This window comes from Desmodus rotundus, chromosome 2 (assembly GCF_022682495.2).
Source record: "Desmodus rotundus isolate HL8 chromosome 2, HLdesRot8A.1, whole genome shotgun sequence".
NCBI lineage: Eukaryota > Metazoa > Chordata > Mammalia > Chiroptera > Phyllostomidae > Desmodus > Desmodus rotundus.
Window position 1 is genome coordinate 140,469,909 of NC_071388.1, and position 72,089 is coordinate 140,541,997.

At 39.1% G+C, this 72,089-nt stretch overlaps 1 protein-coding gene across 1 annotated transcript; it reads right to left on the reverse strand.

Moving 5' to 3' along the window:
* Window positions 1-25,818: 25,818 nt before the first annotated feature.
* On the reverse strand, window positions 25,819-44,788 carry RND3 (Rho family GTPase 3). Its single transcript, XM_024569669.4, has 5 exons — window positions 44,363-44,788; window positions 43,813-43,900; window positions 32,582-32,691; window positions 29,545-29,679; window positions 25,819-27,862 (listed from the first exon to the last, which is right to left on the reverse strand). Exons 1-5 carry the CDS (start codon window positions 44,510-44,512, stop codon window positions 27,611-27,613), a joined length of 735 nt encoding a protein of 244 aa, XP_024425437.1. The 5' UTR covers window positions 44,513-44,788; the 3' UTR covers window positions 25,819-27,610.
* Between the last annotated feature and the right edge of the window lie 27,301 nt (window positions 44,789-72,089).

Consider the following 72,089-nt stretch of genomic DNA (forward strand, 5'->3'; position numbering starts at 1 on the left):
CATTAATCAAAATCAATTTTTTTTTTGTTTTTGAGTTAAGGGAGGAGAAACCATCTGGAAAGAAATTTGACTCCTCAAAAAAGAAAACACCCTCTGCCCAGCATCCAAACTAAATTATTTCTCTACCAGGAAAGCAAGGTCTTTTTCTCCCCTTCCCTTTTAAACAATTATCTAACCCTTTAGCCTCTGGTATAGTCTTACTATTTGGAATTATTTTTTTTAAGTATAAGCAATTACTTTAGATTCCAGGCTCTGTGTTCTAACTTTAATTATAGTATTATTTTAAAATCACACAGTTGAGAATGGCTGGTCTGACCCATTTCTTCTTGGTACATCTTTTATAAATAAAAAAAAATGCTGATGACCATGCCTATCTTATTACTCTATAATAAAACTTTGCCCCAATTTTGAGTGAATGTGCATATGACATTTCTTGGTTTACTTTTAGATTTTAGTATTTATTTAGTATACGATAGAGACCATCTGTAATTACAGAAAATTAACTTAAAGTAAGGTTGACGATAGGTTTGAAGTATTTAAAGATCATTTAGATTAAAAGAAAATAAGATTAACTTGATATGAGAGGGAAAATGCTCTATATTTTTATTTTTTAGCATATAATAGGAAATATAAGACCTAATTATAAATCAGTATTCTCTCATTTTATTATTTATAGAGCCAAGATTATTACGGTTAATGCAACGTTAGCATTCTTCTGTGCCAGCGTCTATTAGGTTTTTCTGGTTTTTTGCAGTCACTTGGAGAGGACTCAGTGAAACTTGGGGCAAAGCAGCCTGGTTCCAGGCCCAGAATCACAGACATCGGCCTCACCAAAGCAGAGAGTGCTCGAGCTGCAGTTCTGCCTGTGATCCCTGCTGATGGCAGGGGAATTTGAGCTCTACCTGGTTTAAAGGAAAGACTTGCGAAAATTGTTCAATAACTTCAGTCATTGCTCATTCTCTCATGACTGGGCATAGCAGCATTTCTTAAATGCAGAGTTCAAGCTCCCATGGCCTAGGAAGAAGACAGGGTAGGGCCATCCTGAACCGGCTTGGGGATCAAGCAGGTTGGAGCTGAAATGCCAAATTCACAACGTAGGAGCAGTGTACTCTGAACAAGGTATTTCTCTTCTTTGAGCCTCGGTTTTCCCATCAAAAACCTAACTTAAAGGGTTGAAATAATGTATTTAAAGCACTAGGCACATAACAGATCTTCAATGATTATTATTTTTAATACATACAATTTTTATAATATTGAAAAGTACCATGAAAAAATAAACTTAATTACTAATTTTTAATAATAAAGATATAATAAACTTAATTCCTTTTCTTGTGCGTGTACTAGGTCAGATGACTGTGTTGGCCAACCTAGACCCTAAATGGACACGTCAGTACCTTTTTTCTAAAGCAATTGTGGTTGACTGGTTTAAATAATTTTTTCTAATAAAATAATCTTGTGATTCTCTATAGATTCCAAATCAAGCTTATACAAACAAAGAGAAAAAGAGAATAAAGACACTGAGCTAAGTTTCTTACCTGATACGTGGGGATATATTCCTCACTCTGATGTTAAATAGCATTAGTGGTAGTAGTGGAGTCAGGCTGAGTGCTGACTATGTGCCAGGAACTGCTTTGAACAATTTACATGAATTCATTCCTTTCAACCTTAAAGTAAGTATTAGGTAGCTTCCATTATTATCCTCATTTTACAGATGAAAAAACTCAAATTAAGTAACTTGCGCAAAGTAAATCATCTTCATTTTTGAGCCTGTCTTTTTAATCATTATTTTATATTAGACAAAAGGATGACAGATACCTTTGAAGAAGGTTCCTATGAGGAAGAACCTGTAATTCCAGAAAGTCAGTGAAAGCTGAACTGGAAATATTGGGAAGAAATAAATCACCACGGGTAGATGGGATACCAAAAGAATTATTTCAGGCCACAGAGACTGAATCTGTCAAAATTCTAAAGTGATAATATCAACAACTACGGAAAACAAAACAGTGGCCTACAGACCGGAAACGTTCAATACAGATTTCAATCCTCAAGAAAGGAGTTGCCAAGAAGTGCAGTCACTCTGCTACCGTTGCTCTAATTTCCCACACACATAAAGTGATGCTTAAGGTGATCCGACAACAGCTTCTGCCTTATACGGAGCAAGAGATGCTGAATGTTCAGGTTGCATTCAGGAAAAGAGGAGACGTCCGAGATCTAATTGTGAGCAACCACTGGATACTGGCGTGCTCTGAAGAGTTTCAGAGGAAGGTCATGTTCTACAGACTCCAGTGAAACTTTTGACTGTGTGGATCATAAAAAGCTAGGAGTTTCTCTGGGAAAAAAAAAAAAAAAAAAAAGAATCTGCCTCAGCACTTGAATGTCCTGATGCTTCACCTGCATTGTGAGTGGGAAGCTGCTGTCTGGACGGAACTCAGAGGGACAGAATGGTTTCTTATAGGCCAAAGAGTCAGACAGTGGTGCATTTTATCTTTCTACTTGTTTAATCTGCACACAGAAAATATCACGTGAAAAACTGGAAAGAGAGGTGAAAATTGGGGGAAGAAACATCAGTAGTGTAAAATCTGAGGATGCCAACCTCTTACTGGCAGAAAGTGGCAAGGGTTTGAAATGACTTCTGATGAATGCGAAAGAAGAAAGTGTTAAAGTAGGATTGTATTTGAATAACAAGAAGACAAAAATCATGATTGTAGAAAAGACATTTTAACATAGAAAATGAAGACAGAAATTGTTAAACATTTTTGCTTATCTTAGATCAGTCATCATTTCAAAGGGAGACTGCAGCCAAGAAATTGAGAGAAGGCTGAGTCTTAAAAGGGTAGCAATGGAAGAGTCAGGAAAGATCAAGAGCAATGACATGTCATTAGAAACCAAGGTTAAGATCATCTATGCCCTTGTATTCCCAGTTACTATATATGGATGTGAAAATTGGACAATGGAGAAGTCTGATAAGAAAAAAACTTGATCCATTTAAAATAAGGTGCTGGAGTCCACTCTATGGATACCGTGGACTATCAGAAAGACAAACAAGCGCATCCTAGAGCAAATTAAGCCCGAAACATCCCTGGAGGTAAAAATGATAAAAATAAAGCTGTCCTGCTACAGACACCATGAGGAGGCAGGGCACTTTAGAAAAGATAATAATGCTGGGAAATACAGAAGGCTGCAGGCAAAGAGGAAGGCCAAAACTGAGATGAATTGACTCTATAAAGGGAGCCATAGGCATAAGTCTTCAGGAGCTGAGCAGGGCCGTTGAGAAGAAGACACTGTAGACATCGCTCATTCATAGGAGTGGGAGCCAACTCAATAGCAAGTAAGACACACACACATAATAGAAAAAAAAATTGGTTAAATAAAATGTGAAATGTCTAAAAATGGAATATCCTCCCTGATAATGTTATGAAAACAAATTTGGTGATATGTAAAATATTTATTTATTTATGTATTTTTTATTTTTGCATGCTATTTTATTTTTATTTTTTGAATATTTTGTCTTTTTATTTTTTAAAATTTTTAGTGTTATTCAGTTACACTTGTCTGCATTTTCTCCCCATCCCTCCACCCCACCCCAGCCAAACCCACCTCCCTCCCCCACCTCTACCCTCCCCCTTGATTTTGTCCATGTGTCCTTTATAGTAGTTCTTATAAACCCCTCTCCCCACTATACCCTCCCCACTCCCTTCTGGCTATTGTTAGATTGTTCTTAACTTGAATGTCTCTGGTTATATTTTGTTTGCTTTTTTCTTTTGTTGATTATGTTCCAGTTAAAGGTGAGATCACATGGTATTTGTCCCTCACCGCCTGGCTTATTTCACTTAGCATAATGCTCTCCAGTTCTATCCATGCCATTGCAAAGGGTATAAGCTCCTTCTTTCTCTCTGCTGCGTAGAATTCCATTGTGTAAATGTACCATAGTTTTTTGATCCACTCATTTGCTAATGGGCACTTAGGTTGCTTCCAGTACTTGGCTATTGTAAATTGTGCTGCTATGAACATTGGGGTACATAGGTTCTTTTGGATGGGTGTTTCAGGGTTCTTAGAGTATAATCCCAACAGCAGATTTGCTGGGTCAAAGGGCAGTTCCATTTTTAGTTTTCTGAGGAAATTCCATACTGTTTTCCACAGTGGCCACACCATTTTTAATCCCATGTAAAAATATTTGCTTGTGTTTCATAATAAACATTCATTTTTGCCTTCACAGGATATATTCCCAGAGTTGTCTGAAGTGTTAAATTATACACTGTATCAAGCCATGTCTCCTGTATAAACCTTTCATTTATAAGAGCCAATGAATTCCTTCTTTAAGCCATATGGCATTGCGTGTCCTGTCATTCATGACTAAAAAGACTCTAACAACATAATTTTTAAGGAAATGAAAATTTTCAAACTCTATGCTATCATTTAAAACACCAATACATGTGTACACATACTTGTATACATGATACCTAAATTCAATAGATACAATTAAACATTGTCTGTAACAGTTATATCTAAATAAAAGACTTGCATGATTTAAAAAAATCTGTATTTTTTTATGGCAGAATTTTTAAGGTTTTATTAACACACATACAATGTGCACACAATAAAGAAAATATATATGTTAATTTTAGAAACAAGAATAAGAAAATTACCCTTAGATATCTCTTCTCTCAAACAAGTTTCTTACATAACTTGTAGATCAGGCAATTTGAGGATCTTCTCTCCGGTCAAAGTATGAATATTTACTGAATAAATGCATGCAAGCATTTATGAGTAAATAAGTGAGAGCCTGAAGGGGCCTGGGTGGATGGCCATCCACCTTCTCACAGAGAAGCATGCAGAAGGAGCACCTGTGGGTCAGACTAGGTTTTTCTTAAGGTGCATATCCTGCCAGTTTCAGCACATGAGTAAATGATCATTTGTGGCACACTAAAAAATATGTGATACAAGTATTTTTTGCCAACCTGACAAAAAATAGGTATAATTTTTATTCATTCACACCAGGTGGCTGTTGTCATTTTTTTATCTGACAATCTAAAGGAAAACGGGTCAGTGCCCCTGACTATATAGTCAGGTTTTGCATGTTTTAAACATTCTTGCAGCGCACCAGTTGCCATACTTTCTGGTGTGCTGTATAATTTTGGTAATTAGTTTATGTGTGTCCTGAGATGAAAAAGCTTGAAAATGACTGATATCTTGTTACTAGATTTGAATTCTATATTAGTGTTATTATGATACTAATCTTTATCTTAAAATTCTTTCACATATTTTTAAAATACTTTGACATTTGCATTTTGTTTTGTAGCTAAATTTATAGCTGCATATGTGTTTAAATTGCTTTACTGTTGACAACGAGCACCACTTTATAACATGATTGTTCTATTCATCTGTTCTTTTTAGTTTCTCTCTCACAGTGCATATTTAAGAAGTAATTTTCAAGAAAAATATATAGATGCTATATTTATTATGCCTACTCATATCTGGGTATGCATTTTTTTCAGATTACCACTATTTTATAGTCAGGAAAACCAAGGTCCCATTTCTTGCTGTTTAGGGCCATAGACACAGAAATAGAACAGCAGGCTCCAGCACCTGCACCCACCCCTCCAGATCATAGGCTCTAGCTGTAGGGTAACTGGAGGCAGGGTTCCTGGAAGCAGTTTCTACATATTAGTACTTTGGGACCTTGATTAAAGGAAGGTCACTTTGGTTGTTACCCCTACTTTTAAAAACGTGATCATCAGGAGAGGGGGTGTCTTAGGTCAGACGAGGTGGAGTTCAGAGGTTAGCGAAGGTGGTATTGAATGACCTGAGTCATACCCGGGATTCTTTGTCCACAGTTCAGCATGCAGAATCATTCAAACCTTAATGACTATGGTCCCTAGGATGCTGACCATTAATGTGATTAATCTGTGTCAATATCTATAATCCTGTTTGAAACAGGGCCCAGTGAAGTGATAGACTGTTATCATTATCACTAGTACTATTTGCAATTAATAGTAATTGCATGCTCATCTTTGGAGAATTTTGGAGGTAATTGAATCACACCACGTAAGAATTCAGACCCTTTGCTGACCTTCCACTTTCTTTTTGTTCCCTCCATCCTCACTTCATGCCTAGGGTACGACAGTGTAGGTGTGGAGGAACCAGATCTCAAATCCTGAACTGTGGGCCCCCCTGCCAATGTTCCTCTTGGAACACATTGCTGCTTTTATTTTCAAAGTCCTTTACAGCACATCAGCACAGACCTTCAACTTGTCTTTCTGTCACCAACATCTCGGACATATACATATACCATATTTTTCGGACTATAAGATGCACTCCCCCCCCCAAATTTGGGAGGAAAATGGGGGTGCATCTTATAGTCCAAAAATATGGTATATGTGTGTACGTATATACATATATATACATACATGTTCATCTATTACCCCATTAACAAGTACTTATTGGACATGAACATATATATTCATCCATTAATAAGTATTTATTAAACATGAGTATGCATTTTTGGTTTCTTTACACATATAGAACAAGTTGACTGAATATGAAATTGTCAACTTAAAATTGTTTTCTTTCAAAATCATGTAGATATAACTGTATTACAACTGTTGTTGTTGCTTTGGCATTCCATTATGCAGACTGAGACCAGTTTAATGTGTGTTTGATTTGTAAGTAAACTATCTTCCTTAAACCCTATGTCGTTTTACTTTATACCTTGGTTACGATGTATTTAGATGTAATTCTGTTTCACCGACATTGTCCAGAGCATGGTGATCGTATTCAAAGTGCAGGTTCCTAAGGGAACTTTTCTTTTATAACATCTTTATTTGTTTTTCTTATTCCATTTGTCTTTTTGACATGCAATTACACATATGCTAATTTTCTTCCCTTCCTTTTCCACACAATTTATTGGGTTGGATATTCTCTGTTTATCCTGCAAATTTATTCTCCATCCTTCTCCACTTTGTTCTATGCTCTGGGAGTCTGACTACATAACTGGTTTTCCTGTCCCTCAACCTTTCAGTTGTCTCTGGCCCAGGGGACACATTGTTAGAAAATTGGAGGGCAGAAAAAGTTGACATTTATTTTCTCAGCTCCCTCACTGCTGGGTCAAGGCTGGGAGGTGCCTGAATCTTTCTACTTCAGCCACAGCTTCTGCAGGCCTTCTTTTACTGCCTTCTCCAAGTTTCATTACTTGCTGTTCCCTCACACCTTCTGACCTGGGGGTGGTATCTCATCCATATTACTGCTAGTTCGTCTAGATGCCCTTCCAATCTTTGTTGGTTTACCTTAACCCTCCTCATACCATTGTAAATAGTGCTTTCATAATCCTCAATTACTCTACTTGATCATCTATTACATTGGTCAAAAAATCTGTATGGTTTTTTTCCTTAAAATAAAAGACACGTTTTTTATTTTCATCAATAACTTTATTGACTTGGATATTTTAAGCACGTAAACTATCTATCTCTCACATGGTAGAACATTGATTGTTCTCAGTTAATGTCTTAATTTGATCACGCTCAACTTCAACTGGTCTACCTGACCATAGAGCATCATCTGGCAAGAAATCTCCAGCATGAAACTTCATACACCACTTTTGACACTTTCGCTCGATCAAGGCACCTTCTCCATACACTGAACAAATCTTTATTTACATTCTAGTTGTGTTTTTATCTTTCTTGTAATAATAAAGCATAATATGCCAAAAATGTTGCTTATTTTCTTCCACCTTCAATATTAAAATCACTACACAAAAATTCACCAGTTTCAATAATTTTTTTTTCAATTGCACACTGATATGACAGCTGTCACAATACAGTTTAACAAAATGGTTACAAATGAAGTTAAAGACAAGTAATCACTACTAGAGCCATCGTATGGGAAAAAACCAAATGAGGTTTTTGGCCAACCCAATAATTATTTCCTGCAAGAATGTTTTTTCCTTTACTGATATAACCATTATTTTTCTTATATTTTTGTTCTTCATTCTGTGGGAAGCAATTGGAAGCAATATTAAAACACAAAAGAGCTCCATAAATAATCATTTGCCTACCAAGGAATCTACACCAATGTTTGTCTTTGACTTTTTAAATCCAACTTTTCAATTTCATGTCCTTTCTACATGTATGGATTTGCAATGTAAATTGTAAGTTAAATCATTTGGAATTATTAACAAAAAACTAGAAACTACTCAATTAATCTTTACTGCATAAAACTAATGACTTGCTGTATTAGTATATTTGTGTTTTACACAGGGTTGGCAATTTAAATTAGCCAGAGGATTGATAGAACATGAATAATACAGGTCAAAAAGTAACAGGTAAACAAATTGGTTTACAGTTAGCTGTATGTGATAATTACCTCAACTCTAAGCAGGGCATACTTACTGTACTACCCAAACAAACGGGTGCTAAAAGAAATTTAGAAACCAGCAGTGTGTTTGTGCTAAATCTGTCAGATGTACCTAACATAATGAAGTAAAGATTCGGCCATTGTCTAATTACTGTAATCTAATATGGAGAGCCAAACTGAGAAATGTGTAAATCAACCAGAAAATTAACAAATCTCTGCTTGATTTTGTCTGTGTAGGCGAAAGCTCAGGGATATCTCTGAGCAGTGCTTTATTTTGATTGGTATGCTTCAGTCCTTGCACAGAGGCAACCTCAGTGGTATGCAGTGAGTGTGGGTATAGGTGTGGATGCTTTCCCTCCAGTGAAAAATATAAATACTGTACTAAAATTATGGGGGGGAAAGGACCACACATGTGAATGAAAGAAATTTCAGGGACTAAAATAAAACTAATTGTGTACTTAGAGCTCTTCCTGGCAACATGTGCTTTGATGAGAAGGATGGGAGAGTTGGGAACTTTCATGTGGGAGAAGCTACAAGGATAATCATGTCTCCAGCAAAAGGCATGCACAAGCCGCGCTACAAGCTTCACCTCCAAATGAGTGGAAGGGCAGGTTTTATGTTCCGGAGTTTACCCATACAGGAAGCAATTGAGTTTCTGAAGATGAAAGCCTGTTAAAGGTCCTGGGAACCAGCCAAAAACGGCTAACATCACTGACAGGATATGATGGATGATTAAAAAAAAAAAGTAAAGAGATATAATCTTTGAGTTACTTGAATGATCTTTTATAAAGAAAAGTTTTAAATATACTTAAATACATAAAACCTTGTGTATTATAATATCTCAGAATAAAAAACTTTTCAGTGGTTTTAATTATTTAATCAGAGATGATATGAATCACTCAAAATGTAATTATTTTTATACTGATATTTTAAAATAAAAGTGACAAATTTTAAGTATCAATCTAGGATGACTAGAGCATTTTGTGTAAAAGATGGGGTCCCTTTTTTGTCATTTATACCACTTTTATGTCTATTTTAGTAACAGTGGTACATAACTTTTGTAAAAACAGGAAGTCCAACTTTCTATGTGTCATAATTTTATAGTCTTATTTCCTGGTAAATTTAGTAAACATACAATTTACAACTTTGTCTTTGTCATAGTTTCTACAAAATCCTCTTTCTAAAATTCAGTCACAATTTAAAACACAAAGTAAGTAAAGCTCACAATCTATTTTCTTTTGTCTCACGTTGCATATGAACACTTAACCCCCAAGTTTGCTCTAATGAAGTATTGCTTTCTGCCTTCTTCCTGTTTTAAAATTTATCACTCATCCTTCCCTGAGAAAACAACCCCAACTTTGACTAATTTCTTAATTACTAGACTCTGCTAGGAAGCTGAGAAACAGGTTAGGCCTAAATAGAATACATGATAATAGTTTTTTACATCACTTTCTCGGTGAGAAAGAGAAAGCACCCCTGACATCCAGAAGCTGGCCCTGCACTCCCAGATAGAACCTGGAGTTCGGTTAAACATCAGCAATTTCATAAAACATCAGAATGAGACAAGGACACTCTGGGACCATAACAGATCAAGGCATGAACAAAAAAGCGCTGAACATGACAAAACATGAACATTGTCCATGTCACAAAACACCAAATACCCTCCTTGTCCAGCTAATGTGAATGACTGTTGCATATTTGCCAATGACAGCTTTAGTGCCTCTCTTTTCTTCCTTTTTTTTCCAATACATTAATGCACCTAATTATAGGATTACCTCCATTTTCTGATGGCACTTAATCAGACTGAATTCCTTCTTCCTTGAATTCATCCCCAAATCACCAAGTACAAGCTCAGATCCTACAGTAACTCATTCCTAACAGCCAGTTGCTGGGATCCTAGTGGTACATTCCAATGAGAATTAAACCTAACCTCGTTTGTCATAGCTGTGTTCTTGCTGATCTTTCAAGCAGAGGGTATTCACACTAAGTAACACCAAAGTTTAATAGCTTACAAAATTCAAAAGTGTGAACAAAGGTGAGGATTTTCAAAAAATATTGGAAGGGGAATTCTGGTATCCTATTGGTCAAGCAAGCTTTCTTCCTTAGAATAAAGCATTGTTTGAGTTCTTACCTCCATTTTCTTATATCCACTTATTCAATCATTCAATTACTTAATCATAATCCTATTATTAAACAATAATTTATTACATACATACACTGAGCCAGGCAATGTGTTGGGATCAAAGAATAAGAAAAGTGAAGTGTGGTGAGTGCAGGTGGGAGAAGATATGGGGGGAGTAAATGGTCATAGAAAAATATACAATAAAAAAAAGAAAGGAAGAAAAACAAAACTTTCTGCATTCATCAAAAGTACAAATTAAACCAGGTAGTAATTAGGCAATTCTATACCATTCCCAAGAATGAAAAGCATTTTTGCCTCCTACACTCACACACGTCCTCATGGTACAAGTCACTGTGAAATTAAAACTGCTCCAATGAGATAAGTATTCCAATTTTGTGCTATTTATTCAACACATGGGGAATAAGTAGATTAGTTTATATACTACTGTATTAAAGGATCTAAAGAAAAATTCTCTCCTTGCTACTGTAACTGAGATCTGGGGATAAACACTAAACATTAAAATGATTCAAGGCACAATTTTTTAGAGTGTTTTTCTGATTTGATTATGTAACCCTAAAACCAAGACTTTAATTGCTTTCCTCAATAGAGTAAAAGCAAGGTGGACCTTTTATCCATATCAATGCTACCTGATATGGAGTAGAATAAAATTGATGTAGATTACAGCCATAACCCTTCAGAGTTTTTACCTAGTGAACTTCTAAACACACTGCTGAAGAGCTATTAATAATGATATTTTTCTATGGGAACAATGGGAGCACTTTTGTGGCCAAGGCTATGGCGTCACTCAAGAGGTCAGGAACGAAGCTCAGTATATGCCCTATTATGGCTCAATCTTTATTCATGCATATACTCATTCATGTTGTTTATTCATTCATCAACCTAAATTTGTTGAGCATCTACTAAGTTCCAGGAACTGGGCTAGGTACCGGGGACTCATGTTAATCAAAGAATCACAGATGTAATTACAAACCTGCAGCTGTGATAAGTACAATGAAGGAGGGACACATGGTGCGAGGAGATTGACTAATGCGGGAAGTGACACTGTTGTGCGGGCTAAGGGAAGCTTTCCTGGGAGGGTGCTGATTATACTAAGAAAAAGTAAAGTGTTCATTGCAAACCTATATCATAGTTGCCATTACACCCGTCTCTTAGAAAAGAGAATTGAATCTCAGATAAATCTAGTGATGGAGAAGTAGGTAGTAGCATTTGGACCTGTGCCTTCATAATTTTTACAATTCAGTGTGTATCCAACACACTGAGTTACTGTATATTCCTCCCCTGGCATGTTGCTGCTCTTCTGGAATTGCATATACACATCTGTTTTTCCAATTAGACAAAGACAACCTAGGGGGAAGAAACTGTAGCTTATATGACACACACGATTCCAGAAACCAAGTGTCACTCTCTGAAGGTTGACTAAATGGTAGAGAATCAACAGGATGATAAAAAACCAACACGTGTAGTGCAATTTTGTTCATTTTCAAAGACCTGTTTTGGGAAGAGCAGATTTTGGAGAATTTATGTATCTTAAAACAAAATGTCCATGGAAGTTTAAACTGATGCTGTTTCTCTTTCTGTTTTCTCTCAATCGTAGAGATATTTATTAAAAATTATTCTATTGAAACTAGGGCTGCACTTAAAACTCCCTAACTGTTTAAAAATGGCCTTTGTGATATACTTGAAGGGTTCTACCTTTGTTTAATTTGCTAGGACAGCCAAAGCCAAGGTTGTGGTTTACTGTAAAGTAATTATAGATCTGTGTGATATAGGTCTTGATTCAATTTCTTTTCCTTTCCCCAGTTTTTTATGTATTTATTTTATTTTATTTTCCTTCTTGGAATATGACATGATATAAATGAATGAATAAATATGATTTTTAAAGGCTTTACAAAGGAATTCAGGTTTAGAGAATGAATGTCCATACATCTAGTTCCATTATTCTTCTTAATTTTAATCTTTAAATTTAGAAAAAATTGAGGAATCTTCTCAGAAAAAATAAAGCAGAGAAGGACAGCTGAGGAGGATGCAAGGAGACGGAGTTACAGAAACAGTTAAATCACTGTATCTTGAGCATAAGGGTGGTGTGTGTGTGGGGGGTGGTGATAAAGGAGGCTCAGGGGACAATTGTGAGGACATAATCTATAGAACCTTTGAATTAACAGTAAGCAGGCCTCTCATTTGGTTCCTGATTATCTGTCAAAAGCCAAAATGAAATGGGCAAATAATGGTAATAAAATGAGAAGAGTATGCATATTAAGATTGGTGAATTAGCAAAGTCAGTTGGGGTACAGCTGAAATCCTGGGTGACAGTGGGTGGAAGAGAGAATGGGCATTTCATGGAGTTGGTGTTGCAGATGACATTGCTTTTTGTGTCTTTTTTCCCTAAAATAAGAATATATGCATAGATTCCCTTTGTAATTAATGTATTTCCAACGCAGATGACTACAGAGGCAACTTTATGACTAGAATTTCCACATTTTAAAAGTTCACCTACATCACAAACATTACATAAGTAGCAGTCTAGTAAAAGTGCAAAACTTACATGCCCCAAAGTCCTCTGGCACTTTAAATCTTAAACTGATCGTCATCAATTTTCAAAACAGTCTTAACTCACTCTCTCTTAGTACAGACACATAACTAGGTATTCTGAAACTGAATGACAACTAGAAAATAAACCTGATCTAAGAAGGTTACTTTTGAAGGCAGATGCTAGGTTTTGGTGAAACTCTTTTGTAACAGGAAGATTTAAAAAGACTTTGTAGTTAACAAACAGAAATTCTTTCAGAAATATCAAATGTAAGAGTAGTCCTATAAGCTAAGTACAGATACAAGAACCTGAGTTTTATGCAAATATTATATCTGGGCTAATTTCACCGTTTAGCTTAATAGAGATCTGGACATCTACAAAGAAGTAAAGGTGGGACTTCCTTCCATAGTATTTCTATATTAATGTGTGAGCAAATCATATAGCTCATAAAAGCATAAGGGACAAGGAGGTAGGAGAGAAAACAGTGGGTAAATTAACTCAGAAAAATTCTTCTGCATTATTGGTTCAATCAATCAATAAACCAATACTTAGTAAACATGTGTGAAAGATGCTGTGATGGGTTACAGAGAAGAATATGGCACAGTCCTTACTCATCAGGCAACGTTAATCAATACTAGTCTTTAATTTTAGTAATGGTTTTAATCATTTTTATAACAATTTAAATTCCTTGGAAGTTGCTACATAATTGCATATATTGTTTGGAGAGATATGTTTATTGTCTCAATGTACTTGCTCTTTACTTTGTTCAACATGAGGAGATAGGGCTGGAAATCTTCAGCATTCCCTTCCATCTCAAAAAAACCCCCTATATTATACCACACTATATATACTACACTCTACTCTACTATACCACAATGTAATTTGATGATTCTAATTTACACAGAGCATGAGTGAGTCCATTTTTAATTCTATCCAAATACACGTCATTGTTAAAATATATCTTGTATAAAAAAGGTACATGTTTTGAGTGTATAAAAACTTTTCATTGTTTAAGGTATACAGCATAATAATTTGACTCATATATAGTGAAATGACTATCCCAATAAGTTTAATTAACATTCATTATCACATATAGATACAAAAGAAAAAAATACGTGTTTTTCCCCTTGTGATGAGATCTCAGTATTTACTGTCTTAACAAATTTAGCGGTAGCAATATACATGTCAACATTTGGAAGGCCTCACAAAAGTATTCAGGTTTAAGGAAATACATTCTCAAGAATCTATTCCAATATTCTTAAAAAAACAATATAATGTCTTTAATTTTTGTAAGAAGGAACCTATGGTCCTTATTTTACTTCAGCATTACACTAATGCATTATGAGAATGTTATCAGAAGTATAACTGTGGAGGGTGATACTAGTAACATAAGCAGTTCTACTGGGTTAGAAGAACAAGAACTATGAGACAGTGAGAAAAAATAGCAGGGAAGATGAAAAATTATAGTTAAGCCAGTCAGAAAAAAGCCACTACTGTGTAATTATCTGGTATTTAAGGATGTGATCCCTGTGGTTTTGGACAGACTTGTTCGAGGCAACTTTGACTGCAAGTGTGGCAGGTTTATAGGCGGGGATGAGAGGACAAAGAAAGATTTTGTTGGGGAGCAAACATAGAAGAGACTGTACTATGAAGTCTTCTAATTCCTGAGCATTCCACAATGTCTCCTGGCTTAGTCTGCTGGCAGATGTAGAAGTTATATGTGTATGGGAGCTTTGCCCACAGAGCCCCTGTCCGCCATGGATGAAAATAAGTCTACCAAGACATGATCTGCTTGAGAAGGAAAGATGGCCGATCTCTCAAAGGAGAAAGGCGTGGAACCTACTCCTCAATGGGCCTTTATTGGGTTTAATTTGCATAGGAATACAGGGCACATACCTAAAGCTCATTACTCATTGTCAGGCAGAAATGATCAAACAATAGATAACATTCAAAGAACTCTGAGGGCTTATTTGGAGCAGGATCAGTTAGTTAAAGGGCCATAAAACTTTGGGGAATAAACTCATTCCATGCATAGACCCTTATCAGAAATTTGAGGGCATTCTTAGCAAAGCAGGTTTCACAGGATTTTATGCATTCTTTCTTAGGCCTGATTGCCCTAGGGAACCCACCCTTTCCAGCACAGGGCCGCGCCCATCTCCAGCATTGTTTCAGGCTTAAGGCATTGTTTCAGACTTAAAGCGTTGTTTCAGGCTTAAGTCAGGGAGAGGAAGTAAGGCAGCCAAGAGATAAGGAGGCTTCTTGCAGACAGAATGAGGACTCAGGCTATGTCAAAGCCGAGGGGTGAGGGTCCATCATCCACTTTTTCTATAGCCCCCCAAGTCCTTCCCTGAGGGCCCCCTCATGATCGTGCCTGTCTTAGGTCATCCCTCCCTTGAGGAATCTTACCCATCATTGGCTAACCAGTCATGCACTGGGGGCCAGGCAGGGTGAAATAAAGTGGGCAGAGGCAGTGCTCCTGCCAGGGAAGATAAGCTTTGTCTCCCAAGTGGCTTATGGTCTGGAGGGCGTTTTACTCAGCCTTAGCCATGGGGGGTTACAGCTTCTGAAACTAGGCAGGGTGGTTCCCAACATATATGCATTTCTGAAGAAACAAGGCAATGCAGAAACAAACCAAAAGTCCTGACGGTACTTTCGCATGACAACAATGAGAGCATTTTCCTAGCCAAGTGCATGCATCACCCTGGAGGCTAGGCACAGAGCTAAGCCTGTGTCATGCTGTGTTTATTAATCTTTATTAATGCATTTATGCATTCATTCAATTATTCATACAGCAACATAAATTTATTGAACATCTACTGGGTTCCAAGCACTGGGCTATGTTCCAGAGACAACACATTAATGAAATAATCACAGATATAAATATATGGTTAAAACTGCAATAAGTGCTAAGAAGGAGGGGCAAACAGAACTACGACAGTGTCTGATTTGCAAAGTGACACTGTTGGCTGGGTAAGAAGAGTTTTCATGTGATGGCACTGATCATGCTAAGACCTGAAAGAAGCAGATAAATAAGCTCTAGAGACCTGCTGTGCAATATTGCACCTACAGTCTACAATCTATATTGCACACTTAAACATTTGTTAAGAGGATAGATCTATGTTAAGTATTCTTTCCACAATAAAATATAAGAATGAATGAATGAATTATCAAAGTTAAGATGTTCCTCGCAAGCCTGTGTTGTAGATATATGATATTCATCTTTTAGAAGAGAGAATGGAGTCTTGGCTATATCTAGTAAAGAAGAAGTGGGTGAGTCAGGATTTGAACCCACATCTCTGTGTTTATCTACCACATTGAGGTACATATGATGAGCTCATGATTCCATGAATCAGGGAGCTAAGTGCTAGAAGGGATCTTGCTTTGGGAAGGCTTCATTCACCTTGCCTCTGGACAGGTGAAAGTTTGTTCTTGGACTTCAACACTTCCTTCAATGCCCTTTCTGATGCTTAATGTTTCCCATTGGTGAGTTCTTTAGAGAAATGTATATTCTAATTAGATTTCTGTTAGCCTCTATTATTTATTTCATAAGCAAAATTGAAAAGTGTTGATTATACTCCCTAATTGTTGAGTAATGACAACAGAGCAATACAGCTGAATTCCCTGAGTCACTTTCAACATGAAGTCTTGTTACTTCACTTTCTTATCATGAAGTAACATGGATTACATGAAAACAGCACTGAGGTTACTATTCAAATTTAGAATATTCTTGTTTTTCTTAAGTTTTACAATGAAGTCTGTTCTGGACCCTTTCAATCCCTCTTGTGCTTTGGAGGTCTGATTTTAGTGCCATACTTTCCATTGACTTTGCCTCTGGAAAGTTAGTGGAAGTTGAAGTCCAAGTTTCCTGAAGACATTTTTCCTTATTGTTATTGCTACCTACTCAAGGACTGAGTATATTTTCTTAAACATAATTGCATATTTTTTCATATATTTACTTGGGATCATATTAAAAATGTCCTAGATTATTTTCTTAATTTTTAAATATAGTTCTATATTCTTTTTTTTGTGGTTTCCCATTCCTTTTTTTTTCCTAACTATATGTTTAACTCAGCAGATGTTCTTAATGAATATTAATCTGTTGGCAGGAAGAATGAAAAATGAGGATTAGCTTGTTGTTTATTTAGTAAACATATATTTACTGAAAGCCTAGTGTATGCCAGAAACCAGGCCAGATGTTTGGTTATAATGGTGAATAAGGCAAAATGGCCCTCTTAAACTGTGACACATGCTATGATACAGAACATTCTGTAGATCCAGGTAACAGGAACATCTAACCCAATTTGTAAGGTCAGTGGGAATTAGATCAGTGACATCTGAGTTAAGATTTGAAAGATCAGAATGAGTTTGCCAGGTAACCATAGTGAACCATGGGAAAAGAGAAGAATATTTCTGGCAGAGGAAATATATGTGCAGGTCAGAAAGCACAGTGACAGGGTCTCTCCTTTTTCTAACTTTTATGTAAACTAAAGACTACAGAAGAACATACATTAATAATTTATAATTTTATTTGGGAGAAAAAAGTTTATATCTTATCTATACATTATTACATAAATAACCTCCATATAAAATTATTGCCTATAAACTTTGAGATTACATTAGAACCCATTTGGAGGCTCCATTTGAAGGGACTCGTATCCATGGACTACGGGAGTCAGATGCAGGAGAATTTAAAGAAGCTCTTTATGGTTGGAGCAGGCACACAAGACGGAGAGACCAATGAGTGGAAGGGGGGTGGGATGTAGTAAGAAATGAGGCTCAACTGTTGAACAAGGAGCAGAAGTGGCTGAACTTTCTAAATCATGAAAAGAGGGTGGAACTTAAAGATAAAAGTATAGGGAAGCTGCAAGTTAAAGCCAATGTGTATTGTTTCAAGAGAGAAGGTAGCAGGCATTGTATTCCATCCATCCCTTCTTTCTCTTATCACTTCGTTTGCTGTCCATCAAACTAGAAATAACAGCAATAAAAATGAATTTAAATGATATTTTTCTCCTATCTTAGTTTTATGAAAAATGACCCTATTGATAATTCTCAGGTGATTTTTGATGAAAACAAAAACCATATTTAAATACTATCAAAATGATTTTTTTTATCATCTAATTGTGGGCAGGACTTAAGGGTGTAACACATACCAATAAGTGCAGAGGTCTGGGGTCAGCTGTCTTCAAGTCTGTATTTTCTATCTGCCTCTGGTCTCTCACAAATGGCCACCATGCCTCCTCCTTTCCTCCACCTGTTTGTGTCGTTAGGGAAGTGGAAATCCAACCCAACTTTTCTCTTGAGTGGTGTCAAGAGATGTCAAGGAAATTGGCAACATCCTACCCAGAAAGCAATTTTATTTCCACCTCAGCAGGACATCAGGGAGAGACTAAAGTAGCCGTTATCTGAAAAGGCCACCTGACAAGTTTTGGTTTCTCTTAGCTGACAGCTTCATTTCAGAGCTTTTGCCAACCACATCCAGACATATACAGCTCAAATTTAGTTCAAGAAACCTAAGTGACTTTCTACGAATAGAAGCAATCTATTCCTTTTTCTCCAGACCCCCAGTTCTTTATAATTAAGTCAAGATCAAAGGGATTTCCCACCATTTTCCATGTAAAGCTTCAGGGAGGATGACTAACCCCTACCTAAGGTGGGTTTAACTGACCCTGGAGTGAGCATTAGGAGAATCTCACAGAAAAGTGGCTTTGTGTGAGAAGGCATGGCATCAGTCATACTGCCTTTACTATGGAGTACGGGTTAGGATTTGAATTGCTGAATTCTGTCCTTTAGGAAAGCTCAGCTGTTGCTGCTATTTTGCTCTTGAAGTTCATTGGTCCTGCTGTATATATTGGTGTCTTCTTTTCTTCAGCAAAACACTCACGCTACAGTGCTAATGTCTTTAATAGGAAAACATATCGCTTCTTTTATTGTTGATTGTGAAAAGTAGTACCATCCTGCTTCAGGACATGGGAGAAGCTGCACACCTGAGCCTCCTCTCTTTTAATCCCAGGAAAAGTATGAGTTTGCTTTTGGAGGACAAAGAAATACATTTTTTTCATCGACAGAATTGAACCCGTCATTGTTCTCCATAGAGTTACAGAAAAAAAAATTGACCATTTGCAATTTGATCTTAGTTTATTTTGTCTCTAATTCCTCCAAGAATCTCACTTTGAGATTTAAGACATGAGCAGAGTACATCAAGCACAATAATAAGAGAGAGAGGAGTTTACGTTCCCCCAATGTCACTTACCGCTCTGAATTGTGATTTTATTTGTGCTTGTCTTTCTCACCCCTTAGACTAGCATCCATAAGGACAAGGTCAAGGTCAAGATCTAACTCATCTCTCTCTATGCCTCGCACAGAACACAGTGTCTGACACATAGAAAGTACTTAAAAAGTATTTGTTTACAATGTAAATGACTGGGTTCACAAAAGCAAAAGGCATCATCCAAATGACGATTTTGTTGTATTATTTTTCACCCTCAGCAAAATTCTATTGCATTTGCCAGGAATGTCACATCCAGATTTAGAAGAGGCCATGTATTCTAGTCCCATCAAATGGCAAATACAGAGTCACTGACCTTCCTCATGGTCAAGGTCTGGGAGAACAGTGACTCCCGAATCAGAACTCCCAGATTTAGTCTCTGCCATTAGCCTGCTTCTAGTGACCTTGGACAAGTCCCGTGTTTGTATAATAGAGGAAGGGGCCCACGAATTTCTAACTTGGAAAGCATAGATTCATGGCTGAATACATACTAAGGCAAGCCCATTAACTTCCTGAGATTGTGTGTAAAATGTTATGTGTATATGGGTATATGCATTTATGCATTTTTTTCAGATTAAAGATGTGTAGTTTTCATTAAGTTTTTAAAGAAAAATAACTTTGAAATAAAAGGTTAAGAAACTCCTGAATAGCTAGCTTTTGATATAAAATTTTCCTTATAAAATTTCTACATTGCTAATAAAACTTCTAAAACTGCTTCAGTCACAGTATTTTTTCTCTCTAATTGTCCATTTGCCCCTAGTCATTCACTGCCTCATGATACTTTAAATATCTATATATACTCATATTAAACTTCACTTAGATTATTTAAATCCAGAGTGAGGTCTTTTATTTCTCCAAACACCCACAAAATTTTTTGTATTTTATCCCAGAACACTAATTATTTTTCCTCAAATACTCTATGTCTTCCAGGCTCAGTTACAAATATCACCTACCCAAAAGGATCTCAGAACATAGTAGAGGCGACTGTTTACTAAGACTCGACATAAGACACCAATAGGACGAGATGATAGTCCAGGAACTTTGGAGGGCAGAGTGAGGAGAGCGTGAAGCTTTCTGAAACTCCGCAGGAATGGCAGATAGGCCACTCTTAAAAGGAGTGGTTTGGGTCTATGGTAGGGACTCCATGAGCGAAGGCCATAGCCGCACAATCTGAAGGAGCCAAATGTAAGGGGTGAGGAAAAGGAGAGTTTTGTTTAGCTTACTTGTATTGGTTTCCTATTGCTCTCTTATCTGTTTGGGGCCACTAGTAAGAAAGATACGGGTCACTTGAACGAAAGCACTGCAATACTGTAACAGTCCATGGGTAACTGAGACAGCTATGAGTGTGCAGTGGGCAGGGGCGTGGACACCCTGGACAAAGGGAAGATTCATGTCCTAGGCAGGACATGATTTCATCACACTGCTTAGAACAGCATGAACTTTAAAACTTATGAATCATTTATTTCTGGGATTTTCCATTTAAAAATTTTGGAACTCAATTGATGGCGGTAAGTGGAACTGTGGAAAGCGAAACCACGGACCAGGGGGGACTAATGTACCATGTATTTGCTTGCATCTATTTATTTATTATGCCACAGTGTTGTAGGAAAAGTTATGTTCGTGGATATTATGTCCTGAGAAGAAAAAGGCAGTAGGGGAAATTATACAGCTAAGTATATGAATAAATGGTAAGAAAAAAGGGAAGAATTTGTTTGTGACTAGAGCCGAAGGGAACCTGAAGTTTGTAACAGGTACCAGTTGCCTCTGGGGGATATAAAATTGAAGGAGTTTTCTCTCACCAACAGTTTGTCACATCTCCTACTTCTACCATTTTTATGTGGAAGACTGGAACATGGGGAAATTTTTTAAATAATAAAAATAATATATATTATAATAATATTGTAATATACTATTAGCTGTGCATTACAGCACAATGAAATCAACATGTTCGGTAACATTCCCATATGCTGACGTTTTCCTGGGGGCAGAGGTGTGTGCAGTGGGGCAGGGGACAAAGTGTGGGGGAGGTAGAGGTGAGCTGAGTACATACCAGATGGTCACATGAACACAAGATTTCCTGTGTAGTCTTTCCTCCCTTTAGGGTAATTCCAGGCCCAGTGAGCATCCTGGGGGCTACTGAGACAGTCATAAGATCTCTTCTTAATCCAGAGTGTTAGAGATGGTTCAAGCCAGGCCTTAGCCATCCAAAGAGCATCCTTTCTTTTGGTAGTTCAAGTTGATCGTTAATCAATTACTCTACTACCTACTGTAGCAAGTTATGGCTATACATTGGTGAGAAAAGCGTAGTCCCTTCCTTGTGGAACTGAGATTCAAGGGCATTTCAAGACACCCTGAAGGTTTTGTCATCTAGGAAGAAGGAGACCTAGAGGTCCACACTCACAAACTGGGGAAAAGCTGGGCACAAAGTGACCGAGAAAATCCAGGTCTTTTGAGGCCTTTTGATGATGTTAAAAAGACCATAGAAGTTATATTGGTTGATTGCTTCTGGCCTTCTTTCCACAGGATATGTTTGAAAAAAGATGAATAAATGATTAGAAAAGACTGCTTGGCCCAGTTGAATGGAACGGATAGAGGGCAGGGGCTGAGCATGATGGGACCTAGACAAGCAAGAGGAGCAGAACGAATTTCTCGTCCAGCAGTGTGCAATGGCCCTTAAGGAGGAAACCCTTGCCACACAGCCCTGCTGACAGCTGCAGGTAGCACTTCTCTCAGCTCTGTTGACAGTTAGTTAAATCACCCTGATGATGACCAGTTGAATGGAAACCACTGCATTATTTGAATTGAGTCAGGTTTTCTCCACACAGCCTTGTGGCCTGGGACTGTGCCAGCCCCTTGTGAAATAAAGAAACTTTTGGCTAATCTTCAACACCTTTAGTCAGCAATTTTGTAGGGGTGCACCCTTGGGATACTAAAAAGAAATAAAGTACCTTCCTCCTCTGACTTCCTCAAAATAAGGAATCTGCAGCCAGGTGAATGTGGTTACTCGAGCTGATTACCTTTCATTATCATATATACTATTATTTGTATCTGTCTTACTCAGAAAAGAATATGATGCAACCGAGTAAGCTGCCCAGTGGTCAGAGTGCCAAAGCTTTTTCTATCCTGCAGTTCCCTGATTTTAATGCTGGTTCCTCCAGGGTCCATCTTAGGTTGAAAGATTTTAGAATAGAACTATGGCTGTGAAGCATTTTGGTTCTCATCCAGTTCCAGAAGCCTTGGATTGTGGAAGTCAATGCATGTCAGGCCCCCACGGGTCCTGCTATAGTCTGAACTGTGTCCCCCAAATTCTGATATTGGAGCCTTAATATCCAATGTGACCATACTTGGAGATAAGGCTTTAGAAGCTAATTAAGATTAACTGAGGTCTTAAGTGCAGGCTCAGGATTGGTGGCCTTTTAAGGAGAGGAAAAGATTTGTTTCTCTCTCCCTGCACACACGCAGTGGGAAAGGCCATGTGAGTGCAGCGAGAAGCTGGCTGTCTGTTATCCAGGAAGGGAGCTCTCACCAGGAGCCTGATGGGCCGGCTCCTTGAATTCAGAGCACCAGTCTTCTGAACTGTGAGAAAAAAAATGTGTTACTTAAGTACCCTGTCTGTGGTATGTTCTTTTGACAGCCTGAGCAGACTGAGACAGGGCCTTCCATTGTCCCCTTAGAAGGCTCTCACCACCCAGGAAGCAGGGCAAACAAGGAAGTGAAGGAGGAGGGGAAAAGAGGGACAGGGCCGGGTGGGGTCAGGAAGTGGTTGGAGCCATGGGGAAGACCAGCAAGGGAGTTGGCTTGGGGAGGTCAGGGTGGATGTAGCCACACTCTGGCTCAGAAAGCAGATGCATGGCCATCAGCTGCAAGCACCTGGACACTGTACTGCACATGTGAAGTATTTGTCTCTGAGTCGAGAAAAGAACATGGGATTGCAGAGCTAGGCTGCATTGTCTGAGTTTTCATCCTGACTCTTCCACGTGACTGTGAAAACGCCTAGCTCCTTGTTTGTAAAATAGTAGAAGTTGATGGTACGTAGTGAGTATATTTGTGATGGGGTACGGGTTGTATAAACCATTTAGGAACATGTCCGGCACATAATTTGTGCAATTTCAGTGTTAGCTATTAGTTTGGCACGGAATTGGGGGGGCGGGGGTTGCTCATATACCGACCCAGTTTTCATTTCTCATTGTGGAATGCCTTTTCAAAGTTTGTTTTAAAATAGAAGCCCACCATTAGTACCTCCGTGTTCATGACTCCCTTCAAAAGAAGAAAATCTGGAAAAAAAAAATCCCAGAGAGTGAATTGGCTTTGCCAAGTTTTCAGATTTAGGGTCCATTGGAATTCAGTTATTGAGTACTTTTTAAAAGATTTTTTAGACTCCCTTTAAATTTATATTTTCAATGTTAGAGAAATAATGAGTTTTCCATATTTACCCCAAGTACTATAATACCAGTTTTTTGTAAACTCCTGAGTTAATTTCACTTTATAATTAAGTTTTATTTATTTCAAACTATATTTCATTTTCACTTTTCCAATATGTTCAACAATTGAAGACATCACAGAAAGTCCGAAACTATAGCAATGCAGCAACATTTTATAACAAGGAGATTGGGGGTCATTCACGTTCCCATCCGGAGTATTTTCCCTACTGGACTTCTAATCAGCCACAAAAACCTAAGGTTATTGTACAAATACGATGATGATCGGCCACCATCATTGGTATTGCTCTTCCACAATCACCACAAATGAACCGTTACGATGCACTTGAAAATTCCTTTTGTGTCATTTCATTACGGCTACATGTGGTGTAACGTATGCGACTTTTGCATCGATGTCCCTGACGGCATATGGGAGTGTTTGCCACCACCCCAGAATCTGACTCGTTGATGTCCATGGAGATCCAGCCCAGGCACGGTGCATTGTGTTGTTTGCGACCATCTCTCTCTACTGGATTATAAACTCCCTGGGGCAGAGATTTTGTTTTATGGGCCAAGCCTAGAAAACAGCCAGCACATAGTACATCCTTAAAAAAAAATACCTAGGAAGTGGAAGAATGACAAAGTAAAAACTGGGAGATTTAGAAAAGGATGCCAATGTCAAAATAATCCATCAAAAAAGAGGATGTGCAACCCTAAGAGTCTCGGGAGTCTTAGAGGATAAGGTGGGGTTTTTTTATTATTCCTGCTAATAAAAAATAATTCCCTGGGTTATTTCTGAATTTGTGCTTAAGGCACACTCCCTGTAATACTAAAATCATCTAAGCAACTATTCCTGGAAAAGATTAATAGAAGTGAGAGAGACACAATTAAAAACTCAGAGTTTGAAAATCACCTTTTAGTATTTAAAGAGGCATTAATCATGATCATTAATCAATAGCAAGGAATGTTCACAGGATGCTTAGAATAAGTGTTTACTGAAGCAGGAAGAGGAGAAAAGGCAGGCATACATGCCCAGGGCTGAAGGCAAGTTTTTTTCTTTCTGGTTTAACAAATTAAAGCTCCTAGAAAGGAACAATTCATCAGAGGGACACATTACTGTACAACCTCCAAAATACTGCCAAGGTCAGCAGAACCTCAGCCGGTTTTATTTTTTACTACTTGCTGACGAGAATGTTACCAACATTTCTGGTAATTCTCTGTGCTTTGAAAAAATTTTTATGAGGCTACCCATAATGTCAATGATCTTTAATTCATTCACTCATGCTCAATCCTCAGGTTTTTCCTTTGGTTTGTGCTTCTGAGAACTCTTCCAAGTAAACTGTACCTCAACCATTTCTAGGCATTAAAAAAAAAAAGCCACATGATGCCATTTTTATGGGAAGTGACTTAGCAGATTAGAAAGAATGGGTGAGTTCTTTGGACATTTATGTAAGATTTATGTGTAAGAGTTTTAGCTAAAGACACAACCAACTGGGTTTATGGGGACCCAGGCTTCCTTTGGTCCTAAGCTTCCTTTACATCATTCAGGTCACTACAGGAGCCTACATTATGTTGTCCCATGTTATTGAGTTGCTGCTACAACAAACAAGGCTATTTTTGTTTCGCTCTTTTCCCCTTCCTCGAATTGCTGCAATATCTGGGTCCCGGGTCATCTACACAATCAGCTTCTGTGAACAGGAATTGCAAGGTGGATGACTGGATTAGAGACTGAGGCTCGGGGTTCCTGAGGGCTGCAAACTAGCCTCGCATCGGAATTACATCTACGACCTGAGACAGCACTCCACCGTGTCATCACTAGTGTGCAAGGAACTTCCACATTTTCTGCAAGTTAATCCCAGGCGGTACCATGGCTCTTTACACATATGATTAAATCACTTAGTCTGTGCTCCATTTTCTCCTTGTGATTTGAAATATTGTGAAAACCCTTTATATATGCAGATTTATCTTTCCCCAAGACACTGCTACTACTGCCAAGAATTAAAAAATTCCAAAGCCTACTTAGGTTTGGAAATGTGAGGGCAGATTCTGTAATTATCTGTCGGAGAACAAAACTAAACAGCCAAATCAGGGAGTACATAATAAAAGGGAGATCACATTTAGACAAAGACATGGTTACTTTTTTATTTGAAGGGAAAAAAAAGTATGTTTTAATAAATACTGCAGAAACATTGACCAAACATACAAATTGACTTCAACATTAAAAAAAAATGCAACGGAAGTTCTGCTTTATAACAGTTATAACTTATTTTCTTTTTACAATATTTAAATACAGAAAGCACTTGCCAGCTATTTTGTAATACTGCCCAAAGCATAATGCTGCATCAGTCAAAGCATATTATGTTGGTAAAACGTCTGTATTTCGTGGGAAATGGCTGGAATGGTATTTTCTTGCAGAAACAAAACAAAGTGCTTGTAAGACATTGAACTAAATGTTGTAATCACCTTAATCTCCTCTCCTGCCACACTTTAATGGGAGCAACAGCTTCAACACTTCAAAAATGAAGCTTTATCATTGGGAAAAAAAAGCTCGTTTTCAACAAGCGCCAACAGGTCAGATCTGGTTTCTTCTCTGAAAGAAGCTTTGAAAGGAACTGATTGAAAATATCTGTAATCTATTTTAAATGTTGATTATTTTACGTAACAACAGCGATCAAGTATTGAACAGGGGCCTTGGCAGAAACTGGTTAAGTGAGGTTTAGCAATCACTCTCTAGACACGGCTAGTATAGTATCAGGACGGCTAGGCTATTACATAATTTTTCACTAACGATTCTCTAGAGCTTGGACAAGAGGGTCCTTCTCTTATCATGTTCATTTAAAGCAAGTGAACTAAACCAACAGATCATCAGATGCTGCCAACTTTGGAACTTCATCCCCCCACATAATAGGCCTTTTGCTTTGTACTTTTGGTAACAATTCCAGACAGCTTTACTCACAAACTGTGCTTTCTGCTACTATTCCTTCATTATTTCTTCAGGTGAAAATAGTACCTACAGTTTTCCTCCTTGGATCATTCATTCTATGACGTCAAACCAAGACACCTTTCATTTGACTTTGCATTTTCATTAACGATGACAAAAAAAAAAAATCACATACCCTTTTCTAAACAGCGCACAAAAATATTACCGTACCTTGAGCAATTTACCACTTTTTAACAACAATCACAATGATGAACAAAACCATCAGACTGAATAAAAATCGACACTTTTTTCCTATTTGATCTATTCAATCTTTGTAGCAGTGCTCGTCTGCATATCTTGCAAGACTGCAAAAGCCTTTCTTAGAGCCTCTCGCTCTGCTATCTTCAGGAAGGCAAGACTTCAAAGCCTCACAAACTTTTCCTCTGGATATCCCATGGGTCCTGATACATTTTCCATTTTAATGATGAGCTAGAAGGAAATTAGATCACATCCTCTAGAAAACTAAACGCTAAGGTCACAGTGCCAGTTCCCCAATGAGGACGGTATATGAATATATACTTTTTGTAAAGGAGATTAAAACATTTAAAAATTAAATCAAAGTAGAGATTCATGAATAGGTTATAGCAAAGAAAACAATAACGCAAGCACCATTCAGAGCGGAATTTTTCTTCTTGGAGGTACTCACATTCCTCCTCATCTACCTCTAGCCCATCTGAATCTCTCTTTTTTGGCATATTTCTCAAGTCACACTCAGAACTCTTCAATGTGTTCACTTCTCACCACTTGTTCTCTACATGCCGAACCTAAGGACAGGATTCCAAAAAGATGAGTATCCTTTCAAATGCCTCCCAAGCCTCCAGAATATGTGACTTTGGCTATGCACTTCATTCAGACTTCATCTTTTTGTTTTGTTGGTGGTGATTTTTTACACTAACTTTCTGTGTCCTCATTGAAGACAACGGGAGATTCACATCACAGTGCAACTCTTCGCCTTGTCCTTTCGTAAGTCCGTAGCAACTGCCGAGAGTTCAGGTCTGCTGGGCATGTGTGAAATGCGCTTTGTGGCCCTCTGCGACTTGTTCCGCTTAACGTTTTTATTTGTTTTGTTTACGCATGCCAAGGTGGCAACGTGAAAAATGTCTCTGACGCTGTTTTCTGACTGTAAAGCTGAGCATTCAATGTAAGTGGCTGCTCCAATCTGTTTGGCCATATTCGCCCCCTGAGAAGTAAAAGAAGGGACTGTGATCAGTAATAAGTCTTTGGGGAAAGTTATAAAGTATCTTCTAAATATCACAAAATAATAATGCATCACATAACATTTCTGATGTTAACTGAATGTCCCAAGGGTTTCTGCAAAAAAAAAAAAAAAAAAAAAAAAAATACCAGTTTTTAAATTTGAACTGCCTTCTTTATTATTGCATAAGTATTTGCAGTCAAGACCTAGCCCTAAGATGCTCAATTTTGTCACTCAGTAGATAATGCTTCAAGTCCCAGAGGTGCTAACAGCTGATCTAACATTATTGGGTCATCAATAAATGAAGGCCCCGATCATCAGTCAATAAGAGGTGATTCAAAGAAGGACAGAAGCTAAGGAGGTGATTCATCTTCACGTCAATTGTAACCAAGAGTAACTAGATACTTTGATCTTCCAGGTCACAGTAAAGTACAGAATTACCCAGAGAATGCTGCTATCAGAAAAAGTCAGCTGAAGATTGTGAATGTAAATGATGCATTTTCCACATGGCTCTCACAGGGGTAATTCAGCCCCTAGCCTGTTCCAACACCAATTTCTCTTCTCTTGAGTGTAATAGGCTGTACCAAAAAACAGGGATAAGGGATGGGATACAGAATCGATTTTGAGATGTATGTAATTAAGTCTTAGGGCCAAAATAAACAGAGGAAAGAAATGTTACTGTTTTGACATCTATAACTTCAGTAAACACAAAATATAGGCATGTAATTTCTAAACATGGACCATACAACCCAATGTACAGAACAATAAAGATGTGTGCATCAAAACGGTTTATTAACAAAATTTTTGCTAATTAGAAATGCAAGACAAAGACTGCAGTATTTGAAGCAATGAATGCTAAATCAAAATTCTAGCTCTTTCAACATGAACTCTCTTTAAAATCTGTTTATAGGTTTTAAGAATAAATTCCTAAAACCAATTCTCCTCCTTTCTAAATTTAGGGGGAAACACCTGAACAAAGGATGAATCTCTAAAAGACAGTTTTATGGAGTGTTCTGCTTTACTGGAAAAAGACTTTTCTTTTTTTAGTATTTTATTGTGCTGCTAAGTGTAAAATAAGATTAACTCTCTTAAAGAGTATTACTGATTTTGACCATATTCTCCCTTAAATCCAGTGGAAGTTACAGAAATGTACAAGGTAGCATGTTTGATCTACTGTTTATATCAACCATCAAACATCACCTCATTGCCCTACGAAATGACAGAGCCTTCCTATTTAAAAGTGTGTGTTTATGAATACACACATATGAATCCTTATCCAGTAAACCGCCCACTGCCACAAAAAAGGAAAACTTTTTGAGAGCGTCCATCATCAAAAGCATCACAATTTCAGCCAAACCTCGCCCCAGACCACTTTGGTGCTCACTTTGCGGTCTTGACATTAACCCAGCAGGGAGCCCTGAAGGGGCTCAGCTGACTGCACGAGGGCACAGGCCCCAAAGCACCAGCCCCTTTTATCTGTGTTTACAGCTGGTCCCAATCTGGACACGTGGTGCTCATTCTGCATCTTAGAAAAGGGTCCTGCACTTGGACTTGACCACTGGTTGAGCCTTAAGAAAAGTACCTACTTCTTATTTTATTTATGAGTGATGTTCCATGTCTGCCCTTCTTTTTAAAATCCACACTGGCACACTGACCACAGTACATACCTGGTCATAGGACACTGGTGTCTGTCTGTGGTTTGAGAGCTCCACTAGCGTACTGACATCTGTGCGCAGATCAGATTTGCAGCCCACCATGAGCATTTTGGTGTTGGGACAAAACTCCTGGATTTCACCTTTCCACTATGGGGGGAAGAATATGAATCATTAAGAAAGTGCTGATATCCGTACAACGGCAAACGATTTCCCCACTGGCAGACACTAGAAATGGGGCTCATGAAAGGCATTCAAGAGAAAGTGTCCAAAGGAAAAAGAAAAGTGTCACTTCAGATGAAGAAGCAAACTTGCATTTACCTTCTTCCTTCTAAGTAGATACTAAGTTTTACTACATTTTCAAGTGGATCCATAAGGAAGGCTTATGCATATTATTATCTATTCTCTCTTTCTGTGACTCAGTATCTGTCCCTACTGCAAGAGACTTGTTGGGTGTTGTCAGAAGGTAGCTTCAGTAATTTCTTAATTATTGGGATATCTTTGAAAGATAAAAGTGCCTTAAGTATAATTATATATTGTAAGAGTGATTACATCTCATATGTGTTGAGCTAACACTTCCCAGTATGGGAGGCTGGGAGTAAGATGGAGCTGACATAAGCATAGGTACGCATTCACCAGTCCCACCAAGAAAGATGGAATCTGGAGATTTCAAGGACTGGAGATAGAGTTAGTAATAAACAGAACTTTTTGCCTTTAACAAGCTTCTATTCGAGTGACTGAATCGGCAAAGACCACAACACTACATGCAAAGTCCCATCTCCTTGGGACTCCTTTGCCCTTGAGTTAGTTCTAAGTTACATACGTTGTTAAATATTTTAGTCTCGTCCAATTTGGTTAGTTGTTTTGTGATTTCACAAGAATTATTAGAACCTCCAGAAATGTCTGGCAGGATATTGCTTTTTAATTGTTCCTTTAAAGAGCAAATGGATGTCTTTTTGTGGTTTCACTTCCTCAAGTTTGAGATAACCATCAGGATGGGAGCTGGGAGTTCAGTGCGTTCACAGGAGAGCTCTGGCTCTTGGGGAGCAAGGACTGGAGTGGCTGAGATCAGGAATCCACGCCTCCTGATTCTCCCCTCCCACACGCACAGATATGTATTGAGCGCTTCACTAAATATTGTGGTGGTTACAAAGATGATTAAGACATAACTATGCCTTCCAAACAGGAATTCACAGAAGACTGGGGGTGATGAAGTAATGTATATAGTACTAGCTAAGAAGGACATCCTGCGGGAGTAATTTGGAAAATCACCAGAGATGTGCTGTGGGTAATGAACTCTAGTCTCAAGCACACCCGTGGATTAAAAGAAGCAATGTACTTCCTGTAAGAGCCTAATTTATCCACCAACTCCTCCCTCCCTACCTCCTTCTCTCCCTCCCTTCCAGAATTATTTAGGAACATCTACCATATGCTGAATGGTACTGGAGTTAAGAACTACAAGGTGAATTGAAAAAAGGAATATGATGTATACTGCTTTAAGCCACTCTAACTTCTTTGATATTCAAGGACCTAAAGGATTTAATTAATTGAGACAAATCATAGCAGGGGTTATCATGAGCTTTAAACCTCACAGGAATATAAAACACACTCACTAATACCTTTAAGACCAAAGTCACTACTCATTTGGTCTCAGAAGAGGAAACAAAATAAAACAGGAACAAGGCTTTTCATCATAAATTATGCATCATCCGATGCTACATCAAGTAAAAAGCCAGTAAATAAGCAATCTCTTTTATCTACAGACAAGCACTAGACATGCTGTTATGTCGTTCTTCCGCTGGGTGATGACTGGCCTCCTCTGCATGCCTAGCGACTGTTTACAAGCATTGCAGACAGAGAAGGTGTATTCCTGCCTGAATCGGATGAACATTAGCACTAGTTGTGATAGATACACATTACTCAAAATTCAAAGGAGTTAAAAAGTAAAAAAGAGCCTTGATACTTTAACATATTCGTATTTCATTGAGCTGTGTCATATTTAGTAAAGAGATGGGTGATGACTCACCCTCAAACTCTAATTTTATAATGACACAAAAGACAAGCAGTCAAACATGGTAAGGAAATATAAATTAATAAAGGAAAGGAAATATAAATTAATAAAAACACAAAATTTTATTAAGGACACTGCCACATCCCCTGTGTAAGCCTTGCTGCTGGAAGAAGACAGGGTGCTCTACAGAAGAATCTGACTCTGAAAACCCACCGTGTTCAAGGCCGGGACTGAGAAAACAGCTCGTGGCCAATATAGGCTGACCCACAGTGAGCCATATGCCTTCTGTGCCTAGCCGGAGTGGAGTCCTAGATTGCTGGAGGCCAAGGAGAGTTCCTTCCTCCCACTGGCCTTCTCAGTACCTGCAACCCTCCTGCAACAGGTCCCCTTTCTCCTGACCTCCCCCTGCTTCTGTCCAGAGCTTCCTTAGGTCCTCTGGCCTCCGGAAATCTGGCTTGTGTTATCATCAAGGACATGTTTACCACTACTGCTTTTATTACCATCTGACATCTACCTAATTACAAGTCACCTTGTCTAATGTCTGGAAAGGTATCCTTACCTCTTATTAGTTCTATTTCTGTTTCTAATAAATAACATCATTACTGAAACACAGTTTCTTTATTAAGACAACTATTGTTGCATTCATTTCACTATCTGAGTTGAGGTCAAATGTAAACCTATAAACTAAGACAATCCCTAGGGTAAATGAAGGAAGGAAAGAAATAAGGAAGACATGCTTGACAGTAATGAAATAGAATTATTTTTAGCTGCACAATTTCTGCCCAAAGTATAAACAGAGAGTCTCTTAAAAAGGTTATTTTATTTCTTAACAGAAAAATCGAACTTTAAGCAGGTTCATCATCAAAACTGGTGACACATATGGAAACCCTGCTATAGTGTAAAAGTGTCTTTTTTCAGTGTTCTAACTACAAAATACAGAGCAGAGTATTAACTACAGTGTTTGAGCTCCCCCACCAACCACATGTTTCCGTTTTATTTATAGGCCAGTACTGAACTGTGACCTTACTTCCCAGCACTTGCCTTTTTCAGGACACTGTCCAGAGTCTCTGGTCTACTGATGTCAAAGCAAATCAGCACGGCGTCCGAGTCTGGGTAAGAGAGGGGCCGGACGTTGTCATAATAAGGAGAACCTGAGAAGAGACAAAGATACACAGGTTTTCAGATGAAAATTCCTTGTCTGTCATGTATTAACCCTGCCTTTTTTAGTTAAATCCCTTGAATATCTCATGAGGAAGCACTCCCACCTCCTCTAATTCTAGGGGAATGAATGCAAAAAAAAAAAAAAGCCAAGTAGTAACACGTTCATCTCTGCCATAAGAGGCAAGAAGCCTCCCTTGTAGCTGATGTGAATTCAAAGGGAAGCACCAGGATCTTTGGTGAAATCTGCACAGTTCAGAGTAAATCCCAAGGCACCTGGGAGAAGTGCACTGGCTGCTGGAGCCTGATGGCCTGGAGTGCAAACGCCCCTTCGCCACTGAAGGAGGGGCAGGGTTGCTGCAGGACCCTGTGCTGATTCTTCACTCATAAATGAAGACAACATACCTGGGACTAAACAGGCCTGGCGTTTGGTAAAGGATCAGTTGGTATTAACTATGGCTATGGTTGTGTCAGTGCCATAAAAAGCTGAATGGTGGCCAGCACCATAAATGCAGGTGAGTGCGAGAGGGATGAAAGGCAGGTGCAGTTATTGAAAGAGAACCACAGTAGGCTACATCTGTGCCACCCTATCTCAAAGGGACAAGTCTGGATAAGCCACTGACCTTTGAACTTGCTTACTTAAACTTACCCTCAAAATCTACATAGCTTCTCTTCCTGTTAAAACCAAAGCGTGTTATAAATGCCAGACTGGATCGTGTCACTTTTTTACACAGTTCCATCTGTGAGAGTGACACTGAGGCATGGTCCAAGGATCCTGGCCTGAGTTAAATCCAGGGCACCATAAAGGTCTAAGTTACTGGACAATCAATTTAACCACAGAACCCTCTAGTCATTTAGCAAATTTCTTCCTTTCCTTTAGGAATCCCAATGGATGGGCAATTACATGAGGACAATTATTATAGACAATTATTATAAAATACTGTGACTATAAAAATCAAGTACAGCTAGCCAATGCTATTTATTTACTTTTTAACATCATTTTTGGTGTCCTGACATTTCGCAGGTATAATATGAAGACCATCTTACCAGGGGAAATATATAGGTATGTATTTGACTCCAGAGTAGAGAAAGAAAATCTAAGCCACCCAAGTCTTTTTGAAAACCCATTCCATTTTGACACTGCCTTCCATCTCTAGCAGAAAAACATGACATGTTTTCTCCTGACAAATCAAAACCTTGGTAGTCAAAGTCAGGAAGAGAGGAAGACTAAAGAAGCTTTTAAAACAATCTTTTCCAATTCTATCAAAACAAAATTTTTCAGGAGGCTGCTCTTCAGATCTAGAAGTTATTGTAGCTGGGGTGCATCACCCACTATTCCCAGTATGTTCTGGGTCCCTGGCATTCACAAGGGGACCCCTGGAACACGGACGCTTTTACACTCACTGTTTTACGAATGGACAATTACAATGTCAAGCCAGGTGTGTCTACCATTCAAGGAAGAAGGAAATGTTCTAGAAATCAGGAAGAAAGTATATGAGTAAGTACAATCAATCTAAGCCAGAGTTTTTCATGAGCTGCCCCAGCTCCTACCCACATCTAGACTCAGGATCCTGGTGAAACAGACTGACAACTGAAAGACATTTTCCAAAGGCTTAGAGGGTTCAGAGTTTGTTTGTTTGTTTGTTTGTTTTTTTAATTAAGTCATTTAAAATATCAAGGCAGATTAGAGGGAGAATGTTTCTAAAAACGACAAGCTGTAGCTCCTGTCTTTTCAGCCACTTAAAGAAATCTGAGATTAAGAGAATAACTCATAAATAATTCACTAGTTTTAACACTGAGAGGCATCAGAAATGAGATGGCTTATCACTCTGTGTGAATATCCTGGTACTTTCCATTATTTCTTCTGTGAAGTTCTGACTTTCTGAATTGCAGCCTCTCCTGTTTGTGTCCAAGGTCCAACAACTTTGACACAGATACACATGAAGGAATCTCTTTCCAAGTACAGATCACAGAGTGGAAATCCAAATACCAGCCGTGTACACCGGGATTTCTTCTGCTCTTCCAAATTCGCAGGAGATGCGCTGATCCCAAACCCATAAAATCAGTGCTTCCCAACAATAAGGACTGTCATAAACCTGACCAGGCTTCAGAGGTCTCCTTTCTTGGAAAGCACTCACTTTCCAGTCTCAATCAGACCTGAACTTGGGAGGACAGACATCTCCAGGTGCCTTTTCCTTCAGAACAGGACTTGGGACTAGATGAGGTACCACTGCTAATCTCAGATCTCCAACTACCCTGCGTAACAAGGGAGATCAAATTTTCCAAATACAAAATTTAGGAGAACATCTGGAGAATTACAAAGGTTTTAAAATAAAGTAATTACAGTTGGAACTACCAAGAAAATGGTGTCATCGTTTTAGTCACCATGGCTGCAGAGAACACCCCTTGGCCCTTTGTGTGCTGGGTCTCCCTCCCCCAAGTGCCCCCAGCCACAAAGGGGATGTGGCTTTGTGTTCGCCCTCTGTCAGGGCTGGAGATTCCTGCTGACTAGAATCCAGCAATCTGCTTTCTCTGCTTGTGAGTACACCCAAACACCTGCAAAATTTACACACCGTCCGGACTTAAAAGGAAACAGAGTTTGCAACTTATGCCACAGTCTTACGGGGGGTTTGTTTCTGTTTCTGTTTTTATGTGGTTTAATATTTTGAATAAAAACACAGATGTGTGTACAGTTTCATGAAACATTAACCGCCTTGCTTATAGATGTAAAAAGGTAATTTTTAAAAGCTTTAACAAGATCTGGTTCGGAATGATCCTGTCCTGTTCTGTTAATGGACAGCACACTTTTAGAGCAACAGGAGTATCTAAAAGTAGTCATAAAACCGATACCCACATTTATTAGTTATCAGCATAATTTGTCCGACCACTGACTACAAGAGCAATTTGTCACTAGAAATAACAAGGCCACCTATTCATTGTATTTTTTTCATGGGGTAAATGTAAAACTCTCTTTGGCTAGGGCAATCTGTTGTCTCTATTTCCCTCATAGTAAAAAAAACGGATATAGAATTATAAAAGCAAAAAATAAAATCTACCTGACAAAAAAATCTAACAACTCATCAGCTAAGCAGGACCTTCAGGAGAAATGAAAGATCCTGTGTAACTTGACAGCTGTTTACTCTGCGTTTAAGCACTTGAATTCTTCTCTCCTCTCCTCTGTGAAGCCCACAAAGGAAAGCAAAGCAAAGCTGGAGAGCGCACGGTATAATCGCAGGCATGTGTGGTGTAACTCACCAGCCGAGAGAGAGTGAAGAGGAATTCCAGGAATGCCCCTGTGAAGTGAGAAGCAACACCGGGGAGGCAGAAGTGACACCAGAGCAAGGAGCAAAAAGTTAGCTCATGAAATAAGAACAGTGCCAGCCCTTAACTCCCACGTCCCTCGAGAAAAGTCTTAAAACAGTCTGTTAAGCCAAACAGCAAAACATTAACTTCTATAAATATATCTTTAAAGACGCAGGTGTAAAGCTTCCAGGGTAACTAGAACGAAACACACCCCCAGAAAGCGTGCTGAACATTTTTTTACAATGTAGCAAAGTACTGAACTCTAACTGCAGGACACAGTACATACTTGGCATCTAAGAACGTACTACAGCTAAACTCACTATGTCCAGGTCTGAGCCTTCTCCAATAAAATTCCTCAGCCATGTGGAATAGGCTTAATGCAAGGGGAAATCTCAGATGCAGCACACAGCTCTACCTCATCATAATTTCTTATTATGCTACGTGAAAGTTTAAGCACACAGCTCTACTTCACAGTCCTTTCTAACTAACCTATCAGACCATAAAGGAAAAACCTCAGGAAAACTTTATATTAAGAAACAACTATACCACATATGCACCCCCCCCCCCAAAAAAATACCACCTCTTTGCTTGGGTGTAGATTAGAGTAAGTGCACAGCTCTGGTTCTCTGAGCTCCTCAAGTTTGGCAAACATCAGCAAAGTTTTAAAAGGCTTTTGAAAAGTCAGGTCTACCCATCAACTTGGGGCGAGGGCAGTATTTCCAGCCCAAGAACAGTCAGAAAGTGCCTCGCCCAGAAACTAATTCTGCAGACACATGCCTGCCTGCATACGTCATCCTCTCACAAAGATAGAACATACCATATATGTACATCATTAGATGTATATGTGAGAGATTCCTGCCTGGAAGGGAGGCTTTAGGGAGCATTTTGCCAAACCAGTTCCAACACTCTGATGCTCTATAGAAGTCTGAGAACTGAAAACTCTTCTCGTTGAATATTCCATGAATATAACTTTTTACTTCTAAGCTTTGAACCTTAAGTTGAAAAACTTCCCATTCCCCCTGAAGAAATCCCTTGCGAGAACAATAAAATTAGGAATATTGCACATTTTGGGCAGAGGAAACAGATGAACTTCTGGTATTTTTAGTGGTCACCAAGAGAACATCTGCACCAAGCAGCAGCGAACACAGGAGAATGAACTGTGCAGTTATCCCTGGATTCCGTGTCTTCCTGCCACCTCTACTCAGAGCGAGGGCTCCAGACTAGCAACAGTCTCAACCACGTGCATCACACGTGAGCAGAACTGGCTTCTGTGCCCCACCCAGTGTAAGATCCGGAACTCTTTTCTCAAGCAGTGTGTCCTACAGATGCCATGCCCGCAAATATGCAACAAACGTTCCTAGGGAGAGAATTTTGTTTCTTCTGTATGTTCCTATTAACTGGAATTATAAACAGATTTGATGAAAACTTCAGTGGGGGAGGGGCACTTCTGTATTGCTCTAAAACCAGAACCAATATTTTCAATTTCTGGGGGCAATGCAGATACATAGCTGGGAAGTCAACGAGGTAGAAATGAGGTTGCTATTTGGGGGCTGTAAACACAGCATTAGCCTTAAATTCCTAGTCTTATTGAGATACTTAAAAAATGTAAGAATCCAAATATTCTACAGAAAGTGGAACTCTGGTAAGTCACAGAATTTGAGTGCTAAGAGTAGATATAGATAATTTTTGAAAATGGCATTAGCCTTCAGTAACGGATTGCAGATTCTGTGTTCCATGTAATACTGGAGTCCTTGGAGAAGAGGCACACGTGTGAAGTTGCCTTGCCACACCCTGTGTCACCAGGCCCCCTTTGTAAAGCCAATGTGCAAAACTTCAGAGTCAAACTTCGGAGGCAGCTTACATTCCATGTCAGTGGGAATTTGTTTTGTCAAGGGGGTCTCTGAGTAACACTGCTGATATATAGCAACTGAGAAGACATTTATAGGGCATCAGATAATGGCTGAGGCACAATGAATTGACTGGGCACAGCCTACCAGGTACCAGGAGCTAGGTGGAGAAACTATTGATCCTTGGCATCATCTGTACATGCAAAAGAGCTGGATTCATGAGGAGACATCTGGTTTTTCCAGGTGGCATCAGAACGACCAATGTGAATGCCTCCCTGAAATATGCAACTTAGCAAGAAACTAGGCTAGAGAAAACCCAGCGTTAAATAGGGTTTCAATAAGAATTAAGTCCCCGAATGTAATATTGTAAATATGTTGCTTATTGAAATATCACCATTCTAACTGAGAGCTATCTGGTTTTCCTTAATCCGTATCTGTTACAGGGTTTTAGAGTAGATACTGAAGAGCTGAACCTGGTCTTCAAACTCTAAGCTCCTGGGATCATTACTACCTTATGATCAAACTGGTTTTCTGCAATTTTACCCTTGGTAAGTCCCATCACAAGCACCCACGAGTCTTTGGCTTCTTTGTAAATTCTTGCCGTATTTCTTTCTCTAACAAGGCTAATTTAAGTTAGATTTCAACTTTCCGAATCTTGGTTTTCTTAAAAATCATTCAGTGTAAGCCTGTTTCTAAGTGGGAGGGGTGTTAAAGACTTCTTAATAGTTGAGTCAACTTTTAGAGATAAGGAAAGAACTATGGTGGGCTTCAGTGAGTCACAAGCCAGGGGCTTGGGCGGGCTCTGTGGCCTAGGACAGTTCTTGGGATCTTCTCTTGCTAGGTGTAAGCAGCTGTGCCTGGGGGCTCACCCTCCCCTAAACAAGTGTCAGAGCACCACAGGCGGGACTGTAAGTACCTTGAGGGCAGGAGCTGCTCCAGCACAGCTTTGCACTGTCGCCTCCCTGCTCCCAAACAACAGCAGTTTTTGCTTCAAAGCACACAGAATACCAAAAAAAAAACAAAAAAAAAACAAGGGCTTCCTGGTTTTATATTCCTTTCTATATATCTTGCCTTGATGTGTTAATTTACATGTTAAATCACAAAAAAGGGACTAATGATCTCTTTTGAAGCTGCTTTTCTAAATTAATTTTAACACTAATATCCCAACACAGCTGAACTGTTTCCATCCCTGTTAAGAATTACTTCGGCAGACGCCTGGCAACAATACAGGTAGACATATTTACAGAGGAGTCAGGCCATGAGTAGTCAAGATTTTTCTTTCCTCCCCTTTCCTTTAAATATAAAATGTAAAGAATGCTCCATTCTTTGTTAATAACGCTAACAACTAATACAGGAAGTGCTAACTTTAGCACTTAGGCCCTATAAGAAGCTTCCATCAAAGACAAGATTCAAAAGAGTGTCCATGAGGCAAAAGAATAGTTACTATGGCGGAGTTTTAGCAGCTGAATTGAGTATTTCAAAACCACTAATATGCCTGAAATAAAATGTGCAGTAACTTGCCTTGGTTTAAAAACTGGCATGAATGATTATCACACGTGCTGACATTACACTGCAATCAAATCACTTAAGGAACAGATACGGTGATCCTTAAATGACTAAGTTTCTATTATTAGTAGTCAGTTGGCTCCTTGCTACAGATTGCTCCCATGCTTGGCAATTGGGGCAGATTCTGAAGCACATGATGTTAGAACTACTTTGATCTCAACTTAATCACCTTCAAATGCTGAAACCATGGCCCATAGTTTTACAGAAACTCATTGAGTCAATTTGAAAATCATTTGGAGCATTTCTGCAGTTATAAATAAAAATGCTCCCCTTAGCAATAAAAAGGGAATATTTCTCATTAAAATCAAGAAATTATGGATCTGTATCCAAAGACTTCCTTTAGCACCCTTGCCTTTAGAAGGTTCGTGGTGGCATTAGTTAAAAGGTTCCGTGTACTCTCTAGGGGTTGGAGTGACTTCAAGCAGCCCTCAGAAAATCAGCTGGCCAAGTGCCACTGTGGTTGCTTTAACTGGCCTGTGCACTGGGGTGGGAGGGAGGATCTGTCTCCTACCTGAGGACAGTCTATCAGCACTAGGGACGCCTGACAATGGAAATACACTAACTAGGTGGAACAGGGCACTTGGATGCAAGGACCTCGTCATAAATTGAATATGAGCTACACTAAGTGAGGAGAGTTTCCTTCTCCCCACTCACTGCCACAGGTGGATTAGGGCCTTATTTTAATTAACACAGTATCTCTAAGGCCTAACATGGGGCCTGCACATAATAGGTGCCCCGGGAAAAAGTGGGGGAAGCTAGAGAGAATGGAAGGCACTGTTTTAAGGCGCTATGACTTAAAAAGTGGGGAACGAACGATCTTTTCTCTTGGTGCAAAGAGGCCCCACATAGCCTACTTTCACTTGATGTTCTTTCCTACACCCAGATTGACAGAGCTTTGCCTGTGCACACTGCATTGACTGCTGGGGGAAAGGAGACCCCTTATGAGAAGCTCTCCCAGTATAGAAGCCAGATAAGGGAAGAATTGCCTCCGTCTCCTGAATGTTTGCCCCCTGCTAGGAGGCTAAATTGGATGTGAATGCCATTCAAAGAACAAAGTTTATGCAATCTCTCGCCTTATATAAGCGAAGTTAGGCACATCTAATTTTCCCTAAATAAATCTCTAACTTTCACAAAGTTGTACAAAGGAAAAAAATTTTTTTTTGACATTTAGGACTTTGAAGACCTGGTTTAGACCTTATCTCCAGAGTTAAATTGATAGCAGTTGGAAAAAATAAATGTATCAAGTAGCACAAGGCACATACAATTATTTTCCCAACCTGAACTAAACAAATGTCTTAGTGGTCAAAGAAAATGTCAAACACTTGTCAAAAAATAATCTTGTTTAGAAATTTGCCATGGGAAGCTTGAGATGCAATGGAACAATGTTAAGACACTTGAAATGATTAGCTGCTGATACAATAGTTCTTCCTACACGTGTTTTGCTCACGAATGACAAAACCATTTTTGGTGGAAGCAGTCTATTCTTAGAATTGAAGCAGTGCTTGGTAACTGTTTAATTAACTAGTATTTTGCGCCTCACAAACAACATAATGGGATTCTAACTAATTCCTTTATGCATTTCTTTACAGTTGTATTAGCCACAATTCGAACAAAGATTTCATTACAGAATAATTTTGCAGTGATATTTTCTTAATCACTGTCTTTTCAAACCTTTACATTTTAGTTAAGCATGCATAGGTTTTGTTTCATCAAATAAAAATGCAAGTGATTATCTCACTACAGACTTCATTTCAGGTGATTATCTCTAATTTGATAAAAGGCAATGTTTACAAAGTTGCCAGTCTTGGTGCACAGGTAATTCAGTGGTAATGTCAGGAAGTCTCATCTCCTTGGAAACTATGCATATTCAGTTGTTCATGCAACAGATTTTATTGGATGACTACTGTGTGACATGGTACTATGTATGCAGACACTACAAACCATAGAATTTGAATTAAATATTGGAAAATATCTGAAGTGATACTCATCTGCACATGTGAAGCATGGCCTCCAACTATGAAATGCACACATTTTGTTTTCTAGCCTTTGAAAAATAGTCTTTTTTTTCTCCTTAAAAAAAGTCAAATTGAGCCCGTTGGGTGCCTAATTGAAAATCTCCGTTGGTGGTCCTGTGACTCTTGAAGCCTGAGACAAGGGATGTATAACCAACCCAACATTCCTGGAGCCCATCCATGCCCCTCCCCTGCCAGAATGAATCTCCTCCCTAAATCCACCAGGAAGCAGTGGCTTGCTTTGTGGGTGGTGAAAATCCCAGCATGGGATGCCAGATCCACTGGGACTAAGGGCTGAAGCCAACCAACATCCTGGGAAACAAAAAGACTTGCTTGTCCAGTATACTAAGACCAAGAAGCAAACGGCTGGGAGAGATCCTGCACATTATCTAGCTCTCTATCCTCTTTTTTCAGATAATGAAAGGACACTCAGGGAGGTAGGGGATTTTTAAACAGAAATCCGTGGTAACCAGTAGCTAAGATCAAAACACAGCTTTGTATCAACGGCTGGATCAGACTCACAGCCCAGACCCCATGTCTCAATATCATGCATTAGGTTCAAACAGGGCTGAGGGGTGGGGAGGAGTACTGGTGCTAATCATTGGTACCAAATCAGCTGCCCACTAAGTGTAACAAATACCATGATACACCTAGGGATCAGATCCCATTAAGTACCAGCTCTGTAAGGATGCTGAAGACAGAACTATTGTAAGAAAACACCAGCATTCTATCAACACCTTCCCTACAGCTGCGAGAATGTATGCGCAATCCCTAACACAAATCCCGAAGAGGTCCCAATTGTGCTGCCCTTGGTAAGGCTCGCCTGACTCTCCATGGAATAAAAATCGGCTCTTCTCACTGCAGAACTCAGAGCATCCGATGCCGACCACGGGGGGCGCTCGTGCGAGATTTCCCCGCTTGCCTTTGTGCAGCGACTGCCTCGGGCGACCCTGTCAGTCTGGTCCCCTCCTCTAGGTCTCAAATCCCCCGAGTCCCTCCGGGGCTCCAGAGGTTAAAGTCTAAGGTTGTGGGTTTCTCCCACTGCCCCGAAGCACCTCTACGAGACTACTCTGCCAGCTGAATGTAGCCCCCCATCTTGAGGCTTCGCCAACTTGACTGCAAAACCTGCATGTTGGCACTTGAGCGCTAGCTTCACCAGGACTTGGCTTGGTTCACCCGAGGCAGCCCAGCTCCCTGCTAAACTCCCAGACAGAAGCGTGGGGGATCTCGACCCGGCCTTTGCGGTGGCTCCTCCTCCTCGTCCTCGTCCTCCTCCTCCAGAGGCAATACCCTTCGTGAAACAGATACTCTTTCGGGCACCTCACACAGGAACGGCGGGTGGCGGGATCCCAGACCCAGATTCCACGTTAGACCCAGCCGGAGTCTCCGACATCCACGCAGTGGAAGCCACCCCCCCACCCCCCTCCCGTGCGATACCGGCCCTCTCTACCACCGCCGCGCGCCAGGTAGCTAGGTGGGCGCGTGGGAAGGCGATAACCCCGTCTTGACCCCCAGACCCTTGAAAATAATTCACCGAGATGCCAATAATTCAACTTGGACGGGAAGGTCAAAGGCGAAGAGTGCGGCCTAGGGCATTGTAGGCTGGCGGGGCGGGGTGAAGTGGGGGGAGGAGTGAAGCAACGGGGGTCAGGAAGGACTAGCAAGGGCGGGGGCCGGAGGGGGAGGGACGGCGTGATCGCGGGAAACAGGGGGAGGGGGACGCGAGGAGAGCTCGGCTCCGCAGGTCCGTACGGAGGCTGGCGGCTCGGAGACCAGGCCCGGGACCAGCCAGCCGCACGCTGCCTCTGCGGCCGGCGCAGTCCGCGCAGTGGGCGGAACCAGCGCCGCGGCCGCCTGCGCTCACTTTACTCCCCCTCCCCGCCCCACCAAGGGCGGGATCCGAACGTAACTGCGTCGCTTCAGGGATTTTCTCCCACCTCCCACTTCCACCACCCCTGCCGCGATCCCCACCTCCCACAAAATCAGCAGGTTAGACCGTACGTGGGTTTCTGCCGGGAGCCAGGTGGTTCTGGGGCGGCGCACGCATCACCCCAACATTGAGCCGCCCTGGCAGCTGCGAGGCGACTCAGGCACATCCTCGCAAGCCAACCGCTCCCGGGCCACCGAGCTGCTACAAGCGGTTCCCACTGCGGGGTCACCCTGCGGTCACACGGCGCTCTTTTCTCCCCACCGCCCTCACCCAGAAGGGACAAAATTATCACCCAGCAGGGGCCTCGGGAATCCCCGGGAAAAGGCAAGTTAACCGAGGGGAATAGAGCGCTGGTGGCGCGCAGGCCGGTGCGAAGCTGCCAGGCGCCAGACCCTCTGCGCACCGCGGCGCAGCTGGAAACCCGCCCCAAGAGCCACGCGGTCCGACGACTCTTACCCGAAGTGTCCCACAGGCTCAACTCTATTCTTTGTGTGTCGATTTCAAAACTGGCCGTGTAATTCTCAAACACTGTAGGGACGTAATTCTGGACAAACAAAATGAACAGAAGAGCGCAACGAGGTTATCTTAAAATGAACGATGCCTCCTTAATTAAAAAAAAAAAAAAACACAACAACAAAACCCGGCACATACCAGGTCACACACTAACCTGCAGACCTTTTCCTAAACCCCTGTCTGACTCCCCACTCTCCCTACCCGGCGTTGAAGACAGGAGGACCCAAACCCCCCAACGCCAGGTTCTGCACACACGTCCGGACAAGTTTCAGAAGCTCCCAGCACAATGTGCAGGCGGGTCCCAACGCCTAAAGGCGTCCTGCCCACTTTCTCTTTCCGGGCAGTTTAACCCAGGAGAACGTAGCAAGGGGAGAAAACGAGAGCTTAAAAAAAGAAAAATGGGCAAAGGGGTTAAAGCAAAGGGAAACCCACCCTGAGACGGGGGACACCGCGGGCCGCCCCCCTTCTCGAAGCCCCGGCCGGTCACACTCACCTCGGGGAAGCAGTCTTTGGCGAAGACGTGCAGCAGCGCGGTTTTCCCACACTGACTGTCTCCCACCACTACTATCTTGCATTTCACGTTCTGATTAGGATCCATGATAGATTTACTGGATAATTTCTGACTGGCTCTTCTCTCCTTCATTGATCTTGTCTTATTTTCTCTTAGAACAGGAATTTTCTCTTAAGAGGAAAATATATATATATTTCTATTGCTATAAAAAGTAGATATAAAAATAAATTGCAAGGCTGGTGAGAACCCCTGAAGCGCAGCGCAGACGGAGAGCTGGAGGAGCAGGCTCGTTACTCCCCTCCAACAAGTTTTATGCCTGACTGCACACCGCGCTCCTCAAGTCCAATTCCGATCCGACTGCTTTGTTTCACGCTCTCTGCGCGGCTTTATACGCTCGGCCTTCCAATCCTCTTCTTTCTCAATGAGAGAAGGAAACTGATCCGCCTCCTCCCCTTTTATGGAGCCTGGGAGCGAGCGCTATCTCATTACTAGCGGAAGATGTAAACAGTGCGCCCTCTAGGGTGACCATGCGGGATCTATTTCCAGCCCAAGGCTCTGGGGCAACTTGAAGACTCCTGGAACGCCTTGCTGATGGATGGGACTGTACAAGTCCAGGAGGAACTGGAAAACAATCTGTGTGCATATTGATTTTTACTAGAATTCCTTTAAAAACGTTTTAATAAGGGCTGATCTACAGAAGCCACCTGAACATTTATGAAAGCACAAACATTTGCCACCCAAGTTAAGACACTCTTATAAAACACAGGAAGCAAGTCTTAGGTGGGCAAGCATTAAGTGGTTGTTTTTGTAGAAAAATGGTTTGTCTCTGGTATATACACCATAAAACAGTAGCTAAGCCAGGTTATTTCAGATGTTGGAGCTGGCTTGCCTGGGTCTCAGCAATAGACTGGCTTCTGAAACCTATCAGTTTCAGTCACGCAGGAGGAGGCAGAACGATTTTGAGGAATGGGTAGGGAGGTGGGAGCAGAGAAGAAAGAAAAGTGGAGGATGCTCATAAATGAGTGACAGAAGCCACTGGAAACTCAACCCTACTTCACTGGAGACCCAAACATACAAAATTAGCCATTGCCCATGTTGCAGTGAGGAGACTGGGTAGGAGAGATTCAGATTCTGCCCTTTAATTCTTTTATCCTCCCTCCTCCCTGGAATCAAAGCGCCCTAGGCTAGACCCAGAAAACACATTATGCTTAGCTAAAAATGTAGGTGCATATCTCCATCCGTCCCAACCCTCTTTCAATTTATCCCCCAATCACCCACCTCAGAAGTCTGAGAGAGGACTAAAAGTGGCCCATTCATTTGTTCTCTCTTTCTTATGAGTAGTTCTTTTGTCCCCCTCATCTTCATCTTCTGTGCTCCAAACGGTCAGGAGGTTTTAACTATTAGTAAAGACATGGGCCAAGCCCAACTTAAAGATTCCCTATGAGGTCTTCTAGGCTTGTAAATGAAAAGAAGATGAAGTGGAAAACCAGAAAGTTCAGTGTGGTAAGTGAGGAGGCACAATGAAAAGTGGTTCAAAGGTTGCATGTACGTATTGGATGCTGTGACCGTTAAGTTTTCAGGGGTCCAAGGGCTATCTCCTCTTCCCTTCAGAGTTGAGAAAACTGGAGCCTCACGAAGAAAGACCCTGGTGTAGACTCACAGTCCATGCTATGAAGGGCTGACCGCACACAAGAGGATAGCTAGGCCTGCTCAGGTTCCTAAAGCAGCACTGGCCAAAGTTTGCTCTGCAGAACTTTAGTGCTCCTCACACAAAAGGGTACCATGGCCCAGTTAGTAATGGAGATGCCGTGCTCACGTTAATCCTTGAATATGTACCAAGCACTTTGGCACATTGCAGAAAGAAAAAAGTCTTGAAGAAAAGTAGTCTATTTAACATGGTTTATTTAACCCAGCATCCCCAAATCTACTGAGGTACAGGAATCTTTTATCGAATTATTTACTTGTTTGTCTGAGAAGCAGTGGGCCTAGTGGTTGGGGACAGGAGATCACAAAGAGATGTTTTTGAGTCCTAAACTTCCCATTTTCTAGCCATGAGACCTTGGGTGAGTTATTTAATCTCTCTAAGCCTCAGTTTCATCATCTGTAAAATAAGAGTCATAATAGTAATTATGAGGAAATGTAAGTGAAGTTTGCAGATTAGTGTCCGGCAGAATAAAGAATCATAATCCTATTTTATAGTAAGCATGTAACTCTTATTTTTACTTCTCAGAGCTACTGAACACGTCTTGGGAAATTCTGGCCTCATTAGTGGCCTCACTAACTGGAACTGGGAGGATATTTTTCCCTCACATTTTTAACTTAGAAAGTTGACCCTTTCTAGAGAGATGATTTGACTGCCCACATTCTTGAATTGATGTATTCTATTTGGTTACACCACTCTAACTAGCAGTAATTACCAATTTTTAGAAATTGGCTGACAAGGAATAGGGTAACTGTGTAGTAGATCACATAAGCTAGGACACTGTTGAGAGCAAAATGATAATGTCAAAACAACAGTTGCAAACAGGGTCTATCGCAGGCAAAATGAGAGGGATAATCATTTTACCAATGAATGATCTGGAATCCGAGTGGATGACTGTTTTGGAAATGAGATTACCTGAATCTCCAGGAATCTACAAGTTGCTGAGTGAAATTTAGTCAATGTGTAATAAGGTACAATTTCAACAGTCTGAAGTCACTAGGCTTTGAATCTCTTTAGGATAAGAATTCTTTCCTTTTCTTCTTTGAATCTCTAGTGCTCCATGTGGGTGAAATATATATATATTTAAATTTATATTAATATATTATATTTATATAATTTATATTATGTATATTTAATATATAAATATAATATGCTACTATAAATATATTTAATATCTGTATAAGTTCATTAGCATTTAGTTCAACAAATATTTATTAAGCATTTCCTATATGCCAGGCACTGTTCTAGGAACTATGAATATAGCAGTGAACAAGCCAGACCTGTTTGCTACTCTCACAGAGTACACATTCCAGACCAGAGATGCACAATAAATAAGGAAGCAAGTGCACAAATAAGAATGAATGTGCTGAACTCAATGACGAAAAAAACAGGATGACATGGCAAAGCATAGCAGGTGGTGGTTAGACACAGTGGCCTGGCTGTGTCCCTCTAAGGAGGTTGAGTCTTCAATGATGAGGACAAATCAGCCATGAGAAAGTCCCTGGAAGGCCAGGGAACAGAGAGTAAAAAGGTTGAGGGAGGGAGTTTGGCAGGTTTAAGGAACAGAATTCAGAAGGCCGCAGTCACTGGGGTCTCCGGAGGGAGGGAGAAAATAGTAGAAGAGCAGAAGGAAGCAGGTGGGGACAAAATAATCGGGCAATGGAGATACGCTCATGGAGTTTGGATTTCATTCTCGGAGCGATTTGTAGTCGGACATAGGAGGGCTCAAAACAGGGCGGTGGCATATTTACTTAACTGAGTGAGTGGATAAATAGCTCCAGTTCTAGGTCTGCACCTGTCACACTGATAACTGCTCCTCTTCAATGAGATTCTCAGATCTAAAGTGTACCTTAAACGCCTAGAAAAGACTAAAATTTTAGACTGCAATGAGAAGACTTTTCTTAAGAGAAACATTCTTTGAAAGATGTGAAGCCCCATCCAGGGGATCATACGGGGGTTAGCAAAAGTAGGTTTACAGTTGTGAGTGTGCAAAACACAGGGTTTATTCTCATATTATTTATTTATTAATTATTGTATTATTTTTATTAACATACTCTTGCCCACTCCTATATATTACATAATGTCCCTCTCTTTGCTATTCTTTTTGTTTGTCTTTGTCTTCCTATTACTCTTTCTTTAATTTAGCCCAAAGTTCAAAAGAAGAGGAAAAAAGCAAACATTTCAACATAGATTAGTTAATAAACTGTGTCTATTCAGCATTCAATTGTTTGAAAAGGTTTGAGCTTAAAAGTTCCTTCGTTTGTTGTTAACCTGTTACTTATTAAGGGAAAGTCCCAACTCCCGTAGACACTGCGTCCCATCTGACACTAAAAGGGCTGAGAGGGCAAACAGAGAAAGAATGGCCACCTAGGGATGGCATAGGACTGATAAACAACAATGTCCCTGTTCTTCTTGTGAGCACTGGAATACAGCCTGAAATTCTGTGTTTTAGTCCAGGCTAAAAACTAAGGCACTGTCTGACCTTGAGCAAACACTGACTGAATTATATTCTTTAGTTTCATCTTTACAGAGAATGATAATATCTGCCTTCTTTATTAAGTTGTGCAATAAAGCTGCTTAGTAAATTATGTGCCCTATACTTTTGAACATTCTTCTTTAGAAACACACTACAGCCAACCCCTTTACAAGGTAAGTGTATTTATGGAGATCTCGGCTCACAGTGGAATATTGTAAGGCATAATCCTAATTGTTTATTCGTGGTCGCCTGCCTCTCTTCAGACTCCAGCAGCAGTGTTTGAAGGAGCAGGTGCACTGTGAGGAGAAAGCACAGGTCTCTTACAGTGCTTATCACAATGAAGTAAAGAAAGAGGGGGTGGAGGGATTGAGCAAAAAGGGGAAAGGACTCGTGGACACGGACAACAGTGTGGTGATTGCTGGGGGGAGGGGGTATAAGGGGAATAAATAGTAATGGAAAACAATACAATAAAGAGTAAATAAAAAAAGAAATGACATAAAAATAAGAAAACATGCAGAATGCCTTCGTGGACATTATGTCAGAAAATACGGGCATGAGTCGTATGCACTCTCTTTGAGAATTTAGTAAGGTGGCGGATTTGAAGTAGCTTCAAGTGCATGAAGCCCAAAATAAAACTAAAGGCGGGATGTAAACTTGTGACCTGCTCTGTCCTGAAGGATGCCATCTTCGCAGTTGTCTTTTCAGTGTAGTGGTCACTCAGCTGGCCTTATATAACATCAAAAGAATAGTAGGCAATTTTTTTTTGGAGAAAGAAGGATTGAAGAAAAAAGATCATAAAATTTAATGGATTGAACTTGTTATTTGGGAAGAGTTTTTTTTCCCTTGGATGAAAATCTTTTCCTTTATTTTCTCTTAAAATGGTGGCTGTTTGTCCTGTCCAGGGCATTCAAATAAGCTGTGTAGGCTGTTTGGTAAGGGTGCTCCAGTCTGGGTTACAGCATTGGTTCTTGTTTTTCCTCGTTAACGCTGACTGCTAATGTGATTGACTGCTGACATGTGGACATAGTCCTCACTCTTTAACCAATAGAGTGAGTTCACAGCTCAGTGAACTTTGAATAATAACTCATTGCCCAATTGATTATCCTTTCATTTTTTTCACAGCAAATTTGACAAAGAATTTGTTTCAATCTTTAAAAACTCAGACCAGATAATTCTGGTTCTCTATACTATAGGGCACACTAACCTTTTCCAAATGCCCTTTCTGAACTTCATTGTCTTTGATTCCTAATGACATTAGTTTATACTTCAGTATTTCCCAGGAAAAGAAAACAAAAGATTAACACATAAAGGAATAATACAAAATTATGACTCATTGACTACTTAATCTACTAAACATCCAAATAGTTTACAATTTGTTAGTGCAATATGATAAATATTTAAGAAACTTGCCTCAGAAAAAAAAATTTTTTTAATTAGTTCTTTATAAATTGTCCTTTTCAGCCCTGACTGGTGTGGCTCAGTGGATCGAGTGCTGGCCTGTGAACCAAAGGATCATTGGTTCGATTCCCAGTCAGGGCACATGCCTGGGTTGCAGGCCAGGTCCCTGATTGGGGGCGTGTGAGAGGCAACCAGTTGATGTATCTCTCACACATTGATGTTTCTCTCTCTCTCTTTCTTCCTCCCTTCCCATCTCTCTAAAAATAAATAAATAAAATCTTTAAAAATAAATAAACAAATTGTTCTCTTTGAAAAGCATATAGTATATTCACAAGATACACTTCCCCCACCCCCCTGGGGTTTTAGGAGTAATCAAAGAAAAAAAAAAAGATTATTACTGAGCACAAATCAGGCCATCTTTTAGAGACTACCAGGGCCTCATTGCCAATCCGATGAACTCTACAAAGCTGAGCAACTTAACGGCTATTTCGTGGTCAAGTAGCATTTGGTATTTTAATCTAAGACTTAAAAGATGGAGTCAGAGATATCTTATCAAGATTCTGGAAAAATGCTTTGTGGAAATTTTCATCTCTTATGTTGAAATGCTCAAAAAAAGAAAAAGGAAATGTAAAAATTTGGTTGAGGCTAGTGTTTGTTTAATGATAAGACAGTAATTATTAGATCAAATTTATAAACGAAACACCCAATAGCCACTGTTTTATTATTTCTCAACTCAGAGGGCGGAAAGAAAAAGTCATTGGCTGGTATAACTTGGAAGGAGTCATTAGGGTAGGCAAAGACAAGGACAGACTGTAGACTTGAAAGCATTTAACCTCAATTTGCAGATATTGCTCTTTCGACCAGCAGCTCTCGATTTCTGTTCGGGCAAATGGCTACTACTTTGGTGAATAAAACCAAACAACCAACAAAGATAAAAGTCCAGATGTTCCTCAGGAGACTGTACCAACAATTAGAGGTCAAGTTGCAATAATTTTGATGACAGACCTCTCAAGAGATGACTCGGTCTTTTTTACTCTGTCTATAGTATTTATTTTAGAGTTAAATGCCTCAGATGGAGTTAGACTAGAACTTGAATGGCATGAGCCACGCACAAGGGTTATAAAGGATCACCAGCGATTCCAGACCAGAATCTGAGAATCACTGCTGCAGATCAGTCTGTAGGGAGAAAAAAATGTTTCCTTTTGACACAACTGATGGACTTCAGCAGAGTGGATTCAGTGTTTTAGATCAGATTCTCTGCTGAGTAGGTAGCATTTACCAAAGAGTTTATGGCTTATCCCTTAAATCTCAAAGAAAATATGACAATGTCCTTTTTTCTTTCTTTTTTTATTGCAGAAATATTTAATTATTTAAAATATTTTATGTTTCTATTCTAAAAGATCCTTCCAGTGACATGTTCCCAGGCTGTAAATTAAAACCCAAAATATTATTCTGTCCCTTGGAGGACACCAAATAGGGGAAAGAGGTATCCTGCTCCATACACCCCAAATGCTCAAGGTCTTACAAGGCCCTACTTTTTGAAAGCTTGTGTGAGAAAGAAGAAAAATACTATTTGATCTCAGCCAACAAGAATTTTGTCCTCTATAAACATCTAGTAGTCTTAACGGCTCTCTATGCCTTCCCTCCTTCATCACTCCAACCTCCAAGGAACCCTCTCTAAAGGGCACTGCTTTTTACCCCGCGTGCTATTACTCTTTGAGCACTGCTGAATGTGATTAAGAATGGACTATCAAGACCTTAAAACTGGCCACATAAGTAGAGGTCAAATGACTCACCACAATATGATCCTGGCCCTTATCCAAGACTCTTCTGTAAGTCACATCATTTTCACTAAACCAGTACAGACAGCCATAGGTCAAATGAATGTGTAAGTATTATGTTGCAATGTCTGGTAACTAGCAAGAAATGTAGGTTATGTACAGGGGGGGGGGAAAGCACACACACAAAAAACCTGTCCCGTGCTTTACAAGCAAAGAGGAGGTCTTAATACATCAATAACATAATTCATCTTAATTTTAACTCAGAGCAAGAAGCTACCATCAGCACATTGTATGCAGCCATTGATCTTAATATCTACTGAGGACTGATGCCAGTACACTTGTTCTGGCTTGTAGCCTCCATGCTGCCTCTGGAAATGCCCGGTGGTGCTTCCACATTGCCACAGCGACGCGATGGCGTCAATCAAACGACTGCTGCCAGAGTGCCCCATGTCATCAAGCCCCACATCCAGATAGAAATGTAGGGTAATGTTCGATGAGGTCACTAAAGGCTCTTAACACATTGACACCAGGGCACTTAGAGAGGTTCATATACAATTAAAACAGACATTTGAAACCAGATTTTGTATACACAAGAAAGATTGGTGTGGTGAGAAAAGAAAAAAAAATAAGAAAAAATATGAATGTATTTATTTTTATTAAAAGCCATGAATTAGGAAAAAAGGCTAATATTAGCATCTTTAAGAAAGGTTTATTTATTATAATGTACAATGGAAGGCATTCAACTTTGATTCATTTTCCAAAAAAAGCTGACTAGCTGTTGCCCAATTAATACATCTTGGAACGTTTCCCAAAATGATGCTTTTCATATATATAAATTTATAGTTTTATTTCCCCCTAGAGTTCTCAGTTGGTATTTTTAAGAGTCTTGTTGAGTGCTATCTGGCCTGCAGTTCTCATTCAGAGGCCTTGTAGTGCTAGGTCAGAAAAACTGGGGAGAAGAGAATCAGAAGGCTTTGCTCTTCTCTGGAACTCATCTCCTGAGGCAGACCGTAACTTAAAGATGTCTTGAGACCTAAAGATGTCTTGAGACCTAACATCTGAGTGATGCTGACAGAGTGTTTCACAGAACTTTTAAACACATCCAGGTGAATGAGTAGATGGTCTCTTGGAAAGGCAATTCTAACCATGGAGACCTCCTTCTGTAATAGTGCAACATGTCTGGGAAAATCCTCCAGAGGACAAATGACTTGGGTAATTCCAGAACCCTAATATCCCCTCTTCCCACAACACAAGCCCGCCAAGGCCCTTCACTAGTAGGAGGAAAATCAATTTGCATTAAGATATAAAAAGAGCATTAGATGGCAAGATCAGTCTCCAAAGAAAATCAGGGATACAAGCAAGATTTCTAAAATTACACAGGAGAAAAAACAATGAGGTTGAGCAAAATGTGAGAGAGCGATTTCTGCTTACATCTTAAAAGTATAAATAATCCTTAAATTTAAAAAAAAGCCCCATAAAATTACCATGTTTAAACAAATTGCAAATTAACGGCTGTGTTCACCTTATGAAACACGAGTGGGAGTAATTCAATGATGCATTTTATTTCCCTCTCTCATCTGAAAGCCTGAATGGAGAAGTTTCTGTAAAAAACTGAAACAATTACCGTGCAATGAAACTTTCTCTGTCCTGAGCCAGCCCTAGAGGCTTATCAGCTCAGACAAAGACAGTTAAGTTACTCACTCTTTTCTTTCTGATCTAAATCTTGTTCAAATATATATCAAAGGAAGCCTTAAATGGATTGAGAAAGACTCAACAGGCAAAATTTAGACTGAAGAATGTATGCCCTGTTGGTTCACTCACTTTGACTTTGAAAATGGTGGGTGTATATTAAAATAAATTGACCTTCAAGATATTCTGTTAGGTTAAAAATATAAAAAAGGAAAATGTGGAGCAGTATATGTAGTAACAGTAGGCATACATTTTTGTAAAAAAGAATATTAAATAATAAAGATACCCTAAAATAGAGAACACATAATAAACTGACAAAAAAGGAAAAAGAAAAGGGTGGGTAGTTGTAGGTGTAAGAAGCATCAGATATAATGACTTCACATGATGTTGGGAATGTGGATACTTTGATTACCACTAACTAGCTGTGTTACTTTGGGCAACCTACCTGGGTGTCAAGCGCTCCGCCTGTAAAATTAGAAGGCTGACCCAGATGCCCTCTGAGATCTGAAACAGCTCTAATATGTCATGTGCTATGACTCAGAGTGGTTTTAGTTCAATAGAAAGAACTGCTTCCTCCACTGCTGCCTTTCATCAGCCGCAGCACCCAGATGTCCAGGTGTAGGAGGGCACTTACCCCGCACTTCTAGGACCTCGATGTCCCACAGGCACTTCCGTATTTGGGCTCACGGAGCTACTATATGATATGTTGAAGCCTTTAGCCAATAAAGCATTTAATTTCTGTACAGAAAATTGCTGATAAACTCTGATTTTAATTGATGATTTTAACACATTTACATTTAATATATTAATATAGTTCAGTTGGCTACACATTTTTTGTTGCCTTTTTTCTATTTCTACATAGATTCCTAGGTGTCATCCTCTCAGCTTTTCTATCTCTCAAGGAAAAGTAGATCAATAAACATACAGATGCACAAAATATAATCCAAACAAACAGGGAAATGGAAAATATCCATAAGTCAATTGAGAACATAGGCTCTAGGTGGATCACAAAATTCATGGTCGTTGGGCACAGAGAACTAATCAGAGGATCAGCGTCAAGACTGGAGGTACTTCTCTGGGGCCAGCACCTGCCCTGGTGCTGCTAAATATTTTCCCTGATGATCTGTGAGGGTAATAATTAAGGGAGCAAATGATGTGTTGTAAGTAGACAGGCTGGTATGTCTATGGATTCCTAGATCATAATAATAAAATAATATGTTAGAGAAATAATCATGAGCAAACAAAATGAATGTTAATTCGGTACATCCTCAGCTGATATACTTAAAAACAAAGGCAAAAATAGCAGGAAAAACCTGCTAGATTTGCAGGGGAAAAAAACTTGAAATTAACATGAATAATAAAATTATTTTTCACCATGGAAGTTCAATTGAAGTATATTATTGTAAGACCAGGATTCAGAAATAGAAATAAAAGTATGTCACAATGGTGACCTAATTTTGTACTTAACACCAGCATGCTGTGTGCAGTTCTAGGTCCCCTAATTAATGTAGGAAAACTAGATAGATTTCAGGAAAACATCAAGACTTTGCTTTCAGAGATAGACAATTAGTTAGAGATAATTTTTTCATACATTTTACTATTGACAAAACTCCGAAAGCTGGAAGTGTTTTATTCAAAGGCAGTTATGTGTGGCAGGACTGTGAGAAGAGCTTTAACTCTTAATCCCTTGTCTATTGTTCCTTCCAGTTCTCAGAGTGAGCTAGGGATTTTGAAATGGGAAGAGATGAGGAAAAAGCGGGGAAGTGAGATTATTTGTTACAGAGAAGAAAATGCTTAGATTAGATTCAATACCTATCATAACGCCTATGAAAATTTCTTACTTGAAAGATGGTACCTAGACACTCTTCATTTCTTCTAACAGGGGATTCCATTCCACCGAAGACTGAATGAGAATAAATGCACAATAAAGTGCAACAGAGGGATTTTTGGAATCACATAAAGGAACCATTTCCAGTAGCAAGAATCATTACTTATTAGTATAACATAATATTTGTTCCCCAGGAGTTTGATTTAAAAAAAAATCAGAATATAGTTTCACCTATTCAAAATGGTAACCTCGCCCTAACCAGTGTGGCTTAGTTGGTTGGCACCCTCCCACAAAATGAAAGGTCCCGGTTTGATTCCTCGTCTGGGCACAAGCCTGGGTTGTGGGTTCAGTCTCTGGTTGGGCGGGGCACATGTGAGAGGCAAATGATCAGTTTCTCTCCCTCTCTCCCTCCCTTCCCCCCTCTCTAAAAATAAATCAGTTTAAAAAGTGGTAATTTCTACAGATGGGAGGAGGAAACAAAGTGTTTGTTCAAGACCTCTAAAATTCCGTACTAGATATTTTTATTTGCCCTGCATTCTGCCTATTTGTTATTTTTGCATGATCTCATTCCAAAAAGAAACAAAATTGAAACCAATTCAATGCTCTTGTTCTTAGTACCATCCAACACCACTCCCAGAGTGAGCAGACTCCCTGCTAAGCCTTTACTGTAGAATTGCCACTTTTGTCTTTGATGTAAGGCACTGTGCTGTGGCATCAGATGAAAACATTTACCTAAGCACTCAACTGACTGACCAAAAGATCTTTTAGAGAGTACAATGCTACTTGTCAGCTGCAAATGAAGTTCTTGATCAATACTATGGTGAAATTTCAAATTGTCGGTTGTGAATTGTTCAAAATTATAATTTATTGCCAAATTATTGGGGAAATAAAAAACTAGATATTAGGAACTACCTGAAAAATCACAATTAAAAATAATTACCTATGGTAGATTTTGTTTGTAAGACAAAGAGTTTTTATTTTTTTATTGTTCAATTAGTTTTCCCCATTCCCCCCATTATTCTCTTCTGCCCTACCCATCCCCACCTCCCACATTCAATCCTCCCCACCTCATTGTCTTTATCCCTGTCTCTTTTATACAAGTTCTTTGATCACCCTTCCCCTTCTTTTCCCTGTTATCCCCCTCCCCCTTCCTCTCTGGTCACTGTGAGTTTGTTATTTCCATGTCTTTGGTTGCTTGTTTGTTTTGTTGATTAGGTTCCACTTAAGATCATATGGTATTTGTCTTCCACAGCTTGGCTTACTTCACTTAGCATAATGCTCTCCAGTTTCATCCATGCTGTCCCAAAAGGTAGGAGCTCCTTCTTTCTTTCTGATGTATAATATTCTGTTGTGTAAATGTACCATACATTTTTTTAAAGATTTTATTTATTTTTAGAGAGAGGGGAAGGGAGAGAGAAAGAGAGAGAGAAATATCAGTGTGTGGTTGCCTCTCATGTAGCCCCCACTGGGGACCTGGCCTGCAACCCAGGCATGTGCCCTGACTGGGAATCGAACCGGCAACCCTTTGGTTTGCAGCCTGCGCTCAATCCACTGAGCTACACCAGCCAGGGCTGTACCATAGATTTTTAACCCACTCATGTACTGATGGGCACTTAGGCTGTTTCCAGCAAGACAAAGAGTTTTTAAATGAAAAGGAAATTTAAGTAACAGTAAAATCTGCATGTCATAGTTCCACACATGTAAGCTTGAAACAACCTTAATGATCTGCTTAAGACGTTCAGAGGTTGCTTTTTGTTTTTACTTACATTCTCCCCAAATGATCTAGTACTACAAATAAAACAATATAGCATCTTTGAAAGTAGAAAGTGAATTGAAATTCTTTTTTAGTCAAGACTTTCAGTCAAGAAAAATAACTGTGTTTTAGTTTATTTCAAGGTTGATTCTTTTCCATTATGGAAGAGTGTTTACAAATGATTTTGACAAAGGTCACACACCAAAATCATTATTTTTCTTTCAAGAATGTACCTCTATAAGAGATTACAAAATGAGAACCAGCCAAGAAAAGGAAATAAGTTTACTTCTCTTGAACATATGTAGGGACCTTTTGACTTGTGCACATCCCAGATAATTTACAAAAGAAGGAAAATAATTACACTATAACATGCAGTTGCTTGAAATGGCTTTACTGTTTTAAAAATATCTCATATTTCAAATTGTTTTCATTGAATATATGCACCCTTTATAGGATATTATGAAGCATTTTGCCATGGAATCTGGGGCACACATTTTTTAGGCCCAGTCATATTCCCCATGCACAGAAAGAGGAGGTCTGTGCAGTGGACTGTATAACAACTTGAACAATGGAATTCAAGAGACCTGGTTTCAGATTCTGATTCTCCACTTACTTCCTGTAAATGAGCACTGTGGGCAATTCACCTAACCTTTAGCTTCTCTGTGCTTGTGAATGATGACTCAATTACATTCTTTTGATTCTAGTAACTAGGAAGTTAACATTCATCTCTGAATTCTGTAATATTTTTTGCTGTTCCTATGCTTACTCACTGTGACAGAAAGCAGGATAAGTTGTGTAAGTTCAAGAAATCGGATAGTGAGAACATTGCAGCCCTGGAAGACACTGCACAGTATTCTCCACCTTGGAGGAAACACCTGTAACCCTCCCTTCCTTAGACAAAATGAAGCTTAAGAGATCTTGTTTAGTGTTTGTCAATAGATAGACTTTGCCATCATTTAGTTTAAAATTATACGTGTGGCATGCATTACCTGAATATTAATCATGCAAAGACTTATGGTAATGAGAGACCTTTCCTCCTACAACTTAAGAGTGATTTTTTTTTCTTGGAGTTAGATGCCATTATTGCCAGGCAGACAAGTAGTTCAGACAGAAAGCCCTCAGATTATTCTGAGGACTCTCATGAACCTCTACAGCATAATATTTTATTCATTTCTATGTACTTTTAATAAATATGGAGAATATCTTAGTCAGCTTGGGTTGCCATAATTAAATAGCATCGACTGCACAACTAACAACAGAAATTTATTTTCTCACAGTCTGGAGGCAGGAAAGTTCAAGACCAAGGTCTGGCTGGGTTTCATTTCTGTAAGACCTCCCTTGTTACCTGATAGATGTCCATCTTCACCTTGTGTCCTCACATTGCCTTTCTTTTGTGTGCGCGCAGAGAGAGAGAGAGAGAGGGAGGGAGAGACAGAGAGAGAAGGAAAGGAGGAAGGGAGGGAGGGAGAAAGATCAAGAGAGATCTTTCTCTGATAAACCATTAGTTCTATTGGATCAGGGTCCTTCCCTTATGACCTCATTTAACCTTAATTACCTCCTAAAGAACTTGGCTTCAAAGGCAGTCACACTGGGGCTTAGGACTTCAACATGTGAGTGGGGGAGCACTAGAGAGTCCATAACAGAAAATAAATATGGAGATTTACTAACATCTTAATATCTTAAAATCTATCTTTTTCTAAAAACAGACAATTATTTAAATGTAAAACTAAATGTGATTTGATTTTTATATTTTTAATAAATTTTAAAGGTAAAATGCTTCCATATTATTATCGATTTTGCTAAACTTTTATATATTTATAAAATATATTGATATTTAATACATCCAAAAATGACCTCCGTTACATCACCAGCTGTTAGGTTCAGGTCACCATAGCTTTATAAGGTGCCCTTAGAAGAAGTATGTGAAAACTCAAAAGCATTGACATCATTATATAAGGTCAGAGAGATTGAATTCAGTGTCTTCACTGTAAAGCTCACAAAACTGAGGTCTAAAACACCGTTTCCAAAAAAAGCAAGGTCACAGACAAATTAGGAACTGGGGCACTTCTGAAACTGTGACCAGCCTTCCGACTCTCACTTCGCTTTGCTTTTCTCATTATTCCACCCACAACACTTCTTGCTCTTATTCAGGAGCTTTTGAAGTCCTGAACTAAATTTTAAACTCTTCTGTGGAGTGTATACAAAGTGCAACCCAAGCCTGTTGCTGAGGAAATTCTTGTGCCTGTGAAGTGCTGGCACAACTTTGACCTTATAAATTGATCCTATAAATCTAAATTTCAAAGTAAGTAGCGATTCTCTGGAAGTCAGTAGGTCATAAGATGATTTTATTTAGAAGAATAAACAATGTAAAACATACAGTCATGAAGAGAAAGACATCAACTCTGGACCGAAGCAATTTACTTCATACTTTAAGTTGTTGGCAAACTTAGCAATCAGATGGATCAGAATAATGATCAAGTATTATATGATTTTTTAATAACATGCATTTATAGCATTTATCTAATCAACAACAATTGTCATTCATCGAGTACCTACTGGGAACATAGTACTGAATAGAAAAATGGTATAATTACTCTGCTTTTTAAATAGAGACAAACTTTCCAATGTCACTTCAAGTATTTTAAACTAATGTGAAGCATACATTCATTATCTCATAAACTAAAAATTTTATAATGAGGGCAAAATAATGAAAACCTAGAAATCAAAATTAGAGATTTTTTTTAAAAAGCTAGTGAATATTTTATTACATCCCAAATTATTGCATTTCACGGTAGTGAAAACTGTCAATTCGCATGCCTTAAGCACAGGTAAGACATGGAAATGAAAAGGAACCAAAGAAAAAGGGAAGAGGAGTCCTAAGTAAATGCTTGTCCTTGCTAAAGAGTCACTCAGGTCTCTCTTTCAGGTGTTGAAATCTACCTGATTTCAGCCCACTAGTTCTCCTAACTTCCATTAGTCTCTTGCCCAGCCCCAGTGCCTCAGTGAGACCAGGAGAGAGAAGTAACTCTCTGCATTAGTAGGGAGTTGTAAAATACTTTTGCTAATGATAGTGCAGGTAAGCACTGGTTCAGAGGGGTTAAATTGAGGGCACGGAACATTCCTCCTTTGGGTAGAAGAAATAACCGTATTACTGAGCCCAAATATAATGTAAGCTGCTGGAAAGCAGTAATTAAACTTACACCTTTAAATTTGTTAAAGGAATTACCCCAAAGCTCCACCCTTCTTGAAAAAATAAATTAGGCAGCGTGAGTCTGCTGTTGACAGCTACAGTGATTATATGGAACACGTGGTCTGGGGTGATTTGGCTTATGAACAAATTGTATGTGTGGAGTGTTCAGCAACTCAGAAAATATTATGATTATTGTAGGACATGTTCATTATTATATGAGATAAACATATATCAGATAAAGCCCAATATCCCCTGTTATGAATCAATTCACAATTCATTGGTCTATGTATGCCAAAAAGAGATAAATTTTAAACATGCTTCATTTTAAATCTTAAAATAATAAAGTTCTTCATTATAAAATTTTCCTAAATGCTACTTATAGGGAAAAAATGTCATATAGGCCAAGTGGAGGAGATAGACTAAGCCATATTGAATAAAGCCAAGCTTCTCATAAAACAATGGCAACAAACCTCAATAGCAATGATTCAAGCACGAAAGAAACAGAGACCTCATTTAATCTAAACTGAGAAAACCCTGGTGGCTAAAAACCACCGGGTGTTAAATTCAGCACCTTTGAGGTTATAGAGATTGTAGAGAAGAAACTGTGATGACCCTGTGCTTTTCTTTTAAATTTGGCTACTAAGCATGAGTGTACGTGTGTATACATGTTTGGAGTCTTCCCTTTTCTGAAGCGTCAGATTCAGCTCCTGCCTGCTTTCTCCATGTGGGTTTGTCTTTTAACGTAGATAATAAGATTCTCTCTGGAAGACACCACACAGCTGTGTCTGCTGCCATACACGCCTACGCCAAGTACTCAATAAACTAGACCAGCTATCCGTGAGTAGCCCTTTTAGTGGAAGGAAGAGTGTCATTTGCTAATGAATCTTTACTAGAGAACTGAAGAGTAATCTTCTTCCTGGGAATACTGATTCTTTTCACCTAGGAGAGATGACGTTTCTGGAGAAGAGTTTATTTTCTCTGTAGTGCTCTGCTGACTTGGCTCTGGCAGAATTATTTGAAGAAGCCAAAAGCATCACCAGTCTCTGATTGTCGCAAGTTCTGTAGATACAGGGCACAATCACTTAGAGGCATCTCAGTTAAGTGAGCATGGCTGTACCAATTAGGCAGGAGTCCTCACTATTAAATATTATTAGATTTAATTTAGTGTCCTGGGAAAATTCTTGATGAAGCCCATCCCACTAAGGGCAGGGCATTGTATACTTAAATCCGCAGCAGCATGCTCAGAAAACGCTTCTGAAATAAGGTTGGTTAAGCCCCAAACAATATCATTTAGGGACAAATTCCCTAAATATCAACCATTAAAGCTGTAAAACAACTTTAGACATGTCATCATGTCTGACCCTGTCACTTTACAGCTGGAGAAATTAAAATCCAGAAAGGTACGGTTGGCTGGTTAGAAGAAATAAGACTCCTTACTTGATACCATCACACATTCTGAAATATGTCAGTGACTAAAAGCACATCTCTGAAGCTGTGAATGCTCATTGTCCTTGTGTTGCTGGTAGTAGAATTATAATACTAAGCTTTGTGTTTCTAACTAGTGTTTCAGCCTTGAAGAAGTCCATCTAACTGCATCTGATTTTTGTTAATTTCAAGTTAGAGATAATTTTGTCTATCTCATGAAGTTGTTGAAATTTAATAAATGCTGCATGACAAGGTGCTTTCATAAATTTAATGTTAAAAATGGAGATAAAAGCTTATCATTTAAGGGTTTATCTGTGACTTTTAGTTTCAGGTAGTGAATTGAGGTTATGTGTTTCTCTCTCCCCTACCACCTCCCACAAAAACCCACTAAAATACTAGTAGAGGATAAAGAAGACAAAATCTGCAACAGGAAAAAATGCTGGACATCACCCAAGGAGAAGTTTTAGTAGGTTTTTGGGAGACAAACGTGAGGCGAAGAACTGGTGGAGGAAGCAGCGGACCAATAGACAATGCAGTTATGAGTTCATGTGCAAAGACTCTGCCTGGAGCTTCTCTTCTCCGAAGGACCATGGAGGGGATTAGGACTCAGGAATGGCAGGTACTGTTGAAGGTAAAGAAAAGCTGTGGGATTGACAACAGAGAAATTAAATTCTGAGCACAACTCAGTTATCTTCAGGGACAAAATGCCTGGCATGGAGGTACCTATCCATCGCCACTACCACTGTAAACAACGGGCTCTTCTCCAAAAAAACTGAAGTAGCTATTTGGGGGAAATTGGGGTGGATGATGTGGGAGCTGGGGGTCCTCACCAAAACCCTTTCTATTTTGCCCTTTAGGAGCACCAAAGCCCGAGAGCCCAGACCCTGCCAGTTCCCTCTGGCGGGAACACTGGTGGTTGAAAATCCCTGCCACTGTACTAGAACTCATAGTGAAGTTTTATGTTGCCTCGTTCATTAATATGAAAAGGCAACTGAAAAACAAAGGTATTTGTGGTAAGCCTGCAGCATGAAAGAGAAAGAAGTAAAAAAGAAAAATTAACCTCAGAGAAAAATAAGATTTCAGTAAACAAAGGAAAATACAATGGCATCCTAGATAGATTCAAGGAGGTATTATATTCATAAAAATAGAATGATGCAAAAATGGACAGAATAAAAGAAAGAGCTTCTGTAATAAAACTGTTGCCAAAATTAGGAAAAGAACTATACAATGTTTGTAAGAGAAAGTAAATACAGTCTTTCAGAAAATAGTTAAAAGACTACAAGAAAGAAAATATGTGAAACGATTATGTTAAAAAGATAATCAACCTAGCAAGTATATTGTTCAAAAAATGAGTTTCAGAAAGAATGAACAGCCCTGGCTGGTGTGGCTCAGTGGATTGAGTGCCGGCCTATAAACCAAAGGGTCATTAGTTCGATTCCCAGTCAGGGCACATGCCTGGGTTGTGGGTCATGTCCCCAGTACAGGGAGTGTTAGAGGCAACCACTCATTGATGTTTTTCTCCCTCTTTGTCCTTCCCTTCCCCTCTGTCTAAAAATAAATAAAATCTTCTTTTTAAAAGAAAGAATGAACAATAAAATCAGATGACAAGACATTATCAAAAAAATTAAACAAGAAAAAACCTTGTAGCAGAAGAACATGGACATTCAGGTTGAAAGGGCTCAACATCTACACAGAATGAGAGAAAATCACATGCCTAGGAATGTCAAGGTCAAATTTCAGAACACTGAAGTTAAAGAGACTCTAAAAGCTTTCAGAGAAAACACATATACACGTATATGTATTTCTTGTTCAAAATTACAACAGCCAGCTTGTTAACAGCCACTTTGGACACTGGACAACAACAAAGCAATGCCTTCAGAGATGGGGACGCGATATGCCATGGGGACAAACTATGAAACAAGCACGGTGTCACAATAAAACTCTGTGCAGAGAGTCAACCTCCTGAGCAAATCTCAGCATTTTTTGAGTATATCCTTTAGCAAAATGAGAACATGTACTAAGAAAAAAGAAAGGTATGAACTCAATAAATAGAACACAAAACCAGAACAGTTGGAGGAAGTCCCAAAGGGCAGGCCCACAGGGCAGCCAGGATAGCGGAAGGAAGAAGAAGCTCCTGGAGGGACCATGCTGAAGGGGCAGCGATGAACCTACTAGTAAGTGATAAAAGAAGAATCTGATAATAATTAAGAAAGTAATAAAGGCAAATGATTTGAGAACAAAAAGAGCAAAAGCGTCAGAACAAGCTTACACAAAACAAAACCCCATTGAACAATACTTATGTAATTATGCTAATATAAAGTTTATTGTTAACTTTTAACCTTTAGAAGTAATCTACATCCAAAGCACAGAAAACACAGCTATGCTTGCAGAATGTTAAAAACATGTCACTATAAAACTGAAATTATAACTCATAAAAATAGGGAGGTTTGTCATCAGGGGACAAAGCTGTAAGATATGGTGGAAGTGGGTAGCACCTCAGCTGAGAGAGGGTGGGGTCATTCAATACTGCTCTTGGTTGATCGAATAAGAAATTAAAAAATGTAAATGTATATTTTTAGAGCCACAAAGGTAATCTTTAGAGGGAGCAAACATCGTGACATAATTATGTTTGTAAGAAGAATGGCATTACTGGTAGAGAACACAAATAAATTTCGTAGATGAGCCCTAAAATTCGGAAGTCGAAACATAGTGGTATATCACTTAGAGATACTGGGGTAACTGCCCAAGGAATAGTAAGAGTTAAAAGTTGTTCTTATGAGACTAGAGAAGGAAGAGTGATGGAACAAGAAAGGGTTATTCCTATACTTGATCTTAGCCGAAAGGCTGAGAAGCGATGAGAAAGGGTTATTCTTTTTCATAATACACTTTGACATTCTTGGTTGACTCTCCTGCATTCATTCACTCTTTTCTTCCTAATGGAACCCTAATTTAGTTTTTACACAGTTCTACCTAAAACCCCAAGGGCAATCACATTTCCTTTGCCTGGGATCTATTCTGGTTAATGGTATGGGAAAGGAAAGCTCCCAGGGTAGAGGAGGGTCATTTTTGAGAAAAATTGCCCTCATTCCTTAGAGAGAACTATAAAGAGACGTACTTTAACCTCTGTCCTCTTCTGATGATGATGCCATATCTGAATGGGCCACTGAAGCCGTCTGACAATGAACTTTACACTGGGAATTATCAGACAATTGGAACGAAGTCAGGTTCTTCACGGTGACTGTGAGCTGCAAAATTCACCAGGCTCAAAGCTGCCCTCCCATTAACACCCTGTAATGTCAGATGATAATTGCCTTATTTTTTTAAGTCAGTAGAGTCAAGGCTTTTGTTACTTGCAACCAATAGTACCCGATCTGATACATAAAGCTCATCTGTATTATTTGATTTTTTGAACATGTGCCTGTATTACGTTCATTAAAAATAGGATAAAAACAACATATTTAATGTTATAAATCTCACTTTAAGCATGCAAAATCCTCCCTCTGCATTTCATATTTTTAAAACATTGCCTTTTAAAAACATTATCAAGTGGAAACATCAGTCAGCGTAAGAGTGTTTAAAGGTAAAATGAAAGTCTCTGGCCACCTGGACATGCAATATATATGTTGTGATTATATATTTTACCAAAAAACTTGTTTTTACACCACTCTTCACAGATATACTTCCTTGTCAATGAACATATATTCAACTTATTCTTTTGAATGACTGTACAGATTTCTGCAGATGGACAGACCACAATTTATTTAACCTGCACCTTATTAATAGGTATTTAGATTGCCTCCAATTTTTTGCTAATATAACAAATGTTGCCAGAAACATTCAGACACATGCTTCTTTATGTAAGTATTTTTCTAAGATAAATTCCAAGATGTGAAATGGCTGGTTCAAAGGACACATGTGTTTTAAATTTTAATAGATTAGAAATTGAAAACCCTTTCCCACAAAGTGGGCTGTGCTATCTATACTCTCACTAACAATATATGAGTAGTAATTTCCCCACACTTTTACAACCAAAGCTACTATCAACCTTTTAAAATTTTGGTTCATGAAACAAGCAAACAGGATAGTTCATTATTGTTTTGATTTGACTTTCTCTGGTTTATCGTCTCTTCATATGTTTATTAGTCATTTGTATGTTTATTCATATCTTTCTATGATCATTTTCTTATTTGGCTGTTTGTGCTTTCCTTCTATTTTGTAGTTCTTTGTTTCTTAGGAATGTTTCCTTTATTATATATGATGCATTCTCCCAGGCTGTTGTTTGTCTTTTAAGTTTTTAATTTACAAGTGTTGCGATATTATTATCCAGAGCTTTAAAGATTTGGGTAAGATCATTTATTTCTTTGACCTTTTCCTTTGTCTGCATTAAGAATAAATCAAAGCAATACCAAACTATTGGGCACATTCTTACTGAATGCCCACTGTGTCCAGTAATCACAGGAGACTGGTAGAAAGACAAACCCTGATTATAAAGATCATCTAGTACAAAGAAGAGATAGACCTGTCCGTACATAATTCCACTACAATAAATTTACAACATAATATACACTGGAGAACAGGGAAAAAAGAATATCTATGAATTATTAGGGAAGAGTTAGTTTGTTATTTCCATGAATTTTTAACTTTTTATACACATCAGTTTGCCTTGACTGTTGAATTCTTCCCATGTACTACTAATATGAATCAAATATCATTTGTACCTTCTTACCAGACTTTAGTTTAAAATATTTTTATCCTCAAAATTTAATAACTAAGTTCTTCAAAATTTATGTATCTTTTGCCATTAAATCATGTAAGTATTTTTAAAGAACAATTGAAGATGAGTCATTTGAATGTGAACCATTGGAATTATTCCTTTTTAAAGTATGCATTCTAGTATTTTAATTCTTATATTTAGTAATCTAAAACTTTGTATTTTTATAAATATGAACCGTCTAGCAATATTTTCTAAAAACAGTTTATAAACGCATGTTATTATAAAAAAACCACTTTCTCGTAACACCCTACCCAGTTCCTACACCCAAACACACGTACTTCTGTAGGAGGAAAACACATCAGACTGCTTCCTTTAAAGCTTTGAAAACATCTTTTAGTTGGGTTGGTTCCCCCGCCCTTTGACTAAGGCATGTATCTCGTGTTACACCAGCTATCTCATGACAAACTTAACATAAAATGATAAACAAAACTATTCATGATAGCTCAATACCTAGTTCATCCTATAGGATGTTAAGTACAGTTGGAAGGCTAGCTCACCATCAACAAGAAACCATAGCGTCTTAAACTATTTATCACATGCTGATCCCCAGCCCAGTTCTGTTCCTGTACCTTTACTCCATTTCTCATTCTTCTCCACTTCATCCCTGGCTCAGTTTAGCCTTTTTCAATATTCATCTGATATTGAATGTCCATCCCAAGAAAGACAAAAGACAGAGCATAACCTCAGAGTACCTTGAATTAAAACAACAGAAAAGGAGAAGTAAATGGGCTCTACCTGTAGTTCTAAGCAATCAGAGGTTTGATTCTAAATGGCTCTGGGGGATTCACCATATGACTCCTGTTAATGGAAACTGCCGAGTAATATCTGTATGGCATTACAAATACTAGCTTCCTGTCCAATTTTGTTTGAAGCTTTTCTGTATTTCTATTACTGTTAGAACAAAAACTGTAAATGTGGAAAGGATTTTTAAGATCAATCAATTCAGGCTTCTAATTTTACAGATGAAGAAATACTTCTACAGGTTATTATTGACCATTAAGTGGCTGTGTGACTTCAAGGAATTTGATCCACTGACTTTAAAGACTGGTTTGGAGTTTAGGAAAGACGTTTTTATGCATTATCTACACAAAAGATTAAGAAGTGAGGAAACTTGAAGCATAACCAAGATTATCTGAATTCATTGTTGCAATTGTTTTCTTTTATCCTACAAGCATTATTATATATGGTTATGCCAATATTTATTAAGTTGTCCATTTAAAAGATTATATTCCAGAGAACATATTAAGGGTCATCAGCTCAGGCAACAACAGGGTTGTTGTGAAGAGGATCTAATAATCAAGATAATCTCCCTCAAGTTTGTTTTGTAAAGTCTGCCTGAACTAAAAACTGGCAAGTTGTAGCAGCGTCATAAAAATTAGAGTTTATTAAGTTTTGGTTGAGTGGGATCTTCCTGTATAGGTCACTATAAACCCCTCCTGGATTCTTAGTGAGTTACCACAATTCTGAACACCTTGGCAATGGGTGATGGACAATCCTATAAAATGGTGCAAACAGCCCTGCTTGTATTTTTCATGCCAATGATTCTCAGTAACATTGCAATTCTTCTCGAAATTTGAAGAAATTGAAGTTCTTCCATTTTTATTGGTTCACTCCATTTTTTAGAGCAAGTAAGATACCTGTTTTTCTTGCATGAAATTCTGTGATTTTTTTTACTTTAGTTTGTAGTATAGAAAAAATAGGTTTCTTTTTTAATCTTTCAGTGTTTTTTTCACTATTAAATATTTTAACATATTACTAGCATTACACATGGCATATGGCATACTTTAAAAGCTATTTCCTTTTAAAGTATCTCCTCAGGTGGAAAAAAAACATTTGACAGTCATTCACATGTGACTCATGACCTACTGACTTTGTATGTGTGGTAGCCGTCGTGCTCAGATCTTAGAGAAGGACATGCTATTTCAACTCAATGTGAATTGTATCTCTGTCTCTTCAGCTTCTATTTCAGTCTAGGTGGAACACTGTGAAAGGCAACAGCTCATACACTTTGCCTCAGGGAGGAGCAAATGTGTGTCTATTTAAAAGAAACCCATCAGTAATCGAGTTCTGTGTTCAAACCTGAAATTTTCTAGAAAAGAAATCCTTTCTTATCTATATGTTTCTATCTGGAAAACTCTTATTTTCATCAGAAAATTGTTTTATTGTTTTAAAAACCATGCTTATTTAGGGACACAAATATCACAATTTTACATGTGGGAGGTATTTTTAAAAAGACTTTAATTTATCTAATGGAATAGAGAAAAATGCCTTTCATTTCATCGTATGTTGGGTTTTAGCTTGCTGAAAGATGGTTTAATAATTGCGGCATAGCTACTCATGTTATTTCTGCTTTGTGCTTCTTTAGGAATGGCTCATTGCATGACATTAAAACCAAAGTCTGCCATTAGAAAAGGGTTGGTATTAACTAGATTCTGAAAAGAGATAACAACAACGAAACCACCCCAAATTCTTGAAACAACAAAAGAGAAACTGAAAAAAAAAAACCACACCCACAAATCTTGGCATTTGCTCACCTCTTTTAACCCTTTCTCCTCCATAAAATAAAATCACGTTGAAGGAATTGCTGTGAAAACAACTGCGAAAACTTCTTTAGCAGTGTTTGAAAGGACATGACAGAGTGCGTTTATTGAGCCTGGACCAAGCATGCTTGTCTCCCATTTTTTTCGGTTTTGTTATGTCTGAATACTGAGCTAGAATCCAAGTTCAGTGATGGCACTACGGGCCTCTTCTGCATATGCTGTATGGAGAATGGTGGTGAACTTAGGATGACCACTCAACCAAAGAAACAAAAGCATGTTGAGAAACACAAGCTGTAAGGCACATTCATGCAAAGAAAGTCTGCTCCAGGTATGTAATGTGTAAACTTGGAGGGAACAGTCACACCTGAAAGCTGGGGCCCCTATGCTTTAGCAATGAGCTTGGCTCTGGCAGAGCCCTTTAAAAAAGGTATGGAGATGGGTGGAGAGAAATGCATTGATGACAAGTGGGCTCATTCCGTCTCAGTGGAATGGATGGGGGGAGTTGGGCATGATAGCTTGTGATATTCAAGTACTGCGATTTTTTTCTTATAAACATGGAAGCCATTATTTTTTAAAGCATGTGGTTTCAATGGTACATACTTGATTTATGACTAAGAATTCTTCATGCCATATTAGCATCCTCGTATAATATTAGTTTCCCTCTTAAACCTTAGATTGGGCTGAATTCTATTTTATCAAGGTGGTGAATATGGCTTGGACAACTTAGTTTTAAAACACATAACAAATATGGAAAACTGAGACGTGTTCTTTCTTGAATTTAGCAAGGTAAAAATCTCTGTCCTTTTACTACAGGCACAGATACAATGTTGGCCCAAACGACTTAAAGAATCCTTTGTTTCATCTGCACCTCAGTCTTGTCAGAATGACATGGGTGTGTGAGCTTAGCTAGATTTAACTGGATGTGACTCTGAGCACATATTATGCATGCAAATCAAGTTTCCATTCTTTTAACCATAAAAGGCATCATCGTAGATCCCAAAGCTGGTTCTATATTAAATGACCTGAGATCACAATATTACTTCTTCCTGTGGACCTGTTTCTCTTTCCATGGGACTTAAAACTTCTTTACCTCCCTTAAGGCTTGTCGGTGCAAGCCTCTGAACATTTACCTGTAAAAACGTCTAATTAAAAAAATATATCCTAATCCTTTAGCAAGTAATTACATTGCACATTATTCATTCTTCACAAGATATTCAAGATCTAAAGGGTGACAGCCTCATCAAGTTTTTATTGCTTACCTTGGTGCGTTTCCAGTTTGGGAAGTATCCTCTCACTTTCTGCTTAACACACAGGGACACAGAAAGAAATTCAAAATAAGGCACCTTGAAAAAAGAACTTCGTTAAATAATTATCAAAGTAGAAAATTACATACCAAAGTATCCCACACATATATAATAAGATGAGATATACATGTGTTTGCACGTATGTATGAGATACAGTCTCAGCATATATAACTATGCATAATTTTTCTCATACAGTGTAATTAGAGAAATTACATATCTAGCCAATTAGTCTTCATATTTTCTTTCTCCTTAGCTAAATGGCCTTGATAACCCGCTACTGCCTTCATTTCTGCCATCTGACTGTCACCCACTCTGCTCCCCTTGCTGTCTTCCACCGTCCTTCAGATTGCATGCTTTCTTTGTAGGGCTACTTCCTTCCTCCCACTCGGGTCCTGTTCACTTTCCCACCCCTTTCCCAGGTCTCAGATACTGGGCAAGACTCCAGGTGTTCGTAGGTGGACAAAACAATTACGCAGATGCAAACAAAGAAGACTCCCTGTGTGATGTCATGAATGCCCCCAGACCTCTACTGCTTCTTTTAATCTGGTGTCCCTCAGTCACAAATAAGAGAATATGTCATCACTCTACGTGGAATTTGGTTGCCAAAGCATCCTTCCAATTCCAGTCCATTGGCCTACACAAGCCCAAGGTAGCCCAAACACTGCTTTCAAGAGTACCTCCGTATCCCTTGATAAGGGGGGAAATTTCAGGCTTGGGAGAGGCAGCATTTAAGGCTAAGCTTGGCCTGGCATGTCTGCCCCTAAGTGTAGAGCAGTATTGGGGAACCCCAGCTCTGTAGGTACAAGCCTGAGTGCTAATGAGGTCCCTGGAAAATCCCCACCCTCAAGTTTAAGACACTCCTAGACTGGCAGAGCTCCCTTCTTCCCCAGCTGCCACTCAGCAGGCTCTCTGCAGCCCGGCAAGACCTGGCAATTTCACAGTCTGCCGTCAGCTCTCTGAATGCCTAGCTCTCTGAGTACCTCGTCAGAGTGGATTCTGTGTATTCATTCAAACAGCCCTGCCTTGGCTCAGAGGATAGAGTCAAGGAAGGGATTTCTCGCAGATTTCCCCCTCTCCCTCTCTCCTTTTCCCCTGCGAAGCCATGGGGAGAGGGTGAGGCTGCTATGACCCTATGACAGTGTTTCTCAATTTTTTTTGTCATTGTTCTCTTAAGGGAATTTTTAAAATATAGTTTTCCTAATAAATTAAAATTTTATTAGGCAAATAATAAAATTTCCCCTATGTCAGTTTAACACAAATGTACTTTTATATCTGTTTACATACTGTATGTATCTCTGTGTTTTATACATAACACAAGTTAGATGGTTTTGTTCCCTGAGAAACAACCTTCACCCTTTGGAGGTGATATTGTCCCCATTAAAATGTGTGCTCAGTGGATTTCTCTGTTTCTGAGATAGGGCTGACCCTGAGTTTGACACAAACGAGGGTTCTTTAGCCTTTATGTTGTCTTCCTTTATGTTGTGATATTCTCCTGTGCACACCATCCCACTGCATTCTCTCAGTTTATTTCATTTTGCATCCTCTCGGCATTAGGAAGCACCGGGAATCAGCCAAAGGCTGTAGTGCAGATGGGAGTTGTCCAAAAATAAAGTGTCTACAACATTCCTGTGGAGTTACCCACTGTTGTAGCCACAAAGCATTCTTCAGATCTTAGGGTGATTGTTGCCTGGTTCTTTACCTAAAAGCCCAGGGATACAAAGGTGTTGCCCAGCACATGCGCTGTTTAGAAAACATGCCCAATGGAATAAGGATTAATACTGGAGGGGGCTTCTCTGGACACCCAACACAGCAAAGCTGGCTGGGGGTGGGGTGGGAGTGAGAAGAGAAG

Coding starts and splice junctions, on each gene's coding strand:
- RND3 (XM_024569669.4), bottom strand. CDS start 44,512: ATGAAGGAGAGAAGAGCCAGTCAGAAATTATCCAGTAAATCTATCATG. Junction 32,692..43,812: donor GAGCCTGTGGGACACTTCGG/GTAAGAGTCGTC, acceptor GTCTCTTCTCAG/GTTCTCCTTATTATGACAAC. Junction 29,680..32,581: donor TGGACAGTGTCCTGAAAAAG/GCAAGTGCTGGG, acceptor TTCCCCCCATAG/TGGAAAGGTGAAATCCAGGA.